Below are 72,089 nucleotides of genomic sequence, written 5' to 3' on the forward strand. Positions count from 1 at the left end.
ATCTGTCGTGCGTCAGGGGGCGCCGCACATTGTTTGCGTCCACAGCGGTCCGTGAAGGCAGTTTACAGAAGCGGAGCCACCTTAATAAATCTCATGCTGACATAACAAGAGCACTCGCTCACTCTCCACCCCTGGATCTGCTCAGAGGAGCCCGTTAAAGACGCGGCTCACCTTCCCCGGCGCAGTGTTCATTTAACAGAAAGTCACCGGTGTGTCAACAACACACGGCGGCGGAGGAGGAGGAGGACACACCGAGCGTCTCTGGACGCAACAGCAGCAGCAGCAACAGCAGCAGAAAGCGGCTTCTTTCTTATTGGTCAGCGTCACGTCGCGCGCTTGGAAACGCACGGACCTGCCAGAGAATAAAGTCTTACGAGATTAAAGAAGACAACAGTGGATATTCCGGTGGATTTATTTCATCCGAAGAGTCCTGTGTTACTGTACATGCCAAAGCTGGGGGAACAGACTGGAACACAACGCAGTCCCGCGCGAAGCTTCACAGTTCTCGCCACAATAATTGGTGAGTTCACTTTATGTCACATTATTATTGTTATTATATATATATAATTTTTTATTATTATTTTTTTTTTTCTAATGAGGCAGATGATGATGTTTTGAGGAAATCGATTAGCGAGACCGATAACAGGTTGGATGAGCCTCTCTTACCCCTCATGCGAATTTTTGAAATATTACACCATTTAACGGACTGACATGTGTTATTATAAGTTATGTGTTGTTGTTTGTGTAGTTGTATGCTTCAGACGCAACACACAAAAAACCACAACACAAATATGATATAATTTAAAGAATAAACACGAATATTTCATGTTTACCTCACACATATACAAAGCTCACTTTAAAAGTCTGAAGTAAAAAAAAATAAAAATAAAAATAAAATAATGGAACTTCCACCAAGTTATGATCTAATTTAAAGGGTTTCGATTGCGACACTTCCCCAACTGGCCACTGGGTGGCGACAGAGTATCTTGGTTTCAGTTGTTGAAGAGGCTTTCTTGTGCAGAGCGTGAACAGTGTCCCTCTTTCTCTCTCAGGAGGCTTTTTATTCATAGCATTTTTTATTTATTTCTTTCTTACTGGACACATTAAATAGAGGTTGCAGTCTTTTTACATGAAGGAAAAAAAATAACATGCAACCCCTGAAACAACACATTCTTAAATAAAGCATACTAGTTTATATTTCCTCCTGAGGGAGAATACTTCCAGGATTGTTTGCATTGTACAACTGCTCCTTCTATGCCCAACCAAGGCCTTTAAAAACAGCTGCAGCCACACACACACACACACACACACACACACACACACACACACACACACACACACACACACACACACACTACACTGTCATGTAACAGTATGTTAACCATCAGCAACACAGCAACATGAAAGGAGCTTGACCACTTAAATCACTCATCTATGATCAGTGGTCTCCTGTATCTTTCATGTTTTTGTGTGAAGGACACGAGATAATAACAATAAACATTAGTAATAACACATGTAAGTAGCTCGTTTTACACCAGAGATTATTAAAAAAGTGCAGGAGTCGCTTTGCTGTGGTAAGAACACACACACACACATTATATATATATATATATATATATATATATATATATATATATATATATATATATATATATATATATATATATATATATTTGCTCTATGCTGTAATTTATTATGAATGGCTTTAACTCGCCTGTTCTCCACGTGGGTGTGGAGCAGAGCCTCCCATTGGCTCGGAGCAGCGGCGTCCTGAAGGAGCTCTCCTGTGATTGGCTGAGCCTCCTCGGCTCCTGTGGGCGTCGATGGTGGAAGTGTGTGCGGGGGTGCGGGGGGGGATACTTTGTAACAAATGTTCATTGTCGATATTTCGCCGGAGCCTCTGTGGGTATGAGTGCGCAGCGCGGAGCCCTGTCGTTACTCCAGCCTCGTGTGTGTGTGTGTGCGTGTGTGTGAGGCGTTTGCTGCTCCTCTCTGAAGGTTGTTTTTAAAAAAAAAAGTGGAACCGGTGTTTTTTGTTATTTTTTGTTTTTAAATTCGACCTAGCTTGTTTTAAAGCTACACGCCTTTAGCTGACACTGCGAAGAAGACTGTTCATGTAGCATTCAGGAGGAGTCAACAAAGAGAACACACTGAGAGAGAGAAGAAGAAGAAGAAGGAGAAGAAAAAGAAGCGAGTTTTTATGTAGTTTAACATTCCTGTGGGGATTTTCTCGTCGTATCGACCGGCGGAGGAGAAGGACCGGGTTTTTATTGTGACTCTTGGAGAGAAAGACGGAACGAAAAAAGGGGGCACCAAGATCAATAGACAAGCGCGAAAGGGCAAAAAAAAGCAGAATAAAGGACGCTATCCGGGATCTTTGCTGCTCTACCATCACATTCCCATCTCTCTGACTTCAACTCCGGCTCTGGTCGTCTCCTCTCTCTGTGTGTGTCCACTCCACTTCTCTGACCACAGGTTATCGGATGGACCAGCATCCCAGCGCCCGGAGCTGCACCAGTCGCGGGGCTTCGTCCTGCGAGGCCGTCCCGGCGGAACCCTCCATGAATCTGTACATTCACTCCACCACCGGCACACGCTTCGAGCTCTCGCTGCCCCAAGAGGAGACCGTGGAGGGACTGAAGAGGAGGCTGTCGCAAAGACTTAAAGTACCCAAAGAGAGACTCGCTCTGCTGCACAAAGAAACGTGAGTAAAGCGCAATGGAGCTGCAAGTTTAAATGTTATTAATATGTTTTAATGCACATACACTGTTTTTATATTCATGTCTGAAGCTCTCTGGGGCTGCTTCAGTCAAACACACATTCAAGGAAAAAAACACTGACTGTATTGGAATTGCACACATATATGGGACACACACACACACACCAGTCACTGGAACAGTATTGACCATAAGGCGATCTGTAGACTTCCATTGATTCATACCCCCTTCATTATAAATACACAAGCGTGACTGAATTGCTAATGCTCCTATGCGTTAAACATTGATGGTTAAAGTCACACAGACTTGTCATTTATTAACCGTTTGCCTCCACACACACACACACACACACACACACACACACACACACACACACACACACACACACACACACACACACACACACATATGGTTCATGTTTGATATGATCAGGGGGTGGGTCCGTGTTGTTGTGGATGGATTTTAGCTGTAAGTGTGTAATTACACAGCTGTAGCTTCTACCCTTTGGTTGCAGCATAACCTTTAATGGTCTCTGTGGGTTTCTGGGTGTGAGTGTTATCGGCCCGGCTAGTTTTCCTGTGAAAGAAACTAACCTTTTCTTATTAAAAAAAAAAACTAAGCAAAACCTATTGTGTTCAGTGTTTCCCCAAATGAATCGGGCTCAGGTTAAATGAGTGCTAACAATAGTGCAGGTGGTGTTATGCAAAAACGTTTAAAGGGGGTGGTTTAGTCTATGCAAACTGTCAGCATTGTTTTCAGCCCCTCCTTCTCCTCCCACCCCACTGTAATCACCCAATAACTCACATCATTCTTTAAAACCTGAAAACCCCCTTTTAATCCCCTCAAACCTTAAGACCTACAGCAAGTCAGTGCTGAAGGCCTTTGTTCAGATTTGGGTCATGGGTGTAGAGCAGGTTTTCCTAAACATCCTATACAAGCTATAGGAGCCCTTATATCTGGACCTGAGAGGCTTAAGTGCATCGTGACCTGAGAGAAAAAGGCTTTTCCTTGAACAGATCTGGTGCTCTGCACAAAACAGTTCCTCAGCGTCCACGTTATTGTACATTTCAAGTAAGAACTTTACATTTGCAATGTCAGCGATCATTCATCGCGACAGGTTTTCTCTCCCCATAATTATGAAAAGGACAGTATTTTGATTTCATTGTGCGTTTTCTCCGCTCCCCATTTCAACAAAACGCCAAAAGAAAATACTCACCTCCAATTAGGCAAGTGGCAGCGGTGCCAAATATCCACTGCGAGCAATTGTCAAGCTCCACTATACTCGAAATTGAAATATGACAGCCAAATCAATACTTCTCTTTCATGGAGCTTTTCACCCACGGCTCTTTTTCGAAAGTAGATTTTTTGAAGTCTGTCTGCCCCCCCCCCCCCTGTTTCTGGCTGAAGGGTGTTTGTGTGTCTAAAGAGAGAAGGTATTGTCATCGCGATCTAATTATCTTGGTCTGTCCAACCCTGCAGGCGACTAAGTTCAGGCAAACTCCAGGATCTAGGCATCTCTGATGGGAGCAAGTTAACACTTGTACCAACAGTTGAAGCAGGATTAATGGTAAGTAAGCCCTCCTGTCTGACTTATTTGATGTCAGTCTGCATGTATTCATTTTAGTCAGTCATAAGTCATTGCTTAAAATCCTTTTTCTTTCTTTCTTTCTTTCTTTCTTTCTTTCTTTCTTTCTTTCTTTCTTTCTTTCTTTCTTTCTTTCTTTCTTTCTTTCTTTCTTTCTGTGCAGTCTCAAGCATCAAGACCAGAACAGTCAGTAATGCAAGCCTTGGAGAGCTTGACAGAAACTCAGGTAAGAAACAACTTCTTCTTTGTCTCGACCCTGAAGTAAGATGCCATGGCTGCAATCTGTGCAGAGCTCTTGAACCTTTATCCGTGTCTGTGCATAAGGAATGTGTGAGGGTTTTAGCTTTGGTCAAGCAGCAGCAGTAGCCAGAGCCCTGCCAGAGAGGAGATGAGCAGGCTGCACAAGCCTCTTTGCTTGTTTAATCTCGGCCTCTTAAACAAGCCAAGCCAAGCTACGCATCCAATGTGAGCTGTTGGGATATAATAAGCAGCAACACCCTCCGGTATCCTAGTAACATCTGTGATGGTGTGTGTGTGTGTCTGTGTGCGCGTGCACGGTTGTTTGTGCGTGCACTGCAGGAAACTCCGGGTGAACACTGGGGCTTATATGTGAGATGCTGAGAGGATGAGCGCGTAACACCCACTTCCACCCTGCTGTTTAGATATTTATTTGTAATCTATCTGCAGACATCCGTATTTCATTCTCCAATGTGCACACATGGACAGGCAAGTTTCCAGGAAGTGTGCAAGTGGCTGCTTGGAGACTAGAGCGCGTGTGGCCTCACTAACTCATAAACAGTGTTGGATCATCAGATTACAGCCCTTTTTTACTCTCTATTAGCATAGGGTTCCTGGAAGCCTCGCATGCAGTACACAGTCAGGCCTACACCAGGATATGTACAGTGAAACACTGCTGAGGAGCCGATGACATACGTTATATGTGTTTGAGTCAGTGTGGTATGACTCACCAAAGTGATCAATAACGAGAGTAAAGCGAGAAAGAAAAAAAAAAGGCACAAGAGTTCTGGCCGCAGAGTGAGCGAGAGCCGGATGAGAACGAGATAAGGCTGAATGCACACAGACAACGGCGTGACGTATGAAGCGACGCTGCACAGCTGGCTGACTGAGATCAACTTCCTCTTGTAGTGTTTGGTAACACTGTGGTGTACGCAACTGCATCGATGATGCGCCGCGCCGCTGATGTCAAAACCGTAGAAAATGGTGAAATTTGGACAGCAAGGCCGAGTGTGTCACTGGCGCCGCGGTTGCCGCACGAATTTGTCCAGAAATGACATTTTACTGAGTTTTTTTAATCAGAGGAAGTGAGATATAGTGGAGCGTGTGGTTGTTTGGCTTCATTCCCTGCTGATAATTTTATGGGTGGAAATCCTGGCCGTGTGTGTGTGAACTCAGCGTGCTTTCTTGTAGCAGATGACTGCGCGTGTAGGTGGATGCGTGAGCGTCTGGTCACTGTGTGTGTGTGTGTGAGTGACTGGTATTTTCACCAGAGGCAGAACCCATAACTCAACTGCTGACCCAGACGGGAAGGTTTCTCACTCTGTGTGCCTTTGTCGCGCCACATACAGTAACCCTATTCCTCTCAGGTTCATTATGACTCATATGCTTGTGTTTTTCTCATAAATTGCTCACCCTGTGCTACTGCGGAGCATATTTCTGCTGTGGTGGTAGACAGGATGACGTATGGCGCAAGAATAATGAGGGCAAAATATTTTTTTTTTCGCGGCGTACGTCTACTTTGGTGTGTTTTTATCTTGAGAAATTGATTCCTTTTAATAATTCATGCTGTGAAAGAGAACGGTATAAATTGCGGAGAGATTACAGATCCGAGTAAGATTAGAAAAAAAAAAAAAAACGGAACACAAAAGCTTTCCCTCATTTCCTCTCTTCCACCAACGCTGGGGCTATCAAAAATCAATCAATGCACTTAGCTCTTAAAAGTGTCTGACATGAAAACTGATATCCACCCAAAAATAGCAAAGATGAGATGTGGGCTGCTTTAAAGCCTTTAGACAAAGTGAACACCTGGAGCTTTTAGAATTCATCACCTCACCTTATATTTTGGTCTCATTTCCAGAACTAGTAGTTTCTCCATGAAGTGTGTAGTGTTTTCATGGAGTGGGGACACCTTATGTCTTTTTCTCTCTATACCAACCAGTCAGGCAGAACATGACAGCTTCCAGAGCTGTTTCCGACTTCAGCAGAACAAGTTAGAAAGAAAATGTCTCGCGGAAATTGAACCCCTGCAATTATTGAAATGGTATTTTTTTTCCATTTGCGCCATCTTCTCCCTTTCTATCCACCCCCCCCCCCCCCCCCCACCCCCCTTGTTTCTGTTTAACAGCTCTCACGGGGCCCTATAATTTAAATGTGCTGTGGTTTGCAAGTCCAGCAAGCTGCCTCGGTTTGACCGGTATGGCTGACTTCTTCAGCAAGGACAATCCTGACTGCCATAATTTCCTCACCCTGGAATCTTTCTAGACTTTTTTTTTTGCATGACATCTAAGCTGTATTAAGCCACTGCCTCCTGACAGCCCATCAGAATATAGTTCCCTGCACCGCTCTCCTCTCATTCTGTCTGCTAAATAGAGGTTGTGTGTACAGCTTACTTATGCAATCATGCACGGACACACACACACACACACACACACAGCCAACAGAATTGAAAGGATATATTTAAGAGGATTTCTGATCCTGCTCAGAGAATGAGAAAATGTCTGATCCTAGTAGTAAAATGAATGCATACTTACAAGGCAGTGAAAGGAAAATGAAAGCAATATTCACAGTTGCTGGGCATATGTAGACACTGACACCAGCCCTTCATATATTGATCTTGGCATTTGACAGAAAGAGAAGGATTATATGTCCCTCTCAGCACACAGGGACTATTTGCTCATTGATGCACATTGATGTTAGAATAAAAGCCAACCAGGCAGGCAGGCATCACCCTCACCATCCCCCCGGTGCCCTTCCCCCATGCAGCCACCTCTTTGTTCCTGTCTTAAAGCAAACCTGCCCAGCTGACAAACCCCTCAAACACACAACAATGATTGAGGGTCACTCTTTAAGTTTTGCTCTCCCCCCCCCACACAACCCCCTTTCATCATGCCATACATCCATAGTCGTCAGCTTTATTCAACGGCGTCCAGCTACAGCGATGCACACAGGTTTTTCAATCAATGCGCTGCCCAGCTGGAGCGAGGCTCAGTGGGCCACAGATTGACAAAATTTTGCCTTGAACACTAACACGGATTGCTTTGGGAGGAGGATGTGTGTTGCCATTCCAGATGTCCCAGTGGAAAATGCTGCCACATTATCTGCTCTACTTTTTCTCGCCGCTTCAGACAAGCACCTCCTGTCCTCATCCACTCCTCCTCCTCCTCCTCGAGGAACAACAGGATTGGATATGGCAGTTTTGCCATTGTGTCGAGAAGCTAGACACATGCAAAGTAGAAGAATCCTAACAATATGAAGGGAGTCACCTCTGGGTCACCATCACCTCATTTCCTCTGCTATACCTCCCTCAGGGGGTGCCGCAGTGGGCCAGACAGGTGGTACGGAAAAGGAATGGGAGAGCTTAGTTTGCACAAGTCGTTCTGTAACATGTCAAGTTGTGTGTGTGAGCCAGTTCTGTAAATTGGAGGAAATGTGGAGGATGAGTACACACGATTGGGCAACTCAACAACAGCAGGAATACAGGGGGAGTTCTAATGGAATGGAGGAAATAATGAGAGACGAGAGTGTTTGCTCTCCACACAGACATATTGTTCTGCTCTATACATTTATTTTTTTCCAGTGCTGCATGCTGCACAGCTGCCTGTCTAGATGATCAAAAATCCAACTTGTTACTTGGCAGGATCGACCTGACTTGAAATCACTGGATAGTGATTGTACTTAGGATTTGGGAGTGCATAGAAAGTGAAAAACGACTCCAGAAGCACAACAACCGTGCGTAGCGACCCCTACTGATCGGACGGGAAATTGCAGTGTGTATCTGGCACCACGATGGTGAACTATCAAGGCTCGAGGGGTCTCCGTGGTTATGCAGTTGCATAACGTATTACGCCGTCGTAGAAGTATAATGTGGCCTTAAGAGGATACTCCCTTTTCAGTAGCTTCACGTGTCCTTCCCTGTGTCATTCAAATGAAGGCTTTTTATATGCATGCAGCTTACGAGAGAAAGCCCTTGCTCGTGGAGTGTTCGGTGCTCATTAATTTGTTATTTAAACAAATAAAAGACAGGAATTAATTTGACGACAAAAGGCAGTACTCTTCTGTCGCTGTGAAGAAGATATCGCTTGCTTGTATATTGCTGCATATAGGTTGTTTACACTGATTAGCTCATTGTCGCTTCGGCGCGTAATTGGAGGTGGCTTGTGTGTGTTTTGAGGTGTGACGTGTAACACCCAATGCACGTTAGCGTCTATCCTGCCTATGACTGCGTGTATGACGAACAACAATGAACCCCCCCAATTAAGAATGGTGGAATACGACTGTAACATCCTTGCCTTTAAAGGGGCTGATTCAGCCTATTCAGTGTAAATCCTGGCCTTGAAAATGAAATTGCATTAATGAGCTGATCATGCAGTATTTTGCACCTGTGTAATCCCCTTTGTGATGCTTTGGTGCACAGTAGGATGGAGATGCTGGGATGTATGGAGGGAATCAAGATGTGTTGTGGAGCAATTAAGGGAGAGATGGATTTTGCAGGGGATTTCATTGTCCTATTGTGTATTTGCATCTGTTTGCATGCACGTGTGTGTGTGTGTGTGTGTGTGTGTGTGTGTGTGTGTATGTGCCTGCGCCAACATCCATTTCTAATGTCTAGCGTCTTTGTGTGTTGGCTCATTCAGTAGCCAGGCTAGTCTTACTTCTGCACGTCTGAGTCGTGACCGTCATTGTCTTCCGTTTCCCTCGTGACACTGAGCTTTTGTGATTCAAGAACCAGGCATCGTGACTACGGGGTGACTGTGTGGGCGGATGGAGACCAGGAATATCACGTCTGATAGACACCGCCACCAAGTCTAATTGAAGTCAATTAGCCGTATGCAATCTACTGTTGGAACAGAGAGATAGGGGTTAGAATACCCAGGTCGATTCACTAAGTAGTATGAAAACACATGCGGATTGCACATGCTTCATGCAGCATAACACTTCCCAGTCACGTTGGTGTAACATGCTTGTTTGGGTCAAAAGAGACAATGGAGATTTTTGATTATAATGCTCAAAGAATACAAGGACATTCAAAAAAGGCTGAGCTTCAGATGATGAATCACATTGGATTGTGAGATTGAGTACACGTGCCTGGAATGCTATACCGATGTGGACCCTTCTCTGTGGCATATGTGGAAAAGTGAAGCAGCTCTCCACGCACATGGAATGCAGAAAGTATGAACCAGCCCTCTGTTTTCTGATGTTTAGAAGTATCCACACAGTGGTCTGCATTAAATCTAAATATTAATCAGCATTCAGTTGAGTGAGGTGAGCAGCAGGATGCGGGCGTGTTACAGTGTGGATTACTGAGTTAGATCTAATGTATAGGGGTGGGGGAAGGATAATAGGCATGGTATGTGCATGTGAATCGGCTTGACGTAGCTTACCAGTTGAGCTGAGTGCGAGGGTTGGTTTTCACAGGAACCCGATCGTCCTGAACTTTGCCATTCTGAGCTCTCTTTTTACTTTTTGACCGATCAAATTTAGTGACGGCCAGCTGGTTTGCTCCTCTCTGCCCGATCTGTTTCTCATCAGGCACTATTGCAGACACCTATCTTTCTAAATGGGGGGCCTTTGAAGAGCCCCTGGCTGCTTTTAGGATTTGGAGCATGATGCAAGTCATTGATTTTTTTTTCTTTCTTTCCTGCTCATCTTTTGAGAGTGTGTTATTGCATCTTTAGCCGTTGTGTGTTTGCACTGAGACCATCAATAGTGTCCTGGTGCGATCAAAACATCTAGGTCAATAGGCAGGTTAATAAGCAGCTTTTTGAACCATACATTTCACCTAGATGTTTGACAGGTGAGCTGCATTGGAACCAGACTATGTCTAAAGAAAATGTCTTCCTCCTCTCACGGCCTCCCTCTCTCCACCCTCCTGTCCTGCCCTCCAGTCCTCTATCCTCTCTTCTTTGGCACAAAGCTGCTCAGTTGTTCATGAATGTCAGCTCAGTGCAGCCTCTATCTTCCCCTCCCTGTCCCTCAGCCTCTCTCTTCCTTCCCCACTCCTTATCGGCCTCCTTTCGTTTGCTTAGTGTGCAAAGGAAGAACGACTGCAAATGAGTTCCTTGAACCACAGGGACCCCAATAAATAAAACTGTCAGCTAGAGATGTCGAAAAAAAAAAGTAGGAAGGAGCCAGAGGCACACTCTCACTGAATATTTCATCACCCACCATCAGCACCACCACTCTGACACCCTACCCCCATCGCCCGCATCCCCATCACCCATCCCCCCCCCTCGCCATCCTTTCTCATGCCATCCTCCCCCATTTTCTTCCTTTTTCAACTCCTCCATATCATATTCCCTTCATCAATACAGCTTCTTAATAAAAAATACCAACCCTCTGGACCCAATCACGTAAAAACAAAATGGTTGATGGTATCAGCTTTGGGGTTGGTTGTTGAGCGGTGAATGCAGTTAATCATCGGCACCTTTATCGCCACGTATAGACCCTTTTATGACGCCTCGCTCGTGTCATCACTGTAAAGCACAATCATATTACATGTGTACTGTATGCTGTGTTTGCAGCAAACACACACCTTGTTCTCAAGGCATGAGCTGCCCTTCTCTTTGCATACCATTGCTGCTGCATCAGAAAAAAAGAACAATGAAGGGCTGGTTTCTCTCCGTCTGCCTAAACACAACACAAGTGGGGCCCTCCCCTCCCCTCGTCTCCCCGCATAGAAAAAGCACTACAGACCATAAGTTGCATTTGTAAAGGATAGGAATTTGTCGAGTGCCCTGCAAGGTACGCGGTCGAAACAGTTGGAGGAAGAGGAGGACTTAAAGACAAGCCTAGAATCTATCTTTTGTTTGCCTGTGATGTTCCAGAAGGCTCTATCTGCTGTTTGTCCTGACGTCAGTGGTAGCCAGCCACATTGGCTTTCTTGGCTGTGCTCCTGAGAGCAGACAGACATGTTTGGACTGGAGCTGTGAGCTGCTAGCGGAGACCTCTGGGAATCATTTGCTCGCCAGCTCTCCAGCACTAGATAACCACCACCGCCACCCTCCCCCCATCCCACCCTACCCCACCCCACAACACACACATGCACACACTCGCTCACTTCCCCTTGTTTCTCGCACAGTTCTCTGTCCGTCTGGAAGCGGCTTGTTGTTACCCGATCACTCTCACCTATCTCGCCTCTGGCAAGCAGGGCAGGGCGAGCTGTATCACCCCCGCCTCCTCCCCTCCCTCAGGAAACAGGCCCTGTTTCAGGTGTTCCACTCCACAGCTCCCGGCTCCCAGCTTCACAAGCTGTTCGCTTTTCCTTTTCTCCGAGCCTCAGGAAAATATGGTTTAGGTTTACTTTCTTGCTTTTGTTTATCTTCAGAAGGAAAAGGAAAGTGACCAATCAGATTATAGTCGTTGAGATGTCCTCTATCATTTCCCCTTTGGAAATTAGACGTCTATGTTTATGTGGGTTTGTGGGCCTTTTTAAATTCTCGCCTAAAGATGACGTTGTGGTACATGGTGTGTGTGTGTGTGTGTGGAGACCCTGTATGAGTCACATATGCATATATTATAGAGGAGTTCTCCATGTGCTTTAGCTCTCATGTACGTGTATGCTGTGCCTGTGCCTCTAAGTTGACTTTATGAGTCAACGGCAAAGATGCAGAAACGAGGAGTGACAAAAATTGACCTGGGGAAGAGAAAAAGAGGAGAGTGTGCAGCAGAGAGAGCTTGCCTCTCATGCAGTCTAATTTGAAGCCTGCCTTGTGGTGTTGGAAGCTCAGTAGGAGTGCATGCATTTCATCTTGGTGGTTTTGAATAATCCACACTAGTCATTATAAGGATAATCAAGCCTCCTCTGTTTCTCCTGCTGTCACTCACTGTCAGCCCTTTTTTTCCCTCACTTTCTCTCACATTGCACACACATACACACATAGAAAATCACAGTGCTAAAGCACATAGGTCCTAACCAGACCTGGCATTAAAGTGACATTTTGGATAATACCCTCCAAGAAGATTGATGTTAACAGATCTGCTGCCGCTCTTGTCATCTCATCTAGCACAGTACGAACAACAACACGAGTCCCTGACCACATTTTAGGTAGCGAGTGTGTAATTAACAGTCGATCTGCTTACTATGACAAGGTGCCCTCGCTCCCCTTGAGCTGTATAGCAGAGCAGCTTGTTCTGTTTAGCCGCAGTTGCACTTTGTGAAGAGATAAAAATCAAATGTGGAAAGCAGGATCGAAGTGTTTGAGCTACACCATAGGCAAACACGTACTCCCTTCTTTTGGCTGTTTTCTCCCCCCTCTTTTGACTAAACACCAGGCTGGCGATCCCCCTCAGGCCCACTGACTGTTTTGCTCGAGTTCACATTTGTGTGTGTGTGTGTGTTGTGGGTTAGCGAACGGTTGACTCAATCTCTTGACAGCTGTCAGTCACGAGCATAGTCAGCACCTCCTCCCCCTGCTTTTCTCTTCTCTTTCACACACCCACCTACCCACTTTGGGATTCTGTTTCCCCCAAGGCATCAAACAGAAACACACACACACACACACACACACACACACACATATCTTGTGTTGGGTGACCTTTTGTACATACATTTTCCCAGAGCAATTGCATGTAAAAACCCTGCCCCTTTCCCCACCCTTGCATCACACCCTGCCTCGGGCCTGCTGAGTTTATTGTCTTACCATGATGGGGGTAATCATGGCGGGTGTGGACTGTATCAACAAGCCATTAGTGACTGAGTTTACACTCTGAAAAGGCTGAGTTTCTGTTTATCCTGCAGCTGCCTGTATGCTGATTTTCTTTTTTTTCTGCTGCCTTAGCTGTTGATTATTTACGTGTTGAAACCCAGCCATCAGATAATCTTAACCCCCCCCCCCCCCTTGCCCATTCACCTGCCTCTCTTCTCTCTCCATCCTCTTTTCCACACCATGTCAATACCAATGTGCAAAGGTCACCCTGGCAACAGAGAGGCAGCGGTCGATAGAGAAATAAATAAGCAGAAAGGGAGAGAAGTGATGGAGGGCAGAGCCTGGTGGTTCATGGGGTTAACTACAGGCCAACATCTCTGAAGCACACTCCAAAGGCTTCAGGGTCTACAGGGAGTGAGGCCTGTGCTCTCATTTGCTGTCTCTCAGTGTATGTTTTATTACTTGTTTTCTGTGCCTTGTCATTAGTCTTTCTTTCCATCTCCCCTCCTCTTGTTCTTCTTAATGTAGCCTTTGCTGCCACTTCTTTCTTCCTGTACTCCCCCTCCTCTCTGGGGACTGAAAGCACACAGGCAGTAAGGACTGTGGAAACCTTTTTGGACAGAGGTGTCACTTTGTGTTTGCCAGTTTGTTTCTGTTTGCTTTTATTTGTGGAGAACCTGAGGTGTCACTCCTGCTGAGTCTTCATGGCCCAAAGAAGCTTTCTGACCCTCTGATGACTCTCACATGATAATACACACATGCACAGGGTTGTGCAGTGAGTGGCAATACGTAGCTAGGGGGGCCACAGGCTTGCAGGATGGGGACAAGAGAACATTTGTAGCTTGTGAATCCCCGGCTTCCAGCCAATTCGTGACAACTTTGCTGTCCTGTGTGTGCATTTGTGTGTGCCCATCCGGGGCATGAGTGGGATCAGTGGAGGCCTCCACACTCGGCTCTTGTCACCCATTGCCAGAGCTCCAAAAATGGGCAGCCCTTCCAGTTCCGCTGCAAACACCATACAATTGGCCATTCTGTGTTTGAGAGGCAGACGGGGAGTATTTCCTGGACGTGGGACTGATTTTTTCAGGCCCTGGGCCAGATAGAAGGGTGGCTTTTGTCTCTGGACTAAATGACACTGCTGACTAAGAACAGACTGAGGGGGTAGTTGGAAGAGAGACAGAGATTCGGCTCTATTTGTGTTTTCCAATAGGTCTCTTCACCCTGTGATCCCCAGCAGATTTAAATAGGCCAATGGTACAGAGTACTGATTGATTGCAGGTCGGGTGAATTTTGTCCATTTTCTCTGTACGATTGGTAGAGCAAGGCATTTTTGTGTGTATGAATCTTAAGGACCAGTGTGAATGCGGTGGTGTTCTGCATATTTTAGTGATTGTCGTTTTGCAAAGTCAGTATGTATTGATTTTCAAAAAAAAACTAAAGTTTTATTTGTTTCCAATCTGTGCAGGTCAGTGACTTCCTGTCTGGCCGCTCCCCCCTCACCCTGGCTCTGCGTGTGGGTGATCACATGATGTTCGTCCAGCTGCAGTTGGCGGCGCAGCAGTCCGGCGGTCCCCAGCTACAGCACAGACACCTCATTACCCGTGGCAACACAGCAGAGACTGCAGTGGGACAGCCTACAGGGCAACCCCGAGTTCCCCACCCACACCTAAACCCACACCCCCACCACCACCACTCCCATCATCCTCACAGTCACCCCAGCCCCCACTTGTCCCAGCCTCACCCAGTCCCTCCCTCCCCATCTTCCCCAGGCTCCCATTCCTTCCCCCTGCCCTCCACACACCACCAGCCACTCCCACCTATGTACCACCAGTCGCCCCCGTCTGCTCATTGTAGCCCCCCTACTCCTCCACCTCAACCCCACTCCCCTCGCCCGTCGCACATCCCTGGAAGTCTTTTCCGCACTCCAGCTAATCACCATCATCACCACTACCACCAGCCCTCCTCAGGCCAACCCAGCCACGACATTGGCCAGGCCAGCCCTGTAGCCCCAGTCGTCTGCCCCGAGGTAAGCCTCAAAAATAATATATAACATTTATGTTTTTGTGGGGATGAGATGTGACACAAGTGATACGCATGCAGCTAAATCTTTCTCCATTAATATGAGTAGACGTGAGACCTCTGAATGAATCAGACACTGATCTGATCACAAACCCTGCCATTTTCAGTCATTTATCATTGACCTTTACAACCATTTACTTAACTCTGGTTAACTCAAAAGAACAGCTGCACACACATGCACAAACCCATTCAACTCCACCAACCAAATTTGTTGTGTATACTTTGTCCACCTCCCAAAGTTCCAGCCAATGGCCAGAGAATAAGAACCAGATGTCAGTGGACGATGTGGGAGAGATGGTTCACAACAAACACAACACACAGACGGGCCAGTTTAGTAGTGAGAAAACACAAATGGCAATTCCCCATGAGGCTTTCACATGCATGATAACACAGAGGCTGTTGTATGGGTTTCAGTTTCACTTTCAGATGTCAGTTGAGTAATCCTAGTTGAGATAAGGTGCAGTCGTGGGGTTGCCAAGTTTGGTTGGGACTCGGGTTTGAGGTAACAGGATATCCAGGGTGCTCTTAGCCATCAGCTGGCAGAAAGCTTGTGTTTCCTTTTCCCCCTGTGGTTTCTAAGAACAGCAGCTTTAAGTGCGTAGGTTACTTACATAGTGGAAATAGTAGTTACAACACCCCAAGGTAAAGGTCACTAACAGACCTCACAGAGGTACCCTCGGGACAGAGCTTCGTGATTTCAATGTCACAGCTATGTATAGCATGTATGTCCTGTAGATGTTGACACAGCACAAGTTAATATATTAACATAGGAAAATTACTTTACTCAAATACTTAATTTTTCATGAAAGAAAAACAGCTTTCTACAGGTTAAAGTTTCCCGTTTCACTTGAACAATAGCACAACCCTGGCTTTCTTGTAACTGGAGTGTAACCGTAGTAATTCATATTTAGATATCTTTGTTTATCCTACTATTTCATGGTGAGAAATATCTGCTGTGAAAAAGGTCTGTTACACCAGGTTTATATATGATCATTACATACATGTTGTTGCGTTAAACTCATTGACAGCGAGTTAATATATAACACTTTCACTCACATCATTGCCAATGATCACACAATAGACATCAGTCATAAAAACAATAAAGCTGGCAGTTCGTTGAGACAGCACTGCATGTCGTTGATTATATTGACTATTCACAGCAGCCCTAATGTGTTGTTCTGCCTACAAATCTCATTGTATGTATTTTTCCCCCCCCTTCAGGCTAACTGCAGCTCCAACGGCCCTAACAGTGGAGCCAGTCCCTTGTCACGTTCCCGTAAACCTGGTGCCATCATTGAGAGCTTTGTCAACCATGCTCCCGGAGTCTTCTCAGGGACCTTTTCAGGTAAGGGACCCTGAGCTGCCATTAAGATTTATTGCAATAACCCATTCACATAATGGATCCACCTGAAAGTCTATTGTCTTCCCCCTCCTTTCAGGCACTTTGCACCCTAACTGCCAGGACAGCAGTGGGCGTCCAAGGCGAGATATTAATACCATCCTGCAGATCCTCAACGACCTCCTGAGCGCCACGCGCCACTACCAAGGCATGCCCCCTTCCCTCACCCAGCTTCGGTACCAGACCCAGTGCGGTTCCCCCACTTCCTCGTCCCCCTCCCCGCCTCCTTCACCCCCAGTCACTGGTGTGACAGGCCTCTCTGCCAAAGCTACCTCTGTGCCTCCCAGCAGCCCTAGCAGCCCTCCGCCGGCTCTTCATCCCCTGGTACAGTGCCAGAGCCAGATCCGCATGTGCAAATCTCCCGGTAAGAGACTCTACCACGCACTCCTGCTGCTGACTCCAGCATGTCTGAACACAAAGACACTCATAATGCGCACACACAAGTCATTGTGAGTCCCTTGAAAACCTTGTGAAGCAGATGTTCAGCAGTTGCCACAGCTTTGGAGGGGTGTGTTTATGGGTTTGTGTGCAAAGACTGCAGTCTAGAGCCTTCTGTTTTACTCAGCCCTTCTCCTCCATTGCTACCTACAAGAGTTCATTCTCATCTTTATCTTTCTTTCTTTTCCTCATAGCACATTGCGGTTAAAAAGGTAGTTCTACTGGGATGATTTTACATCACAGTTTTTGCTGAAGCACTTACTCTCATCAAACAAATTCTGACAAAGCGAGATTATACAAGTCGGATTAAAGCACAAAAACAGTCATACAACGAGTATGACTCTCTTGGGTTTTGAAGCAGAAGAGAAGAGGAAGCAATGTAAGAGGGGGGAGGGCGGGTTGTCTTAGTAATGCAACACAAGCCTCTTTAGACCTGTTCAGTCAGGCTTCACTTGTCAGGCAGTGGAATTGGCTTTTGTTTTTGTGCACCAAGGAGATAGATTTACCCCTTCAAGCCTGGGCTGGGCCATGTTTAGATTAGATTAGGCTTCTGGTGGTTTAACCTACCTCTTAAGGAAAGGCTGCAGTTGGGGCGTGTATGGGCTGGGCTTCGTTGGGACTGGACAAACCCTGTCATACTAGTGCCCCAGGGCTGTGGTCTGTGCAGGTGCTGGAGTTCAGATGATGCCATTTTAGGGACTGGGTTTGGGTGTTTTAAAAACGCCTTTTCCCTGCAGAGACACAGGATGTTGAGTGTTCAACAGATGTCCAGTCCTGATAAAATTCAGTCAATGTTGTAAAGGTTAGAATGGCTGTGCAGAGAGAAACAGCATTGTCCTCTGTTGTCTCCTTATCTCCTGCTGAGGAAATTGAGCCAGTCTTTGGTGAGCTGTTGTGTAGCTTGTGTTGTGTATAGTCGAGACTGCTGGGAGGGTCCGGGAATCCAGTGATGAATGTTTCATGTTTTCTTTTGTTAAAAAAAAAGCATACATCGCTCTTGTCTTACTTGCTCTTTATGACCTTGCGTTGCGAGCACAATGGCGTCTTTAAGCTGTAGCAACTGAATACTGATCGTCCAGGAATGTCCCGTATTCCTCTGCATTACTCTGGGCGCCTTTACAAGTGTTCAATGAACAGTTGGAATAACATAGACTTATTTTCCTAACTCAGGGAAGACCTTTTCTGTTGCTGCCCCCACCTACTCACAACTCCCGTTCCCCACGTCTCCCATGCTTGTCATCTCTCTTCGTCTACACTCGGCAGCCCACACTGTTTCCCCCACTTGCTGTCCAAAAACAGCTTTGTCTGTAAAATCCATCTCTATCCCTCTTTCTCTCTCTCTCTCTCTTCCGCCTCCATGTCTGTGTTGTGCATTAATACATTGTCTGCGTTCATTTGGCCTTTAAGTAGATAGATTCATTTCCGAAATGCAGCCCCTGAAAAGAATTTGCTGTGTGAAGTAGAGGGCAGTAAAGAGGAGGAGGACACGGAAGGGGAAGGCTGCAAAAATCACAATACTAAACCTCCATTCATCATATCAGTGTAATATCCTGTCCATCTGTCTACTTACTTCTGACTGATTAATCACAGAAGAAAAAGAAAGAGTAGGCCTTTTTTTCCTATCAACTCCTATCCAACTTCCTCCTCACATTGTGCATTTCCAGAGAGTGATGTGAATGGTTAACCTGGCCAACCAGGCACAGTTCAGCTCACTGAGACAAAGAACTCTGGAGTTTCGTTTTTTACATGCTATCGTAAAAAAAGCCAGTGTGCATTCTTATCAGCTGACACCTGATGGAAGACTTACTGGACTTAACACATTGGCTTAACTCTGCTTCACAGAAAACTGCCTTCATTCAACCACAGGAATAACCCGAGCTTCCCATCTGAGTGTGTTTGTGTGTGTTTGTGCGTGTGTGTGTGAAGTGAAACTCAGGTTGAGACAGCCTCTTGAAAATGTCACATAGCTTGGCTGTCTCCTGAGAGCATTTACCCTTTCCACTGCAAGTTCATGTGCGAGAGGGAGAAGACAAGCGTAAATAAAAAGCTTGAACACACACACACACACACACATGCACACAATCTCACTTTCCATAAATGCCTGGTTAAAGGCTTGGGTGACTAGCTTGGTTTCATGGCATTGCTGCATAGCATTGCTGAGTGTGGGGATTTGTCAACCCCAGGACTCATGTTGGGTTTGAACAGGAGGGCTTTAGGATGGCCTGGCAGGCCGATTGTTAGCAAAATTCCTTTACTGATTTGGATGTTTGGATGGACACCTCCTCCTTCCTCCAGCCCTCTTGCCCCCTGACCATCCAAATCTATTGTGCAGGGGCCAGGGACAGGGGCTGCATACAGGGCACCAGGCTGAGCCATTATGGGGCAGATGAGGGGAGGGCAATGGGATTATAGGGCTGCCTTTTAGTTCCACTCCCATTGCAGCTGCCTTAGTTCAACAGAGGCAAACAGAGAGGGGCAAAGTTAGCTCTGAAAGCTTCTCCCTCGGCACCCCCTTCCTCTCTTGTGTCCCTTCCGCATCCCTTCAACAACCCCCCCCCCCCCCCCTCCCCGCTTGTCCCCTTTCGATTTGTCAGGTCACGTTAGCTTTGTGGTGGCTGGGACTGGGCAAGCCAAAGGAGCAATGAGGGAGTGCTAGGGAGATGGAGAGACACAACCTCGCCGAGTCCTGTATTTAAGCCTTGACCCTCATGACCTAGAAATACGTACGTTTATCCACGCCACGGCAGGCTGTGCTCCTCTGACGTCGCTCTCTGCCGTCGCTCTCTGCCGTCGCTCTCTGCCGTTTTTGCAGTAACTGTAATTCAACACATGCCCTAGCGACTCAGCTCAGCGCACACAGCTATCTCGCTGAGCCAACAAAGCACATCAGGTGCCCTTTCATTATCAACAAGGGGAGAGAGAGATCAACAAGGGTAGAGGGAGAGAGAGAGAATGCAAATGAAGTCTAAAAGTCATTGAAGAGCTTGTGTTCCTGCCGGGCAGTTGATGCCCTTTCGCTGTGCTGTCAAATGCTCATATTAGCTCTGATTTGATTGGTTTCTTCACTGAATGTTTGATAAGTTGTTTTGTTTTATTGGCAGGACAGGAAAGCTTGTTTTTTGTTTTCCCCCCAGATAAGCCAACTTTCCCACGAGATACTGACCAGTTCCCAAACCCTTGTCTTGAGTTGGTCAAGTGCATACGGAGTACTTGGTCTGTTTGGACGGAAATGGCTCAGTCCACTTAAGAACTAATCTCAAAACCTCATGTTTAGTCGTTACAGAATTAATACCATTTTATTATGTTATTGGCTCACTTGGTTACTGTTGAAATCCCTTTAGGCTGCCCTGGTCCTACTATATCAGCTGATGTTTGAGTTTGAATGCCACTATAGTTCATATTTTTTTGTTTGAGCAAAGGCGGAGGCATCAGCAAGAACACACAGTAATACTTCAGGAAACCAAGGCCGACTTTGCAGCAAAGTGATTTTATTTCCTCCTCTTTGCCTCTGTCCTTCCCCTCCTTCTTGGATGCTGAGCAAACACAATGTTCTCCCTGCAAGATCACAAGACTTATCAAGGCAAACAAACAAACAGAAGCACTAAGACAACGGCAAATGAAGGCCAATCTTTATACAATCGATAAAAAGGAGAAGCTCCTTTAATCTCCCCTCCATGTCCTGCACACAGCAGCCCCCCCTCCTCCGCCTCCTCCTCCTCTGCTTTTTCTCTAACGCCATCCACTCCTCAATCCTTCCTCTCTATCTCCATCCACGCTTTGTTGCTGGGCTAGACTGAAAGGCAAGGAAAACTGACTGACCTATCAGTTATTCATAGATCAACCCTTCTTTCGCCCTGCCTGTGTTTGTTTTCATCTGCAGAGCTCGGTGTATTTACAGAGCCAGTGTCAAGGTGTTCAGGAAGTCCGGTTTTGAGACGGAAACATTCGTTGCCTGGTATTGAGAGCGGTGCGACTGGCAGGCGAAAATAGTTAGTCGAGAGAAGGGAGGATTGGTGTTTCCTTGCTCTCTCTCTCTCTCTCTCTCTCTCTCTCTCTCTCTCTCTCTCTCTCTCTCTCTCTCTCTCTCTCTCTCTCTCTCTCTCTCTCTCTCTCTCTCTCCATGCCCTTGACCTGTCTTCTGTTTGATAGCTGCCACTGAGCGTTTCTAAGAAAAGATCTGCCGTTGCTTAATCATCTGTCTTTTCAGAGTCGAGCAGGGCAGAGACTCTCTCGCTCTCTTTGTCCCATTTATCCCCAATGTCTCTCATCCACCCCTTTCTGGGTCCTCCAAGGTTATTGTGCTCACGTCAAACCCAACTATCTGCGTCCAGGCTCTGGGCCAGCCTCTGTGTGTGTGTGTCCATGCTGTGTGTATAGTCTGTCCTTCTTAGCCAACCCTAATAATAGCCCTACTGTCATAAACATAGTCTGGAGATCCCTGCGGCCAGCTGTGTCCGGCCCAGTCGCCCAGGGCTCCGGTAGTGACGCTGATGAATGGACACGCACACACACACGCACACACACATTTGGTTATGCTCCAAGCACATTCCCAGAGCTTTTGCCAAGCCAAAGGCCACGACCTCCTACAGCACCACCAATCTGCCCTTTATGGTGTGTGTGTGTGTGTGTGCATGTGTGTATTTGTCTCTTCCTTAGGACCTTTTCTGGCATAAACATTGACCCTGTCAGGACCATTAGTCCTCATGGAGACCAAAACCCGGTCCTAATAAGGCAGAAACTCATTTCTGAAGAAGTGGAGGGTTTAGATTTGACTTGTTGTTCGGGTTAAGGTTAGGGTGAGGCATTCACTAGCGATGGTTAAGGGCAGGGACGCTGCTTTGTTTTGGCTGTCGAAACGAATAGATGTCAACGCATTGTCCTAAGAAGAATAGCTGTGCAAACCTGCGTGCATGTGTGTCGGTTTGTTCTTGTCGATCCTCATAAGAGCATCCTTTGTGGAAACGCAGGATATATACTTTAATTATAATTTAAACTGCGACACCCTTAGGGCAAACTGTACCAGAACTAACTCACACTGTATAGGGGCATTTGTGACTTGGCTCTGTGCCGTTTCATTGTGTGCGGCCATATTTTTCGACATCCCCGAGGGTAGCAGTCAAGGCAGGAGGGGAATAACGGGGGGTGGAAAAGTGAGGACCGGAGGGGGGGGAACAAAGCATTGTATGTGTCTGTCACATGGAGCCGAAGCAGTGGAACAATCGCTCTAATGTTGGAGAGACCCCCCACCCCCCTCTCTGATTTACCCCCTGCTTTCCTCAGATGACATGCTGCCCTCACATACAACATCTGGATGCACACACACACACACATTTGTATCAGGACGCAGAAAAAGCCGCAGTCTGCCTTTGTGGCTGAGTGTAACGTGAAAAATGTTCTTTTCTGTCCCTGTCTGTTGTCAGAAAAACAGTTGCGCGGCTGCTCGACAGCAGTTTATTTCTTTAGTATGCGCTGCCAAACAGTGGTGAATATTTATAGCAGGGAGGGAGCGGGCGGGGGAAAGGCTCTGCAATGCTCCATCTGATAAGCAAATGAGGGAAAGAGGTAAACCAAGCCCACACAGAGTCCGGAATTCAGTGGGAATGGAGAGGGAGGAGGGGGCAGGATCGATTCAGGAAAAGTGCCACCTACGGCGGATCCTTTGCCCTCCACCTCCATCCTTTCTCAACCCCCCCACCCCCAGCTCCCCTTCCTCACCCCTGAGGGAGGAATTCCTTCACCCACAGTATGCTACCACCCCTCCACTCCCATCCTGCTTCCCCTTCTTCATGCTGCCCCACCTATCTGTCTCTAGGGAGACGTGGGGCAACAGCTAGAGGAGGAAGGAGGAGGGTGCTCTGTGTGAGTGGTGGAAGAAGTAGGGGGAAGGGAAGATGGTGGTGGTAGTGGTAGTGGTAGTGGTAGTGGGGGGGGTGTTGGGTCAATGAGCTGAGAATAGGAAGCCACAGCCATAATAAAGAAAAAAACTGAAGAAGAAGAAGAAAAAAAGAAAACCCAATCCCTCCCTGTCTCTCTGCCCGCTTACAATTTCCATTCGCTTGCATTTTCTATTGAAAGCCAATAGCGTTGTCCCGGGCCCTGAGATGGATGGCTGCACTAGAGCTAAGGTTTAATCAATAGGTCTTTTTAATTTACCATCGATCCGCGTTAAAAGCTACTGCGGTTGTTGCTGCTTCTGCTGTGTGTGTGTGTGCGTGCGTGCACCTGTGAGTGCTTGCCTGTATTATGCAGCTGTGTGTGTGTGTGCGTGCCTGCTGCTCATGTGTGTCCGTATGAATACATGATGTACACGAATGCTGATCCTGTCTATGTGTGTGTGTGTGTGTGTGTGTCTGTGCGGCAGAGGCAGAGATGGCTGATGTGCTTCGGCGTATCGACATCCTAGCCCCCATTATTTAATTATTTAATTCCCAGACAGATACTAATGGAGCTGGCTAATAGATTGCGGTTGCTTTCCCTTCCTTCCAAGCTCCCGAATATACGCATAAATGGAATTAGGCTCGGCTCTCGGGTCACCGTGGGAGAGGATTCGCCGGTGCGATTCGAGGGCCTCTCCCTCGAGACGGCATTCTCCTATAGGCACATCAACAGCTAGAAATGCACTTAGCAGCACACCCAGTCAGTGAGGCATGTCAGCTGCAATTACACACGCACATACCGCACACTGTAATCTGAGAGTGTCTTCTCTCTGGCCTGTGTTTGTAAATTTTTTTGTTGGCCTTGTTATTGCTTCTCAAGGAGATTCAGGCTAAAGAAGGTCTCTCCCTGCTCAGTGATAAGAGGATGAAACAGCTAGCACCGAGGGGGCAAAGGATGCTCAGTGGGGGGAAGATTAAGCACTAGATTCAACTGTAGCATTGTGCGAATGTTGTGTGTATGTGTGTGTGTGTGTCAGAGCCAAGGGAATGATCCGACTTTGTCTTATCATTACCATCAAGGCTGTTGGGGCTTTATCTACCACCTGCCAAACACACACATATTGACATCCTTCTCAAACCTGTTTAAGTTCTGTTAACTCCTGCTCATGCAAACAAATGCCTAACGAACCATCTCCCTCCCTTGTTTTTTTTTTTTTCCCGTGCAGGCGACCGCGTACGTCAGACCGAGAACCGCGCCACTCGCTGTAAGGTGGAGCGCCTGCAGCTGCTGATGCAGCAGAAGCGTCTGCGCAGGAAGGCCAGGAGGGACCAGCGCGCTCCTTATCAGTGGCTGCCCAACCGCAAGGCCGGACGCAGCAACAGCAACAGCAGCATGTCCAGCGACGGCTCCCTGGACCTGGACTTTGACGACTCGGTGTGGAAACCCGACGTCAAGGCCGATTTGAAGTCTGAGTTCGTCATGGCCTGAGCCCCCGCCCGATCCCCTCACGCACGGAGAAACCAGATTCAAAGATGGTGCAAAAAAAAAAGCATATCTCGGGATTTGCTTTTTACGATTTACCCGAGGGACTGGATTAGCAGGAGGTGACGCTTGAACTTGTGCGAAGATGTCTCGAGCAAAAGAGGAAATCAAAGTTGCCCGTGCGACTGGCATCTGTCACATGATGGAAAAAGAAGAAGAAAAAGGTTCCCTTGCAGACTTTAATCCCATTCTGTCCTTCACAGCTGACCTTGTGAAAACAGCAACATTACAAACAGTACCTTACCTTCTTGCCATGCTTGGATTTAAAGAGGCAAAGACTGGACTTTAACGGTGTACAAGACTATTTTTTTGGTGGGGTATGATCACAGAGACCATACCTAGACTTGAGCATAGCAGAATTCATTTGGTGGTGGTGTTATTTTCAATTTTTAACATTTAGTTGTTTTTTTTAAGGAGCATTCTGGACAGCAATGAAGAGATCCACACTGGACTTACTAAGAACAGAAGCACCAGAGGCTTCCGTGTTTCCGAATTGAAAAAAAAGGCAGAACTGCCAAAATATGGATTATTCCAATGGGCATTCTTATCGATCTCAAACTCACCAACCGGAGTCCAGTTTTTACCTGTTATGGGGTGGTTATTTTTTTTCTTTTCTTTTTATTTCCATTTTGAAGCATACTATTATATTTTATAAACAAAAAAAAATAATATGTAGCATTGTTCACAAAGCATTCAGGTTTTTTCATGTAACAGTTGAAAAGTAGTTGTTGATTTTTCTCGATTTCTAACGGTTGGTCAAAGTGTGCAAGGTGACGAGGTGGAGGGCGGGGCCTGATATAGAGTAACACAAAAAAAATGATGAATATGGAAGTATTGATATCAACCTCAGTGACATAGGGTATCGATAGGAACGATTAACGAATAAATAAAGTGAATTAAGATGAACAGAAAGTGCTTTAGAGGATTTAAAAATCTTTAAAATGTATATGAACATTAAAAAAAAATAAAAAATCTATTTTTTATTTCTCTTCCTATCTGCTGTTTTCAAAAAACAGCAGCCCTCTGTGGCTTTAGTCAAGTCGTTGACCGCTAACAAATCCATCCAATCATACATTAGCCTCTTCATGAAATATAGTCAACAAATGGAAAGACCATTTTCTTTTTTTTAATCCAGCCGGCCTCATGTCTTACAGACCCCGAATTTGACTCGTTGAGGGTTTGTATTAGTTTGTGTACATATATGTGACAATTGGCAAAGGTTTATGAGGGTGTGTGTGCGTGTGTGTGCATGTGTGTGTACATTTATTTAGAAATCCCATATTTGTTTTTTTTTGTTATTGGTTGTCTTCTCTCAGTGGACCCCATAGTTTCTTAAAGACTAATGCTTGGGCCTCCACTCAATATCATAGTAGGATAAAAAGTTCCAAATTTTTCCCCACTTCAGGCCGATTTAATGTCTATTTATCTCAAGTCCTCATAATAATAATAATAATAATAATATTAATAATAATGACTATTTTTTATTGGCAAAGAGAGGGAGAAGAGGTGAGATGCGTACCCGGCGTCATGAACTAGTGCCTCCACCAGTACATCCATTCACATATCAGGTTAGGCCTTTCACAGTTTTGCTGCTACACACGGGCACTTCAAATAGAGAAAAAAATAAATAAAAATAGTAACGTAAATAAAAGCGGGAGGGGGGAAAAGTGACTTTTCTTTGCATGCAGACGTGTGAAAATACACTGATCTTTTTTCTACTGATGGATTTAACAAAAAAAGAAACTGGTGCTGTGGGAATGAAGGTTAACAACATGCATGAATTTGTGAAGAAAATAAACAATGCTGCTTTTGTTGGTTAGGTTTTATTTGTATTTTTTTTAACTTTTTTTTTTTTTTCATTTTTATCAATGTGAGAACAACAGTGTCCTGCTACTACTAGTATTACGACGCAAAACCAAAACAGATGAAGTTGAAGTGTGGACTCGGCTCGTTTTTTTTTTTGTTTTTTTTCCACTCAGCACTGAACATTCCTGTTGTGTGACGATGAAGACGACGACGAGCAAAGAGCAACTGACTCTCAATCTCTCTCTCTCTCTGTCCTTTAACCCCCCTGTGACTCTCAAGGACACAAAGACAAACCTATAAGAACTGTTAAACACCACCCTGCGCTCCATCGTGCAGCAGCCTGAACACCAACCCCAGGCTTCTTGTGGATGTATTTTCACAGTGGGAACCCAACAGGGCCCCGGCAGGTTTACTGTACTGTCTATATAACCTACTCAAGAGAAGCATCTGTCTGGCATCAGTCTCCGTCTGTCTGTCTGTCTGTCTGATCGAGTGACCACCCTACCACAATTGCACTCCCAGCGATTGCAGTGAGAGATTACCTTTTTTTGGTGAACCTCATCTTTTTTTTTTAAGTGGCCTTACCTTTCACTAAAAAAATGAGACACTTGGGGACAATGGGGACGGGATTTTTTTTTTTACTTTCTGTTTTAACATTGTCAAAGTTGTTGTCACCAGTTTTTTTTTTTTATCACTGAGGACACTGGGTATCTGTTGTTTAGTGCTTTTAGCTGGTGGAGTCTCTATTATGTCAAGGCTTCTGTGCCTTAAAATTGTTGCCCTTGCAGTGATGGTGTCAGATTTTAAGTTTTTTCTTTTTTGTTTAACTGTTCCATACACAACTGAGTATTCGCAGCCATGAGAGTCATAGATGTTCTGAAAGTTGGTTCTCCTCAAATATATCCATATAGTCCCACATCTCTTGTTTTGTTCGTCTCCGTCGTTCAAACCTCATATCCCTCTTAAACTCAGTCCTCCCACCAACAAGCTGCAAAAATCCACAAATCTGTATGACTTTAGTTACCCAAGGACGTTTACACCGCAGTACAAAGACGGCAAACAAAAAAGACAGCCCTAATTCAAAATAAGAAAAAGTCCTGTGAGGACTCCAGACTACATGCACTTGCTGTTTCCTTGGATACAACATTATAAAAGGATAGCATATCCCCTGCCCCGCCCAAATTTTTATTTAATTTCTTTTTTTGTATATGTATAAACTATACTCTGTGTGTGCCTCACTTCTGTGTGAAACTCAAAAAGATGAAACAAAAAAGATGACATAAGCATTACAGAGAGTTTAAAAAAAAAAGAAAAACAACAACAACAGTATGTTGGTGGAATTCTGGTCATGTCATTTAAGTTGCCTGTTATTTCTTGTAGCCAACTATTGAAAATAACAGGATTCAAGAATACAATTTACAATGTTCTAGCTCTAGACCGGTGTAGCACATGTGTGACTGTATTAATTTATGAAACCAAAATGGTAACTGTGAATTATGTATTTCTTTGTGCATTTTTTTTTTTTTTTTTTTTTTAAACGGGGGAGATGGTTGTCGGGACACAGCAGCAGCTGATGTCTGATTAAAAAAAAAAAAAAAAAAATCTTTGTTTTTGGTGGATTATAATGGAAACGAGAATGTGTTTCCGAAAAAGAGAAAAAACGACAAAAAAATGAAGAAAAAAACCCGAAAAAATATATGAATATATTTTTTTTCTTAAGCAATACATTTCAGTGTGACTTGTGATAGAACATTTTTCTTTTTTTAGGTAATAAATAAAAAAACAAAATGATTACATCATGTTGTCTGTGTGAGTATTTATTATGAACCCACTTAATGTTCTTGTGTTAAAGGTCCCCGTATTATGCAAAAATAACTTTTTAATAATTGAAATCCTTATATTTGGAACTCTGGTGGTCCTATTAGTCGGCAAAGTGTGAAAACGACTCATTCATATTTTTGTGGTTCTCCTCAGTCTTAGTACAGGAGATAAAACATGCGATTTTTGACTTCCGCGCTCATTGGGACGTCACAAGACGCTAAATTCCTGGAATTGTTGTCTCATGAAGCTCTGCTTTGTCCGTCAAAACACGTTAGAGTGCTGGCGAGCGCAATAGTATCTGAAAACCGGAAGTCTGCAAAAAGTTCTATTCTTGGCTCCACAGTGCAGCACAGAGTTCTACACAAACTTCCAGCCTCAGAGGATTTATCTGTCCAGTGGATACATGTTATATATGACGGCAATGTGCCTGCTAGAGCCTGCAAATGGTCACTTTTCCAAATGCTAACTGCTGTTAGCTCCCAGTAGCCTCTGTCGCTGATGTCATTTCCTGTCCCTTAAGTTATTATTTCAGGTGATTGAACTGCTGTGGTGCTTCATCCTTATGGTATTTTGACCAAAGCATGTCTTTTATATGCATGTTAGTAAGCACCTAGTTAATGGTGAATATGTGTTCCTTCATATAAAGTGTTACCAACAACACAATGGACCAAAGTGCTGTGCAGTAATAAAGCAAAACAACCCATCACATTCACGTCTGAGCAATTAAGGGATTCCAGTAAATCTATAGCAAATCTGCAGGTCGCAGTCAAACGAGAAATGGAAGTCAAAAAGTGCCCTGGAGAAATGAAGTCAGATACTGTGCAAGCCTGACGTATTGCTTGGGGTTCCTTCAGTTGGTCATGTCTAGGTTTCAGCACAACAACATGAGATCATGAGATCAGCTGACCCTAAATATACTGTTTTTCTGGCATATTCCAAGAAGACAATGCAAGGATTCATCAAGGGGCAAACTGTAAAAACAGCGGTTCAGGGAGCATGAGTTTTCATTTTCACACATGGGTTAGTCACCATGTGTCTTGAGAATCTTAGGTATGTGTTGTACTCCGACATAACGGCCAACAAAATGGTCAAAAAAAAAAAAATGCAACGGTGGATCGAAATTTCACAGTTTGCCGTAATCTAGCTTAAATTGGCAGGGTATATGTCCATATTTAAGTTCAGGTGCCGTTTTCAACCTTCGACAAAAAGTTTAGACTTGGTTAAACCTGATAGAGGCTTCTGAAAAGACCCACAGACTGTGGATTTGTGTGTGTGGGTGTGCAGGTGTGGTGGTGGTGGGGTTGTTAATAGAGGGCAGGAGGTTCAGTGAGCAAGCAAGCCAGCACAAATGTTCTCCACATCTGCCCTTAGATGAGACGGAATACGAGAGCGGCGGGAAGCGACAAATCGGAGACGGAGAAAGGCGCCGCTGCAACAGGTGATGTGCTCGCCGTCCTGACACATGTACTTAGAGTGAAAGGTGTTTTTGAAGCAGCTCTTGAAGCGCGCCGCTCTTGTATCCAGCGAGGCTGATAAAAGAGCTCGAGTCAGAGCAATCGGCGAAGCACATGAAAGGACCACGTCGCCGCGTGTCAAAGAACACAAAAACTCATGCTGAATGAAGCTGCATCTTAAGCTGAGATAGTTATTTTAAATGCGATTATGAAAAAAAAAAAATCGCATTTGCAGACCAATTATACACATTACTAATTATTTTTGAAGAAAAACCTTCTTTTACCTCTGAGGCTTGTAGTGAATGTTCACCTTAAGAATGGTCAGTCATTTCAGATTTTAAAAGCCGTACATGCTTGAGCCAGAGTGTTTTTTCTTCTTTATCTTCTTCTGATACTGAGCTGAAAAGCTCATCTGAAACAAATCTCACTCATAAGAATCTTAATTTGACCATGTTGACGTTTGTGACATAACCTGCAACCTTATCATCTATTTCCCTCTATAAGAGAACATTATTTACAAAGACAGACATCATTGTTTTTACTAGTGCTGGGCGCGCTAACGGCGTCAACGTTAACGCACGTTAGCGCATGACGCGTTTCCATGACGACTGAGTCTCTAAAGTAACGCTAAACTTTAAAAACAGAGGCACGCGTACGCAGTACACAGGTACGCTGGTTATTTGCATCGCTGCTCTTTTCGTTTAATAAACAGACCGCTCTAGTTCCGCTGTCGGCGCGTTAACGGTGCTAAAGGAGCTAACAGAGCTAAAGGAGCTAACGGAGCTAACTGGTAAGCGGTGCCTTGACTCCGGCGTCGCGGCCACGTAAACATGACGTCACGTGCGTCTTTTTTCCGGTCAGACGTCATGGAAACGCGTCATGCGTTAACGTTAACCTAGTGCACAGCACTATACTTTTTACTCAACCAGCAGTCGCCACCTGGTGGCTGTTCAATATATTCTTACTTCCTGGATGGCCTCAAGTAGCAAATCAGACTACATATATTTTTTTATATAGTTTTTGAAAATCTACAGTTGAAGAGAAAAACTTCCTAAAAAAAATTATACACATTAGTATTTCTTTTTGAAGAAAAACCTTCTTTTACCTCTGAGGCTTGTAGTGAATGTTCACCTTAAAAATGGTCATTTCAGATTTTAAAAGCCGTACGTGCTTGAGCCAGAGAGGCCAGGTGCCTCGTGTTGTTTACACCTTCAGACTGATAACGGACAAGGACAAGAAATGTGTCCTTTGGCCCACACCTCACCCCCCCCTTCCTCTTTCTGCAGGGACGATTCCGGCAATGAAAGCAGCCTCCTACTCAGTGGCCTCCTGCAAATAAGCAAATACTCCTCCTCCTCCTCCTCTCTGTCCGTGGCCTGTGGTGAACGCAGGGCCAGCAAAGTTTGATAGGGGAAGGCTGATGAAAGGAGAACGTCGGAGAGAGAGAGAGAGAGAGAGAGAGAGAGAGAGAGAGAGAGAGAGAGAGAGAGAGAGAGGTGCTCATTCATTGATTTGCTCGTCAATAGGCGATGGGTCATGCATGTCGCCTAAACCACATAGACAGATAAAGGAACATTGTAAATATGGGGGGGGGAGTGTAATAAATGACTAAGGTCAACCTTTAGCTCTCTGTGTTTAATCAGGATTGCTTTGCAGCTTCTTTTCAAATCTCAACAGAGACTTAAAGTGAAATGTGTGCTCTTGTATGGATATCTTTGCGAGGACCAAATTCTGTAACCCCTTAAAAAGTTATTTTTAAAGTGTTGAGGTTAGGTTTTGAATCGGGTTAGGGTAATAGTTAGGGTTAGGCATTTATTTGTGATAGTTAAGGTTAGGGTAAGGGGCACGGGAATGCGTTATATCTATGAGTGAAACCAACCTCTGCCCTGAGAACTTATTCACAGTGTGAAAACTAAGACCGACGTGCAACTAATTCAGATCGCAGTGTCGTCGCATAGCCCTGTCTCAGCTTCACATTTTACTGGATGTAACGCGAAAAACACCTAGTGCAGCTGCACTAATAGATTCTCAAGGCTTCCAGTCATACTGCAACTATCAAGAGCCTCTTCTCAGAAGTCGCTGCCTATTTCTGACTGCGTCTGACTGTCAGCCCCAGCCTCCACACATAGCATGCCGCCGCCGCTTTCTGCAAGCTTGCGTTCTATGGATGTGACTGACTTTTAAGACAGAGAAAGAACTGAAAGAGAGAGAGAGAAACACACAGAGTGTGCGTGTGTGTGTGTGTGTGTGTGTGTGTGTGTGTGTGAGAGAGAGAGAGAGAGCGTCTCAGCTGCCACCGCAAACTGAAACCCTGTGGCTCTGGGATTGAGAAGGAGTTCCGCAGAGTTGGGGTTTCACACGTCTCTGTGTGATCTAAGATAAGACATGCTCAGCTGTATCCTCCTTTCACTGAAACACACACACACACACACACACACACACACACACACACACACACACACACACACACACACACACACACACACACACAAACGGAAAATATTCCAGAATGTCAACACTGAGCGTGTATCGTAGACCCTCTTGTCATTATGAAAGTTCACAGCATTAGTGCACAGGGCTGCAAGTGTTCAACCTCCAAACCACTGAAAGACAGGAGGTTTTCTTTCAAAGAGGTTACCACAAACGATGAATATTTACTGTAATGCACATTCTTGTGTGTGTTTTCCCCGTATTTTTCTGCTGAAATCTACAGTATCAGTAACAGATTTAAAGATTCGCATGGCAAAACAGCAAATATGAAGCAAAAGCGCTAAGAGAGGAAGTTACACAATCTGAAAACTGAAGTCCACACATCCACATTCCTCTGTTTCAGTTCAAAAAATGCATATATTCTGCTTCACGCACACCTGCCGTCCACATGACCCAACATTTAAACAACCTGCAACAAAACCTGCAACTTTATCCTCTATTTCCCTCTATAAGAGAACATTATTTACAAAGATTGACATCATTCTTTTTACTAGTGTTGGGCGCGTTAACGGCATCGACGTTAGCGTTTCCTGTTAACGCGCGACGCCATGTTAACGTGACTCCGCATTGGTCGAATGAGTCTCTAAAGTAACGCTAAACTTTAAAAACAGAGGAACACATACGCAGCACACAGGCGCGGTGGTTATTTGTAGCGCTGCTCTTTTCGTTTAATAAACAGACCGTTCCAGTTCGACTGTAGGCGCGCTAACGGCACTAAAAGGAGCTAAAAGGAGCTAACTGGTAAACGGTGCCTGGATGTCACGCGCATCTTTTTCCAGTCAGTTGTCATGGAAACGTGCCATGCGTTAACGTGAGCCAACCTACTGCCCAGCACTACTTTTTACTCAACCAGCAGAGTCGCCACCTAGTGGCTGTTCAATATATTCTTACTTCCTGCTTGGCCTCAAGTAGCAAATCCGAAGACTACATACACTTTATATATATATATATATATATATATATATAGTCCTGTAAAATCAAATGAAAACCTACAGTTGAAGAGAAAAACATTTTGCCATCATACATTTCCTCTCGTTTGAGTAGACACGTTTATCTTTTTACACAAGGACCACAAACCCCATCTGCATCAGAGAATAATGAAGCAGTGTGAGAATGCATTTTCTTCAGGCACAAGACCTCCAGCCTTCCTTCCTTCTCCTCTAAAAGGAGTGTTGCTCGCATTGTCAGCAGGAACCTTGTTGTCTTTTGTCTATTCTTGTTTGTGCCCCGCACTGTCGGATGAGAGGAATTGCTTTCTGTTTGAAACATTACCTGATGGATATTTATGCAGCTGTGAGGCTGTGAAGAGAACCTTTAATCTTTTTTCAGGGCTCCTCACACACACACACACACACACACACACACACACACACACACACACTGGACAAGCCGTGCCTTGGCCACTGTCAGACCAAGTGAACTCACACATATCAGACTCAGAGGTGTTCAGCTGTCCATCCCCGTCAGTGACGAGCTGACCTCGGAGCCTGAACTTGTGACCTGTGGGGTAATGGCACAGAGGTCATGGTTAAAATAAACCCAGGAAACTGGGTAAACAGGATGTGTACACCCACCCACACATATGGCACACACTAATCAAAAACCACTGAGCTGGGAGGAGAAACAAGTGGAAACCATCTCCATGGAAGCTACTAGGGCTCAGTATTTGTTAAGAAAAAATAATAAAAAAAAAACTCTTGTACTGTTAGTATAAATGGATCAAGCTGCTTAGCAACAAAATCAGCTCCTGGAGCTCAGGGAAAATGTTTTCTCATCAAATGTAATGTAATTTGTTTTGGGACCGAGTGGAGGAAGAGTGGGTGGTTCACTAACAAGAAGGTCAGCGGTTCGATCCCTGGCTCCTCCAGTGTCCTAGGGCAAGACGCTGAACACCCCCCAAATTACCCGTGACAGCTTTGCCAGCAGTGTGTGATTAATGTGTGAAAGTGCTGCCGTATGAATGTGACATGAAATGCTCTTTGAGCCGTGGTTTGGACGAGTAAAGTGTTATATGTTCATGCACATGCAGTCCAGCTACCATTTTACACGTGCCTGTGCTACCTTGGCCCGGACAACATCAATGTACCAAGGATGACATGGTCCAAACAGATCTAGTGGTTTACATGTCTGCTCTCACAGAGTCAAATCTGATGTCGGTGTCCTGATTGGCCAATATGACTTTACAGTCTCGGTTATATCGCCACATGTTTTTCGCCATGTGTTTTTGTATTTTCACATGGATGAAAATGGTCTTGAGAACTTGAAATACACGCCTACATGTGGACTATACGCTGAAGACTGAAGGCCACATTATACTTCTCTGACTGGAGACCCCTCGAGCCTTCATACTTCTCCGTCGTGGTGACGGATACGCACTGCAATTTTCCGCCCGATCAGTAGGGGTCGCTGCGCAAGGTTTTTGTGCTTTTGGCTACAGTGAGCAATGGCGTCTGAGTTAGAAAGACTGTTGTTGTTGTTGCAGCTGAATAACATTAAAACAGTGGTCGTTTTTCACTTTTCTGTGTCACGGAACACAGTTTTAAGATAATTTGAGGCGAGAAATTTGCCATGTAGAGTCTAAACATGTGTTGTGTGTGTTAAGATATGACGTCTTTATAGTTTGGTGATCAGCTCCGCCTCTGTGGACGCTCGGTGCGCACTGTGGTCTCTGAGTAACCTACACAGAGCACTTTACGCAGAAGTATAAATTGGGCTTGAGGGAAGTATGTGTGTATTTAGAAATTGACAGTTCTTGGAGGTCAAATATAGCAGATTCTCGCTGCACTGCTGTTATAGTTTGTGATTTTACAGTGGTGTCTTATTCTTATTTATCTGTCTCTGATATAACTTTTCATACTCTACATATCACTGACTCTCTTGTTTCACATGCTGCCCTCCATGCAATCACTTCATTCCCCTCACCTGTTGTTCCACACCCCTCCTCCTCCTCCTCACCTGCAGCTCATTAGTTCCCCTGTATAAATCAGCTCACTTTCACCTCACATCTGCCAGCCTGTCTCAGCCTGTTATTCTCTTACTGATCTGTCCATGTTTCACATTTTGACCCTGGATTCTTTTTTTTTTCAGTTTATTTGTTTGCCTGACTGTTAAGCTCTTGGTTTCTTCTTCTCTTCCAGTATACGTCACTATTTTCATTTTGTGGCTGTGTGTTTACACCTGCACTCTCTTTTTCTCTCGCTCTCTCCCCCTCAGTGTGTTTTTCTGTTCCTTCCAAATTTAGCGCATGGGAGTTTTTTTTTCCTGCAACTGTCATATGTCAAACGCTCTTTTAGTCGGGGTCCCCCACCTGTCTCTTCTCTCGTGTGAGAGAAAGATCACGCACCTTTCAGCAGTTGCTCCAGTGACCTTCAGCAGCTGTGGGGGTGAAATTGACTGAGCTTCCTCCACCTCATCCTTGTTCTTTTTCTGTATCTCACCCCTTTTCTCATGTATTTACAGATAAAAGCAGCCAGATCACAGACTCGCAATCACTTTTCTTTTTTGCTTTGTATGAGAACTGGAGTTAAAACATCAAATAGTATAGTAAGGAATCCCCTTCCTCCCTCATATGGTCCTTACTTCACTAAAACCTAGCCCAGTATCAATTGAAAGTGACATGGACCCAAACCCAGCTGCAAGACTGAATTCTTAAACGAGTTAAAGGTGCATTATGTAATAAATCTAAAGCAATTGGCCATAAAATCCTCCTAATATGTCACAGAGACTCAGGAATAATGTTCATATAACAAACTGAACTCACCAACAACAACAGTACAGACAAAATATTTGCATTAAAAAAAATCTTGTCATGTTTATGTTTTGAAATCGCGTTTTGGCATGTGGCGCCACCTACCAATCATTGCAGTCAGTAGAGTCTCAGCTGCCGAGCAACAACGGGTTGCCAGATACGTCAGAAAAAAGAAACCTAAAAGACCTATGTATTTTGAATGTGAATGTAGTAACCGTTTTTGGCCACATTCTTACATATGGCACCTTTAATATTAATTCACAAGATGTCAACCTGTGTCAGGTCCTCAGATCCATCTCATTGGAGGGCTCCAAAAGTTCTTGTGACCACATGCGGATGCGTACGTGCAAAAACTAGTCAAGCAGATTTGGTATTATATATCTTATTATATATATATATATATATATATATGTCATAACCAGCTCTATCATATGACTCCCCTGGTTTTCCTGGACAGGGACTTCTATGAAGCAAGTCAAAAGAAAAAGTCACCCAGGAAATCTGAGACACTTTGAGACTTCCCACATTCACCAGACATCTGTTTTACTACTTTAATGTGCCTCCCCGTTAGATGTGCGAGGTGCGGGAATGCAAAAGTCATACGTCTAAATAAAAGGGAGGTTACGATGTCGAATCATTTTTGTCCTCAGCTGTCCGCAGCACATTTTTCACTGACCACTCAGAGTATACCTGATAGTACGGAGACTTTTTTTTATATACTATATATCACAGCAGAAGAGTCCTGGTTACACAAAACCTATCTAATAATACTCTAATGGAATTATGGTTTGCACAATCAAGCATCAACGCAGTAGAGTAAATACTCGGTTTTGTCATTTAATTTCCATCTGTGGCTGCTCAATGCTGACCATGTTTCCCCTTCTACAAATGCTACTATTTCTCATTCGAAGCACTCAGAGAAAAGGGCAGGGCAGTGGTTTGAATGTCCTCTCGTAGGTTTTCATGACAGCAAGAGCTGCCGAGGCGAAGAGGGCAAAGAGGGGAAGGAAGGGACACCGAGGAGGGATGAGGAGAGTGCTTCAGGGAGCGGTACATTTTTGTCATCTGCACTCTCCTCCTCGATCCCTCTTGCTCCACTTATTCGGTCACCCCTTCTATCCATCCACCCCTTGGCCCCCCATTAGTAAAATGTGGCGCTGTGAGTTATGGAATGGCTTTACAGTGTGCCGAAACAGCTGAGGTCATGGAAACAGACAAGTCTCGTGCGCTGAATGCAAATGAGTTGGCCTTTCTCCAGCTGGGAGCTGATGGTGATCTTGTCTGTTGATCGCTCTGATTCGCAAAGCAGGGATCCTGCTAATCAGCCCTGTAGGATAGAAGAAGAAGAAGAAGATGATTTTCCTTTTAAACACAGCAACAAGGATGTTTTTTGTGAAGATCTCTCAGTCTGTCTTCCCTCTCTCCACCCCTCTATTTTTACCCAGCAGAACATGTAGTTAGGATGCACTGCTTGTACGCGTGGGTTTCACGTAGTTTCCGCGGAGAGAGGGTGCATTTTCTGCCTCCTCCAAAGAGAGCAATTGCATGAGGGATAGAACAACAGCACAACAGGGAGAAGAGCTCTAAAGAAAATGCTTGTTTGTGGGACACAATCTTGTTAGCAACAGGAAAATAGATTGCTCACACACTGCGTGGAGCAGAGTAATGTTGTGTAGCCGCAGCGTAATTAACGTTAACATCAAATAACAGACTCCAATCTAAACTAAACTGCTATATATGTTATCCTTTGTTCAGTAGTCCATTGAAATCCCACGTGGACTATAGTGTAGAGTGCACGTAGCTGCAGGAAAACAGGCTCAGGTTTGTGTGTGCATTTGCGTGCTGTGTACTCTTAATGGTACTTTTGACTTTGGGGGAAGCCCTGTGCCCATTGTTCAGAAAACCCCATATATGGTAATGTAAACACAGCACTTTAAAAAACTCCTCTGGAGCGTGCAGACAAAACTGAATGAACACAGGAAGACCTACACCGGCAGGAAGTGGCAGCTGCTGCCATGGTAACAAACTGAAACCCCAAAAGCAGCAAGAGAGAGAAAGAGGCTCAAGTTTCGCACGGTTTTGACGTCATTTCTTGTTCGCTACTGATCTGAAGAGGCAGTCACGCTCACAGATGCAAATAAATAAATGAATTTAAGCGAGGGGGGACTTTTTTGAATGTGCACAGAAAAGCACACGACTTGAGATTTTTGACAAATAATTGTGTCAGCGTTGTCCTTTTCAAGAAAGTCACTGGGATGTAAAATCCCCATATGCTCAACAGCATCAAGGGCAATGGTTTAAAAAAAAGAAAAAAAAAGCAGCAGCGACAGCATTAACGGTAATAACGCAACTTATCAAAAGTGTAACTAATGAATATGCAAATGTTCAAATGCACATTATGTGTTGTTTGCAAGCAGGATTGTGCTAAAGCAACTAAATCTTGGAGTCTTGACAGGAAAGTGAAGAATGGTTTCTTTAAAACTGAGGTCTATAGTGCTACGTCCATATTTAAAAAAAGCATGTTTAACTGAGAAATATACATTTGAGTGTATCTTTAACAGTGTAAAATCATACATTTAATTATCACTACCAGCTGGATGATGACAGAAAACTGACAAACTTCATCATTTGGTCTCATTTAGATTGATTGTTCCCACAAATATAACTTAAACCCAGTCAACAAGGACGTCCAAGCAGGTGATTTGTTTCGAGTCAAAAGAGTAAAGCGAGAACTACTCCACCCATGGCCTGGTCCATCTTTTCACTCACTTTTCTCCCTCACCCCACCCCCCCTAATTAAAAACTATGCATCTGTCCGGATTTATCCAGGTCAACAACAGTCCCCTCGCTCATTAGCCACAGTATTATCCTTTGTAATTTGCTTCTTAATGCTGCCGCTGCTGCTGCTACTTTATTTTAAAACTGGGGTTTAAAGAAAGGTGGTGGTGGTGGTGGTGGTGAGGGTGAGGCGGGGGTTTCAGATTTCATTTGGCCCCAAAGGCTCAATCCGTAGACAACAAAAGTCATTAAAAAGGGACACAAAGGGAGTTGTATACGCGTGTCCATGTAGACCCCTTATATGCAGTCTGTTCATTGCTGGAATATCGACCCCCCCCACACCCCCCCCCCCCCATTCTGTGTCCCTGAATGAATGAATAAAAGGCACAAACTCAGAATAGGGGGAGACATTGTTATTCCAACCATATGACCAACTACGCTCTTAGAAATAAGGGTTCCAAAAGGGTCCTTCTACAAGGGCTGAGGTTCTACCTGGAACCATTTGCTTCTGAAAAACCCTTTCCCGAAGAAAGGGTTTTTCAAGGGTTCTTGGTAACACTAATGGTTCCAGTAAGAACCATTTTGATCCAGAGAACCCTTTAAAACCCCTTTCCCGAATAAAGGGTTTTAAAAGGGTTCTTGGTGAACCCTCCAAAAGGGTTCCAGCTTGAACCTTTATAAAAAGGTTCTACCTGGAGCCAAAAAGGGTTCTCCTATGAGGACAAGACAAAGAACCTTATATGGTTCGAGCAGAGGTGGGCAGAGTACACAGCTTCATTACTTGAGTAAAAGTACAGATGCCTCTTGCTAAATTTTACTCAAGTACAAATAAAAGTACTACAGTCAGATGTCTACATAAGTAAAAGAACTGAATTACTTGCTTTTAAAAGTACTTTAGTATCAAGACTAAATTTTCTAAATATTGCATTACTACTGCCACAGTTCTTACATTAAACATCCTACATGGAGTTATGAAAAATGTTCATGTTGTTTGGTTCAGCGTAAATGTGCAAAAACAGCACAGACGGGAGTCTTAATGACAAAAAAGTATGGGATCTCTTTATAAAAGAGTCTTGAGTGTGTTAGTGTGGGGTGTTTTATAGTGAATGAAACGCATGTGAGGGAGGAGGTGTGCATGAATGCAGGCTGAGGAGATGCGGGGCAACCCCCCCCCCCCCCCGAGCCCATTTTTCCAGCCACATTCTTCCTGTGCCACATATGTTATGGGAGGTTCACCTTTACAAACCATATCACCTACGAACAAACGTCTGTGTTTCGGCCCCATTTATCCACTCAGGTTTTGTTCCGCACCTGCTTCGCCCCACCTCCACAGTCCTTTTACCCCCTCCAGCACTCTGAAAGGACAGGGACAGGTGCTGGTGCCTCGTGGCGTTTTAAGCTCCTCAGAAAATGGACTTCCACTCATTAGCCCCTTGGACTCCCCACGTGCACACAGACAGTTTTGCACAGCTATCCTTCTTAGGACATTGATGGTTGAAGGACACCAGGTTTGGGTCTCTAGTCGTCCTGACAAGGTCAATGATTATGCCAGAAGATCCGAAAATAAGTATACACATACACAGTGATGAGAATTCTGGAATGCTATTCCGCGATTCCCTGTCAGTGGTGATTTATGATTGAATATCCCTCAGAAGAAGCATACGTTGAAACATCTGCCTCTGTGGGATTCTGAGAAGTCAGCAGTTGCGTTGCCAAATTGTGCTTTTGTTGGACTCGTTTCTACCCGATCTGTTGTTGGTTCAAAACACGACGCTATTTCAGACACGCGCTGAAGTCATCCTGAAATAGTTTGGAGAGCTGCGTGTGCAGTGTGTGTGTGTGTGTGTGTGAGACTGCAAAGGTCCAACCGTCTCCTGCCAGTTTCCCTAATCACATTTACAGATGATGTTCGAGTGAGATCATGTAAAAACATAGCAGGGGAAAGCTCAGGGTAATTTACAGCGTGTTGAGCGGCAGGTGTTCTGCCTCCTGCATGTTTAAGCCGGGTTCCACCTCTTCTCTGAATATCCTGGACATTCTCTCAAGGATATCCAATTATGATGTCATTATGATGTCATCCCAGGGTCTTAATGTTTGTAAAGTTGAATATTTCTCAACTTTCTCATAGTGAATATTTCATTTCAAGGCTCCACTGTCCCATGTTAAGAATAATTAACATTTAATTATCATTTACTATAATAGTCATATAGGTACAGTGGCCTGGAAGTGCAAATCATTACATTTTCAAAATGTGAAACTTACAATTCCCGAAAAAAAATTCATAAACAGGAGAGACGCGAACCACCTGACTTTTTTTTTCAACCTGGATTTCAAAATAAGAGTCTTTTTTTTACTACTTCTTATATTAAACTTTTGCCATAATGTTCACTGGATGAGTTAATTCTTTAAAATAAAATAAAATGTTTAAAATAAAAGGTTTAATGTCATCCCACAAGCCTCTTGTCTTGGCAGTTTGTATGTTAAATATTATGTGTCTTACTGTCACAACAACTTTATCACTTCCCGGTCACTTGCAGTATATTTGGTACATTCCCTTTCTGTAAGGATTGTGGCAGGGGTGTCAAACGTACGGCCCGTGGGCCAATACCGGCCCACCAGAAGGTCCAATCTGGCCCTCAGGGTGAATAGTGTGAAAATGTCACATTATATTTAATTCTAATACTTTACTTTTCAGCTCCAGATACCTGTGACTAAATGTTTTGTGCCTTTGTGATCTGTAAGTTGTCATGCGGGTGTGTAAATGGTAAACTAAAGGTATATAAAATTGTTGAAATTGCACTTATTTTTTCAGATTGTTATAACATATATAATACGTTTTGTAAAAAAAAAGATTAAAATTTAAAATTCATGAAAAACAAGGGGAAACATTTGGAGTCCTGGTTGTTTATAGGTTATTATGCTATTATTTTACTGGACTGACTCACTTGAGATCAATTTGCACAGTATGTGGCCCCGGAACGACAATGAGTTTGACATCCCGGGTATATAGGACTGTAATTCTGGGAAATATGGCGTTAGCAAGGTAAAATAATGTCCTGTCATTTTTATTTATTTATTTATTTATTTATTTATTAAGGATGTAATGTATCTGTCAGCTCCGTGTGCTAACAACAGATCCGTGAGTGACACATCACCGGCCCTGCAATGGATACCACTGAGTGTGATCCAATTGTTCATGGTGGGATCAGTGGATCATTCGGGAGCCTCCTGCTGTGCTGCTCCCCCCTCGCCTTCCTACAAAACAGTGTGGGGCTTCTGGTACAATGGAGGGGGCAGTGATCAATAAGGATTTTGTGTGTTTGATTGTCTGTGTGTGTGTGTGTGTGTGTGTCTGCGGTGTTTTTCGGTGTCTGTTTCCCCAGTCTGCGAGTATTAAAGTGATCTGAGGAGGGGGAAGAGAGGTGTCTTCGTTCACTGCTATGGTTGTGACTGATAGGGCGGCGCCCCCCCTCCCCCCTCGTGTGTATGTGTGGGCCCAGGGGACCGTCTCTGTATTGGCGGACTCTGTAGAGAGGCTTTCTGTTCCTCCATCGATCCCAACATGTCAATTAGACGGACTCAAATAAATGTGCCCTCTACCTCAGCAGGCCGGCCATATGCAGAGCCTCCCATGTAAACGACACCCGCGCATCAGCCCCCGTGTCACCGGAGCCGGGGCCGATACCAAAAAGGGCCTTCATGGTTTAGAATTGAGTGAGAGCTTTTTCCACTGTGCACAGATTGTTTTTCATTTTGACCCCGGCCTTTGCTCACGATCAGTCAGACAATGCACATGATGTAGGTGAGTTCCTTTTATGGTTTCTTTTTCTTGGTTTCCCTGACAACCAACTGCAGGTGATTCAAATTAAATACACAGCAGCCTCGAGCCTTTTTCTTATTTTTAAATTTGCTGAATAAAAACATGTTGATGTTGGGGGGGAAAAAAAGTGCAAAAAGGTTTTGCTGCGAGGGAGGAGGTATTTTTGTTAGAGTAAGTTTTCAGTGTGATTAGCTGAACATGAAGTTCTTTTTTGATTCATGCACTAACTTTTGGTAACAGAATAGAGCACAGTTGATCACATACACATTCACAAAGCAAAGGTTTGACATATCATACCAATATGTATCCAGAGTCTACAGGCAGTTTTCTTAAAGGTCCCATATTATACCCTATATCTCCAAGTTAACCTAGTTCCCTGTGTCCTAATGACTGTTTAGTAGTATCTCTTTAGGTCCACCTTAAAAAAAGTAAAACCAAACTTAAGGGACAGGAAATGATATCAGCCACAGAGGCTACTGGGAGCTAACAGCAGTTAGCATTTGGAAAAGTGATCATTTGCAGGCTCTAGCAGGCACATTGCCGTCATATATAACAAGTATCCACTGGACAGATAAAACCTCTGAGGCTGGAAGTTTGTGTAGAACTCTGTGCTGCACTGTGGAGCCAAGAATAGAGGTATTTAGCGCAATGTGACGTCCCAATGAGTGCAGAAGTCAACATCTCCTGTCCTGTCATCTCCTGTACTAAGACTGAGGAGGACCACAAAAACATGAGTGAGTCATCGTTTTTCACACTTTGGCGACTGGTAGGGCCTCCAGAGTCCCAAATATAAGGATTTACATTTAAAAGTTGATTTTGCATAGTATGGGAGCTTTAACTTTAAATTGGAAACAGGGAAAATGGCTCAAGAAATCCACCTAACAACACTTTTACAACTTGTGATTTACACTAATTTTTTGTTCATTGTTTCCAGTCTTCATACTAAACTTATGAGTGAGGAAACATGGGCTATTAAATGGCTAAATATTGCATTTGACTCCCTTTGCCTTTGTTTTTTGTGTGTGACATCAACAATACACCGCAAACAACCAGTTTTATATATCGTCAGTGTTTAGTTGTGACAGTTCACACCATATTAGGTGCAGACTCTGTGATTATAGGCTGCTTACTTGAGCTCATGTTCCATTCTACTCGAGACGATTTCTCGCCACTACTTTGCCACTCTCCGTTTGCGTGTCCTTTGAGCGATCGGTTGTACAGGTGTGGGGGCGCCTGCGAACCACCTTGCATCTTCAAGCAAGTTTCCATGGTTACTGTCTTCTTCTTCTTCTTCATTGTCTCCTTTGACCGACAAAAATAAAGAAGTAACTGTTCTGCTATACAGGGAGGGAGCATGTGGAGCTAGTTTGCATGGTCGCACAGATCATAACAGACCTCTGACCTTAGTATCTTAACTTTTTTTCTGTTAAAAACTCATTGAAAATATGACCCATTAGAAATTATAATTATTACAAAGACATTACTCACTAGCAGAACCCAAAGTAATTTCCACTAGAACAAGCGATTTGGATTTGAACACACAGACACAGACACAAGCAGACTTTTAAAGAACCCGGATAAGACCATAAAACTGACTGCGTCCAAACAAGCCCCCATGATAGCGGCCAATAATGACGGGGGGGGAGTGTGTGCACCCCCTGACAGAACGTGATAAACGACACCACCTCCATCTCTCTTCCCCTCTCCCTCCATCACATATTCACTCCTCTCCATCACATCCTCTAAACCCAACTCTTCACGCCTCCTTCCCTTGAGCAGACACTGCTGTGAGAGGCCGGCCCACCCTCCGTCCACCCCCTGTACTCTCTGCCCCGGCGACCTACTGATCACCAGGATTTACTGTGCACTCGTCCAACGGTCCTCAGCCGGTCACACACGCCCTCAGGATCGATCCAGGTCGAATTCAATTTGTAAGATATTATGTATTGATCCATGTGCTGTGTCCTGCCCCCCCCCCCCAACCCCCAACCCCACACCCTCTGTGAAACCCTGGCAGGCTCTCATTGACCCAAATGCACGATTCCTTGGATCATCATCATCATTGCACAAGTGTGGCAGTCTGAGCTAGTATTAGGGTCGCTGGCCTAAGGCCGATGGAGGTGACCCTCCATTAAATCTGCTGCCCAACATCTTGTAAACACAGAGCACTGTAAAACGGGCATCTGCTTCAGATGATGCCGCAGCTTAGGATTAAAGATACAACCCCAAAACCTTTCGCGACAGCTTCGTCATTGTTCAAACTGTGAAATGCATGACATTTCTTCGGTAAATGTATATTTTGATGACCCCAGCAGTGACTCCACGAAAACCTCACATGTTGCCGTTTAGCTTAGCCGTCAGGCGCTAAATCTTTCAGATCAATAGCTGTTCCGTAGTCTCTCCATCAAACCCACAAGTAAATAATTCAAATCAGATGAGTTAAGCCTCTTTAGAATATAAATTATGGAAAAGAAATCCTCGTGATCTGGAATGCGCGATTTACGGGCACAATGGTCACTGCTGCGGTGAACCCAAGGGGGGGGGGGGGAACGGGAATCAATGGTTAAATCAGCGGCGTTTAAATCAATGACCGCTTTGACTGGATGAATTAGGATCTGAAGAGCTTTTATGACTTTTCTATTACATTAACATCAAATATTCAAGAGGCACCAGATCACTTACCCATTAGGTAGATTGCGGTATTACTTGTGTTGTCAAAACAAACACCACGGGGAAGAGACGGCACACCCAGATTCTGCTGAATGTAAGCGACGCCACAGACTGACACATAAACAGAAGCGCTCAGGTCAAGCATGGCCGCCACAGATAAGGGAAATAAGGTCACACGCTAACAGGGGAGAAAGCGCTTCGCCAAGGTGAGCAATGGCTATGACATTTCACAAACTAGGCTAATTCCCCAGAAATGTTTAGAAAAGGGCACATTGCACGTTATTGCATCACGATTGTGATCGTGTTCGAAAGCATATCAGGGTCACTCCCTCCTTTTTTCTGCCCATGAAATGTTCTTTTTCGGGAGACGTAATCCATCACAACAAGCACACGCACACACCTCTATTACCACCCTTCATGCTGTGCATTCTGAAATAACGCTGGATAAGTGGATCTATATACTGAAGGTACTGAGCGGAACAAAGCAGGGATGTCTCCGAGGACAAATGTGAGTTAAATTCTTATCTCTGCCAGACGCACAGATGCACAGACATCCTTTGTCTCAAAATGGAGGACATGAGGGACCATGTGAGTGCACATGTGTGCTTAAATGAGGTAGCGACGCCTCCATGTGTGTGTGTGTATGGATGAGATCGAGAGAGAGAGTCATTACACTGTGTAGGGTGAGTGTAGGCCACGGCTGTGGAGTTTCCTCGTCAGCATGTGGGATTCCCTCTGTTTACCCCGACACTTCCTGTCCCAGCAAGGAAGCATGAAACACTCTCCAACTCCCCTGGCAGGAAACACGAGCCCGCTCTGCTTCGTGACTCATCATGACCTTCAGCCAAACTCTTGTCACATACGACAGCGACAGAAGAAACCCGGGGGGGCAAATTTAAATGCTCAGAGAATACAAACATTGGATTTATTTGCGTTTTCATCTTTTGTATTCTATGTTTTTTTTTACAATATTGCTTTAGGGTAAATTTAGCCACTGCATACAATAACACCGAGCTAAAGTAGTGACATGATTATCTAAAAAAAAACACTCTTGCAGGGGCTAAACATAGCAGTGGTTCTGCGTTTAAAAAGGTTTCCACGACGTGGAGCAGGTGCTGCATTTACACTGAGGCAACTTTTCTTTTATGGCTTTTAGTTTTCTACCCACTGTTTTAAAGGGGGACATATTATGCAAAGTCAACTTTTCAATCATTTAAATCCTAAAGACTCTGGAGGCCCCATCAGTCGGCAAAGTGTGAAAAAATATGACTCACTCATGTTTTTGTGGTCCTCCTCAGTCTAAGTACAGGAGATAAAACATGCAATGTTGACTTCCGCACTCACTGGAACGACAGAAGATGCTAAATTCCGGAGCTCCACTTTGTCCGTAAAACACACAAGAGTGCTGGTGAGGGCAACGATATCCGAAAACTGGAAGTATGCGAAAAGTTCTATTCTTGGCTCCACAGTGCAGCACAGAGTTCTACACAAACTTCCAGCCTCAGAGGATTTATCTGTCCAGTGGATACATGTTATATATGACAGCAATGTGTCTGCTAGAGACTGCAAATGATCACTTTTCCAAATGCTAACTGCTGTTAGCTCCCAGTAGCCTCTGTGGCTGATGTCATTTCCTGTCCCTTAAGTTTCGTTTCACTTGTTTTTTTTCTTTCTCAAAGAGATACTACTAAACCGAGCGTTCTGAAAAGGGCTGTTTTGGCAGGGTGATTGAACTGCTGTGGTGCTTCATCCTTATGGTATTTTGACCAAATCATGTTACAGACATGTTCATGAGGACACCAGGGAACTAAGTTAACTTGTAAAAAATAGGGTATAATATGACTCCTTTAAACGTGTAAAATGCAAAATTAAGATTAATATAAGCGGTTGAATGTTATATTCAGGTAAATAGATGCATAACTACACTGTCATTTTGCCTGGGAAATCCTCAGACTCTGATGAGAGGATTATTGACTCCTTTGTTGTTTGAGTCCACAAGTTTCTTCTTCTTCTTCTTCCGTTTCAGCTCACTCTTCAGCCTGTGATTACTGAGCGACTCCACCTCTGTCAGGTAACACCGTAAACCAGGTGGAGCCGACTTCACGTACGCCTTTGATAGATGACACTGAAGGAGAAACTTTAGATGGAAATGAATCAGCCGCCGTATTTGGATCCACTTCAAACGTCATCAGTGATTCAGCTGCAGACTGAACATCTGGACACATGACAGAGTGTGGATTTATAATATATAATATATTATATAGGGAGCTGGGGAAACCTGAATTTAATCGTCTATTAGCTAGGAAAACATTTCCAGAGAGTAATTTCAAATGTGAGAAAAGTTCACTTGTACCACAATGAACACAGAAATAGCGAGAGCACTGACTGGTTATTGCCACAGGCAACTTTCGATGTGTGCGGCTCATTAAGGACCTAATGAAAAAGTGTCTGTTCAACATCAGCGTTTGTAGTTTCCTTCTCCTCTGTCAGGCATTAAAATGTAATTTCTCACTAGTTTCCTGTTATTCATTCCAACAAAAAAAAAAAAGTACTCCCATAGGAAGTTAGAATATTTAAGCTATATTACTTGTGATATTACCTCTCAATAATGCCCCCATTTTGGTAATTTAACACTCATTTAGTCTTGAGGAAATGATCTTAATTTGGAAACTGCGCGAGAATCAAGTCTATTTTCATTTTGTCTTTATAATCCAAGGAAAACAACTCGGAAAAAACCCTTGAACTGAGTCAAAGTGTATATACGCTCTGACTGAGCGATGAGTGGCCGATGTTTTCCTTTTGCGACGTCTGTGTCCTTGGAAGTGTGTGCTTCCTTCCTTCCTTTTTTCTCCCCTTCAGATTTCAGCTCTTGTCTCTGGTGTCATGGGCCAACAGGCGGAGACAGGACCGGGGGCTGACTGTGAGGGCTGGACTACATCAAACACAACACCAGACACTCGGCAAGCCCGGAAGACAGGCAGGAACTGTGAAGCTCTGCTCGACTCTGTCACTGTCTATCTTCAGAAAGGAAAAAAAAAAAAAAACCTCACCTAGAATGGGTAAGTGCAGTATAGACGGGGGTTAGAGGGTGTTGAAGAGATGTAAGCCATCGCTCGGGCCTGCTTTTTGTCAGCACGTTCTTCTGTTCAGTCTTGTCTGAACTTTATGTTCAAGAGAAGAGAGAATTTGAATAGCAGAGGTTGTGTCAAGTCGCAGCAGTATCCTCATTCATCGATTACAGAACACACACGCACATAATGACATTTTTGTATTAAAGGGTTATTTTCAGGAGGGATGGAAATAAACTTTTCTACTTGACCTGTGAATAATCAAGGAGCATACCAATAAAACCAGGTTCTTTCTGTTGTTTTCCCCCCTGCAGCTTTTTGACATTTACCAGACTGGTCTTCTGATTTAATAACTTGTGAATGAAGGGGGGGGGGGAGAGAGAGGTAATGTGTGCACAGCATTTATGCGATCCATCTAGCATTCCATGTATAGAGCATGCATATGTAGAATTAATTAATGTTGTGTTACGTCCGAGAATAGTGTTTCTAATGTGGCTATTTGAACGACAGTTGGTTATTAAAGTGGACCTAGACCGGAAGTTCCAATTAACGCTGTTTTTTTGTGTGTATCTGCATCATTACCTTGTTTAAGAAGCCCTGAAGGTTCTAAACAAACAGTTCAGCCATTGCTGAGAACGCTGTGTTTTATTGTAATCTCGGGCTCAGCGAGATCTCTGAAAAAACCCGGTCAGGTTACATAAACAGCTAGTCTGGGCACATCCGGTTGCATACATTGAACCACAGAAGAAGAATAACGTTCGTTGTGGAGGTGTTTCACGAGCGACAGTGTCTTCTGACTCTGGGTCTGACTTCGGGTCAAAGTCATAAAAGGGACTGCGCGGGGATTATGTCACTTCCGGGTATTGGCCAATCACAAGACAGTTGGGAAGGCTCTACGCTGGCTGGCCAATCACAACACAGTCTGTCTTCTGGGTGTGAGATTTATGTCTAAAACACCGTGGCTGAGGACAGCGTCAGTAAGAAGAGATTTCTATTGGCTTGTTTACAGCAACTAGGAGGTTTTTGACCATAAAAACAAGTTAATGTATGTAAGTAGACCTCCATAACTAACATATATTATGTGCAACAGGACCACTCTATGTGAGCTTTAAAGAATATTGATCGATGAATTGACACTTGGATTTGCTCCCGACACTGTACATTTCAGACAGAAATCCAAACATGTCAAAATGTGAACGATTCGCAGACAAAATTTAAACCTGACCAAAGCTTAACTAAAGCTGATCGAAAAGTAGCAAAAAGCAGGATCGGATCAGATCAGCCATAAGATGTCAGTCGGTCTGCACAGATTGTCTCAGCCAGTCTGGGGAGTATTGATCTCTCTGATTGATCTATGGCTCTGTCCATCTGCCTGATCTGGACCTTAATGCCACAGAGTACACAGGAGAGAGGGGGGGAGGGGAGGGAAGCATAGTGAAGGGAAGATAAAACAGATAAGAGCACAAATAGCATTGTACACCAGCAACTGAAGAGGCAGAGTAGGAGGGGATAGAGAGTCTAGCCAGTCGAGTCTGGACAGCTGGTGTTGATAGCTAATCTGCCCATTGCTGGCTCTTTCTGTCGAACATGAAGAGGAGAAGAGTGTTGGCGGTAAAAGGGTGGAATGATTTAGGTAAGAGGAGAGGGGTGGTGGTGCAAAGAAAGAAAGAAAGAAAGAAAGAAAGAATTGTACCATTTTGTTTCCTTCCTTTTCCAGCTATTGTTTGTCGTGAATTAGTGATACCTCCTCTGTGGCTCTTTCTGTGGTTTTTCCCATTTTCTTTTCCCTTTACAACAGTGTTTCCTCTCTGGATGTGAGGGTCTAAGAAAGGACAGAGGTGTCACCTGCTGGACAGACTGTAAGGCCCTTTGAGGTGAACTGTGTTTGTGATGTTGAGCGGGCAGAAATAAAATTGACTTGACTTGACAATTGATGCAGGGGTTCTGAACAACTGACCCAATGGGACCTTTGAGGTGAGTATTAGCAAGTACATATACAGAAAAAGACAAGTGATTTCTTCAGCCACAATAAAGCCAGCTTTCACCACTGCATCGTTTTTGGTTCTGGCTTTTGTGAACACATTCTGCTGCGATCGCAGTTTGCCTTTTAATTCTTTGACAATTTGTTGTTTTTCTTGAAGGCTAACTTTGGCACACTTGGCTCCTTGTCTGGTGTAAAAATGCCGACGTAGATCGTACTCTTTGACGATCGACACCGCCTCATAACACTAAAGACATACCGGATTTTCTCCTTGAAGTACAAACATGTATTCGCCTGAAACTGCCTTCCATCTGTATCAATCTTCTGCTTCCTGGATATTTTGCGATCATTTGTGGATATTTCAATCTCAATTTCATTCGTCACATGATGCCTATACAATGATACACTGCAATCTAGTGGCGGGATGTAGAGGGCCACATAAAATTATTTTTGGCGGGCCACATCTGGCCCCCGGGCCTTGAATTTGACACGTCAGCTAACTTGAACTTAAAAAACTTGACTTAAAAATCCTGAAAAAATGTCTTAATCTCCAATATTTAGCAAGGACATTTCTAAAATCCTAATATTTAACCCTAACCCTAACCCTGAAAATATATGTACAGGGGAAAAGTGCCAAAACGTGGTAAACTTGCCATTTTAAGAGCTTTTGTCACTGTAAAACAGAGCATTATGTGTAGGTAAGCTAAGCGAACTAGGCCGAGTCGCCTCGTGGAGCATCCGCTGTCTGTTCCTTTAAACACATACCACTCACTTGTTCTCACCTCGCGGTAACAACGCAGGAGGTTCCGCAGTCGACAGCTGCAACCGTTGACATTGATGACGAAAGGTGGAAAAGGAGAAGAGCAAGACACGGCGGGTGCTGAGTGAGGCTGCGTCAGAGGACTGATGTATATGGTGAGGCAGAGGCAGCTGGAGGGAGGTGCTGGGGTGTGGGTGGTGGTTATAGGCTTGGCTGAGGTAAAGCTGGCAGAAAGGGCACAGACGAAAGAACACAGAGAGAGAGAGAGAGCGAGAGGGAAGCAGGAATGCAAGCTATGTGATGATTAGCAGAAAACACAGGGGCCGTCTGTTCCCTACCCTGCCCAGGCTTGGAGGCACAGGGCTGGGTCCCTGAGCAGGTGTGCGGGGTGGGTAAACAGGAAGAGAAGGAGGAGGAGGAGGAGGGGCTGATACACAGTCATGGAGACAATAGTGGGAATGAAAAGGAGAAGAAAAGACCAATTAAAGACAGACAGAGATATATACTCTGTTGATATAAAAAGAAGCTCCTGATGACATCACCGCCGCCAGCGATCAAAGCAGAGGTCAGCGCTGGTGGAGGAGAAGCGGCGAACAGGCTCGCTGGAAGCTATCCTGGTCATTAGTGTCTCTCGCAAGGCTTAATAAAGAGCTCAGACAGAGGTAGTCCGTATGCCTTCCAGCATTAGTCTGTATGGTTAGATGTCAATATAGAAATAGCAGTGCATCAGAGGGATCAATGGGAAGGAGAGGTGAGTATAACTGGATCACTGTGACCCTGCACTGACCTATCATCACCAGAACACACACACACACACACACACACACACACACACACACACACACACACACACACACACACACACACACACACACACACACACACACACTGTGTCACCTGTCCACCAGACGCCCACTTGCTCCTCTCTCAAACACACACACACATACACACAGTTGACCTTTCACCCAATTGGTTTATTGTCACACACACATAGCTCTCATATTTCCTCATTTGTCTGTTTTCTGTTCGCATTTCTTTCCTTCAGACAGATCAATGGACTGACAGCAGGATAGGAAAAAGGGGGTTTAAAGCTGCTAAGGTTAATGAGTACTGTACATAATCTATATATGGACATATAGAGACTCGTTGGCCACTTTATTAGGTACACAGGACACCATATGAAGCGGCAGTGTGTAGTCTTCTGCTGCAGTAGCGCATCTGCTGCAAGGTCATGTGACGTGTGCTTTCATGGTTATCGGCATACCATGTCTGTAACAACTGGTTATTTGAGTTGCTGTTGCCTTTGTGTCTTCTTGAACCAGTCTGGTCATTCTCCACTGACTTCCATTCAACCGTGTCACATTCAAAGTTAATTAAATCACATTTTGTCCGCATTCTGGCTAAAATGCACTGAGTTGCCGCCATGCAATTGGTTGATTAAATAACAAACAGGTGAACAGGTGTACCTAAAATAACAAAATCTACTTTTTAATCATTTAAATCCTTATATTTTGGACTCAGGAGGCCCTATCAGTCGGCAAAGTGTGAAAAAAGATGATTCACTCATGTTTTTGTGGTCCTCCTCAGTCTAAGTACAGGAGACCGAATACGTGATGTTGACTTCCACACTCATTGGGACGTCACAATTCGCTAAATTCCTGGAATTGTTGTCTCACAGAGCTCTGCTTTGTCCGTAAAACACGTGAGAGTACTGGCGAGGGCAACGGTATCTGAAAACCAGAAATCTGCGAAGTCCGTGAAAAGTTCTATTCTCGTCTCCACAGTGCAGCACAGAGTTCTACACAAACTTCCAGCCTTAGGGGATTTATCTGTCTAGTAGATACATGTTATATATGACAGCAATGTGCCTGCTAGAGCCTGCAAATGATCACTTTTCCAAATGCTAACTGCTGTTAGCTCCCAGTAACCTCTGTGGCTGATGTCATTTCCTGTCCCTTAAGTTTCGTTTTACTTTTTTTTAAGGCGAACCTCTAAGGTGGACCTAAAGAGATACTACTAAACAGAGCGTTCTGAACAGGGCTGTTTTGGCAGGGTGATTGAACTGCTGTGGTGCTTCATCCTTATGGTATTTTGACCAAAGCATGTCACAGACATGTTCATTAGGACACCAGGGAACTAGGTTAACTTGGAGAAATAGGGTATAATATGACCCCTTTAATAACTAAGACTCTTGTAGCGTCATAAGTCATTGTATAAAATCACAACTATGTTTGGTAAAAGGAGCAATGAGTATGCTAAGCTTTGAAAGGGCAAATAATTGGCTTGTGACTCTGCAGAGTCGGCCTAATTAAGCCGAGATAAATCAGCAGAGACCATGCATAGCCCTTCCTGTGTGCATACAGTACGTGCACACACGCTACACAAATACACGGCGTCACTGTTGCCTTGTCAGCCGCTGCAGCTTCTGGTAAAGAGCGCAGTCTGTGGGAGTGCAGGGACAATTCTCGCTCAGGGATGTGGTTGGTTTTTGTGGTCTCGTTTTTAGCTCCGTGTGTTGAGAAATGGCCAAAACGCTGCTTTCGTTTCGAGCTGAGAGGCTATAGCAATTACACGGTGCGCGTCACGTGACTGAGATGCACAGATTTTTTACTGCACCGCCGAGGCCCTCCAAGGCTGATATGCCAAGAATGAAAAATAACAAGTCGACCCCTCCCCCTATCCCCACCGCCACTCTGACCCTCCCCTTGCCTTGCACGCACTCAAATACACACACACACACACACACACACACACACACACACACACACACACACACACTTATCTTGCCCTCTGAATGGCTTGGAGGCCCATATGTGCATGCAGCTCATCTTTGCATTTATCAGTCTCACACGATAATGAATATCTTGCTCTGGAATGAATGGGTTCGCCAATAACATTCCAAATGTTCCCGGGCTAACATGGCCCCAGCCCATAATGCTCTTATTGTTCTCAGTTGTATTTGCTCTATTGAAATATAGATCAATATCCAGAGACAATAGACGACCAGCAGCATCAGATGAAAACAGCGAACACTCATTTAATTGGTTTGAGAGTTGTCATTAATCTACACCGGTGTGTGTGTGTGTTTCTCTTGTGTGTGTGTGTGCTTTCTTTTGTCTGTTTGTCTTCTTACTTTTGTTTTAAAGCACTCGTCGATGTTTTCTCGCTTTCCCAAAGACAGGCAGAGCGTCTTTTTCCTGGTCAAGGAGGACATTGATGAATTGCTGCGTGTCCAGCTGGAGAGGCACAATTAAGATTCCATCAGGATAAAGGTAGAGGTAAATTATTTACATTAACAAGAAGACGCACGGAATCCACCATAAACGGAGGGGGAAAAAAATGTACCTCTGAAAGCTGTAGGAGTTCTATAAATTGTTAGTGCTTTTAATTAATGAGCCAGGCAAGTGTGTGTGTGTGTGGATGTTATGTATTAGACATCCATGCTCTCCAAAGAAATTCAACCACCCAGGTTTTACTGCAGTTAGTGGTGAGACACGACAATCACTCATACATGAAAACATGTTTGTCAAATGAGACCGATTAAACTATCCAGGGTATTACCATAGGACCATTTCTCCAAGTCAGGGAAAAGTAAGGGTGCCCTTGCAAACAGACGTGGGTACGGTTTGCTTTCACATATGCGGAGCTCTAAACGAACCAAAATAGACTGCGAAGACCATCAGCACCGGAACTGGACTAACCCCCGATTTCCACCGGGCATGCCGCAGCTTCTTGTGTGAATATGGCTAGCTCGCAAGGCTGTTCTGCGCTGATGGTAGCACTGCGCAGCCAAAGCGCGCCCGGTGGGGATTGAAGTAGCAGAGAATGGCGCAAAACCGTGCCGCTGAGGTTCCGAGGCGCTAACGCACCTGGTGGAAATCCGAGGGTATCCCGTATCTCATACCGATAATGCATTAAACTAGACTGTTTCGTCCCATTTAGTTTGGTTGCTTTCACACCAGAGGAACTGTTCCAAAGTAGGGCGGATAAAGGGGTCCAAGTCCACCCCTTCAGGCAGGTCTTGGACTGGTTGATTTTGTGCGCACCAAAGGACCAAGATTACATTCACACCTACGCAAACTAACCGAACCACAGCATTTGGTGTGAAAGCGCACTAAGTTTCAAATGTTGTTATGTTATGTGCATGCCGATTGGAAAATATAGCTGGTGTGATGTAGACAATATCTTTAGGACGTGTCTCGCCGCAGAGCCTTTTTCCAAGTCCATCCATAAACACAGCAGTACCAGGAGTAACCAGGAGTGAATCGTAACTGTAAAATGCCATTGTAAGACCATATTCTCCTTTTAGGGCTGTCAACTCTGATTACAACAAAGTGCTGAGTAAAAGAAAAACAGAGTTGTACCCATTCATTGTTTTTGGTATATAAGGTTTATACTGTGCGTGCCCTTCGAATACGACCCGTGAGAGCGTTTCTTACATTAGCGCCCCCCACCGGTAACAGGAGAGCATTGCAGATTGCGGGGTTTAATCCACGACATCATGTATAGTCAGACTTATTAAGGTAAGTACAGTAAATGTGTTTAATTAAAGGTGAAGAAAGTAGTTTATATTTTATATATCTAGAGGAGAGGCTGAAATTTACATCAAAGAACTGCTCCTCTGCTCACCCCCTCCCTTCCCTGAGCGCTACGGTATCCTCAGCCGGTCAAATGTCGTCCTCGTCGTCTTTCTCCGTGTCAGCAGATGAGGTTCGTGAGGCGAGGGAGAGGGAGAGGGCGAGCTACCGCGGCCGTAGCAGACGAAGCGGAGAGAGTGGAGGCGGGACTTCCGCTACAAGTAAAGAGACGCTTGATTTGTTCTGTCGCGTTTGTCCTTACAGGCTCCGGTAGAAACATGGCGTCATGGCAATGCAGTAGCGACCATGTTATTTTACATGACTTTTTGAAACACTACGAAAATGAATCAAAGAATATTATACAGCGACTAGACAATGCAGGAGCACATAATATGTATACAAAAGTGGATTTTGGGTCATATAAACCCATACATACTACACATTGTCCCTTTAATGCAGGGGATAATATTAACATAAGCGCTAATGTTAACTTAAAACAGCTAGCCAAAAGTTAATTAGAAAAGTCAGCTAGCTAGCTAGTTAGCATTATTACAGCTGTAAATGTAAATATGACTTTTATGTCATTGTGTGTTGTGTGTAGTTTAGCTTGTAGTCGTTATGTATATGTAATTTAAGGTGATACGTAATGTTAGCATGTAGTAGGATATACAGTAAATTTACTACTTTACAGATATACAGACATCACATTCGTGATGTGTCGTACACACGTCACCATACTGACCAAGAATAGCTTACAAGTAAACAGGAGTTTGGAAAACACTTCTATTATTATACACTTCTCGTCTAATTTTGTTTTGGTATTCAAGGGTGTGTGACGCACGTGGAAGTTAGCAGAAGACAACGACAAGTTCTGCTTTTCTGTCTGTGGTTATTATTATATTTATGTCATTATTAATACATTATTACCAATACACCCTTGCTAAATTTTAGTGGTAATAATACACAACTCCTTATATGGACATCCTGGAAGTGTGCATTTATAGGTCTCTTCATCTTCAGGCTTGACACAAAATGTGCTTCTCTCATCATTGAGTCAAAGTTATGATCCATTTTATATTGCATATGTTTTAAAAGAAAAATGGTAGCAATAATTGTGCAAAAGTCACAAAATTTGACAGTTTTTCTTTTCTTTTTTGTTTGTAAAAACGAACCACTTTGAATTGTGACATATTTCAATCTGACAATCTGGTGTTTCTGTAGTTGGTTAATCAGATTTGCTGAAAAAAGGATGTACGATACTCTATATTGCACATTCTTATAACCTCTGTATATAATAATAATTTAAAAAAGCAGCCTAAACTGAGATATTCTCACATTTCCTGAGTTGCACATCAAGCCAATACAAAGCAAGCAAGTATTATTTCCTTATGTCTATGTTAATTTGAACACTAACTTTATGCCATTCTGCAATTTAAAAAAATAAAAATTTAATGAATATGAGCTTCTTTTTTTTTTTGCTATAAGTTTATTTATTGTCTGTTTTCTGTCTGGACCATTTTCATGTTCATGTATGAAAACCTGAGAATGTTTGCTTTCCAACTCCATACACAGGAGAGATAGAAAAACAAGAGAGAAGATATTTTAGAAAAAAAACAGTAACCTAAACACATCTGTACTACAAAAAAAAAAAAAAAGAAGTCACAATGGAAAACTATCTGGCCATAAAACACCGATGTTGGACTGAATTTGTTTGACAACTTTCCAAAACAAACTTTCCCCTCGTGTGACATGGAGATAAGTCTACTAAACTGATGTGTCACAATGAGCTTTGTGTACATGCTAACATTTCCTCAGATTTATAACACTGCACGTCTAATCAAACCACATGACGGCCCACTTCCTCTCAGAGAATGAACACAAACACTACGTACAATTACAAGAAAGCCAGTGAATGTGTCTGCATGTGAGTGTGTGATGGGTTGCAGGTGTGCACGCCTGATTGAATGACATGTGGTGTGACGATCCTGGGATCCTGGGATCCTGATTGGTTCTGCAAAAGGAGGCTCCAGTATAAGATCGTCCCAGCTGCGGCGCTCAGTGGGGTTCTTGCATTCACAGCCAGTAGACATGTTTGTGCTTGGGTTAACAATCGTGTGTTTATATGCAATCCTGGGTTAAAACTGTTTTTTGACCAATGGGAATGTCAGTATTGGGTCAAATGCATGTGGGTTTTTATCAGCTCCTCTGGCTCTGATCACCATTAGTGGGAATATGCTTCAGTTTTGCTCGTGATGCAGATTCTGACGTCATTCCGTGGTGCAATCTCTCTTTTCAAACTAGGTTAAAACATCCCAGATACACCTGCTAATTTTGTTTGTGCTGCACTGTGGTGCAAAGCAGCTTTTCCCATATATCTCGGTCTCTGTAGAATCTCTTAGATTTAAGAGGCCCTTAGGTGCAGCTTTTACCCTCTCGTCCTTGATCGCTGATATGTGATTTGCTGGCAGAATGAAGCAGATTACCACATGAGTCTTCGCAGTCAGCGTTGCCCTTGGCTTGATGGGCTTAATCAAGCAACATGTATCAGAGTTTAGGTCCTCTCTCTCTCTCTGTGTGTTTGTGTGTGTGTGTATACACTCACCAACGTATGCCCACACATTCTTAACATGGAAGTCTAAAAAAGAGAGAGAGAGATCATGTGTGGGTGGGATCCTTTTTGACAAAGTTCCCCATTTTTCAGAAATAATCACTTGTTCCCTTTACAAAGTTGTGTGACGCCGGGGCTGCTGGGAAGGCAAAGCCATACTAAAAACAAAAAAAGACTGTCTCCGTCTGTCTCTCTTTGCCTCTACCACTCTTGGAGCATCAGACCCTTGTCCACTAACAAGGGGGTGTGGCTGTCACTGGAGGCGTCGGGGCTAAATTACCATATTAATTAGCTCATCCTTTGACCGACAAACACAGAACTGAAATGTCACCACACTCACGTTGGCCAGAGGAAACGCAATTAGTGTAAGTCATTATTGTTTTAGGAATGAGCCCATGTTTCTCACTCCATTTCCTGCATCCTCCACTCCTCTCCCACTCATCGGCTTCTTCTGCTCTAACCTCTCCTTGTCTTTTGTTGTTGTTGTTGTTGTTGTTGTTGTTGTTGTTTGCCCCATACGAGCCTTCCGTCTTCAGCGGTGTCAACTGAAAGTACAGAGAGAGTTAATTCAGTAAAACGCGTGAACTCTCGTCCATCTGTCCTTCCAGACGTATCCTCATGCTTGGTCTGTCTATTTCTGAGGACCAGAGGAAGCTACATAAAGGAAGCGGAGGAGGAGGAGGAGGTGTCGTCCTTTGAAAATGTTTGAATGGACAGTTTTCAAAAAAAGGCTTGCATCACTTCTCCATGTAACCTGAAGAAAGATATGACACTATGCAATGGTTATAGTGCAGCACCTGAATAAAAACAATTCCAGGTTTGGAGAAAGATGGAACTCGAGTGGGATGGATACAAAGATTGCCGTTTACATTAAAGGTGCATTATGTAATAAATCTAAAGCAACTGGCCATAAAATCCTCCTAATATGTCACAGAGACTCAGGAATAATGTTCATATAACAAACTGAACTCACCAACAACAACAGTACAGACAATATTTGCATTAAAAAAAACTTTTGCAGACTGCAAATCATGTTTATGTTTTTGCATGTGGCGCCACCTACCGCCGTCTACCAATCATTGCAGTCAGTAGAGTTTCAGCTGCTGAGCAACCACGGGTTGCCAGTTACGTCAGAAAACGAAACCTAAAAGACCTTGGTATTTTGAATTTGAATGTAGAAACCTAAAAGACCTTGGTATTTTGAATTTGAATGTAGTAACCGTTTTTGGCCACATTCTTACATATGGCACCTTTAACTCTCAGCGTTTTTTAGGAGTTTTCCATCCACATATGACATAGTGGGAGACTGTCTCGTCCACATGTTTACAACAGTAAAAAAAAAATGAATGTTATATATCTAGGGGAGGGCTGAAACTATCTTGAGCCTGCAGGAGACGACACACTTGCCCAATTTGCTCGCTATACATTTTCTGGAGAATTTCCTCTGAATTTCTCACATGGGCTCATTCAGAAATAATCTGGACGTTTTGAAATAAACCAGTTTCGTTTCTGCATTCTACAACTATGCTTCCCTTTTTTTCTTTGAATGACTGCAATGACGACTCGTCAGTTTTAGTGATGTTTTAAATTTAAAAACTTGCTCCATTCTGTAAAATTACTGTTGATAATGTATTGGGGAAAATAAAGGATGACTTCTCATTTTAAATATGCAGTGTCACTGTTAGCTGGGAACATTAGACAAAGCATTCAGTTGCTTTATTAAATATAGGTAGTACACTGTAAAAAGTGAGGTAAATGAGTTGATGAATGTCAATTATACTATAAAACAACACATTATGTCAAAACACATTCAGATCAGATACCTTTCAGGTTAATCTCTGTAATTTCACGGCATAAATTATTTATTTTAGGAAACAGCCAAGTCTATCTACAGTAATCTAAAGTTATTATTTCTGTATTTAAATTACCTCACATTTGAATGTGAAATAGATATGTTAAATTACCTTTTAAATAACATACCTTTTAAATAACACAAATAACATAATAATCTCCTCCTTGAACTGCCACCTTATCGTGGTGGAGGGGTTTGAGTATCCGTATGATCCTAGGAGCTATGTTGTCCGGGGCTTAATGCCCCTGGTAGGGTCTCCCAAGGCAAACAGGTCCTAGGTGACGGATCAGACGAAGAGCAGTTCACTTACCCCTTATGAGAAAAACGAAATCAAAGACGAGTACGCCCTGACTGGCGTTACCGGGGCCCCATCCTGGAGCCAGGCCCCATCCTGGAGCCAGGCCCGGGAGTGGGGCTCGCAGGCGAGCGCCTGGTGGCCGGGTCTTTGCTCACGGGACCCGGCCGGGCTCAGCCCGAAGGAGCGACGTGGGCGCCCTTTCAAGTGGACCCACCACCCACATGAAGGGCCATAAGGGGCCGGTGCAATGAGGCCATAAGGGGCCACCGGCCATAAGGGGCCGGTGGAGACTTCAATGCTTCAATGTTTGGGTGGCAGTTGTGGGCGGGGGCCCCGGCGGCCCAATCGCGGGACAACAACCCTAGCTATGGGGACATGGAATGTCACCTCGCTGGGGGGGAAAGAGCCTGAGCTTGTTCGGGAGGTGGAGCGATACCGACTAGAAATAGTCGGGCTCACCTCCACGCACAGTCTGGGCTCTGGAACCCAACTCCTTGAGAGAGGCTGGACTCTCTACTACTTTGGAGTTGCCCAAGGTGAGAGGCGACGGGCTGGTGTGGGCTTGCTTATAGCTCCCTAGCTCAGCCGCCATGTGTTGGAGTTCTCCCCGCAGAGCGAAAGGGTCATGTCCCTCCGCCTTCGGGTGGGGGGTAGGTCTCTCACTGTAGTTTCGGCTTACCGGCCGAACGGCAGTGCAGAGTACTTAAGCCTTTTTGGAGTCCCTGGAAGGCGTACTGGAAAGTGCTCCAACCGGGGACTCCATAGTTCTGTTGGGAGACTTCAATGCTCACGTGGGTAATGACAGTGTAACCTGGAGGGGTGTGATTGGGAGGAATGGCCTCCCCGATCTGAACCAGAGCGGTGTTTTGTTATTGGACTTCTGTGCTAGTCATGGTTTGTCCATAACGAACACCATGTTCAGGCATAAGGGTGTCCATCAGTGCACGTGGCACCAGGACACCTAGGCCGGAGGTCAATGATCGACTTTATGGTCGTGTCATCTGGCCTCCGACTGCATGTCTTGGACACTCGGTTGAAGAGAGGGGCTGAGCTGTCAACCGATCACCACCTGGTGGTGAGTTGGATCCGCTGGCGGGGGAGGAAGCTGGACAGACTTGGCAGACCCAAGCGTGTTGTGAGGGTCTGCTGGGAACGCCTGGCGGAATCACCTGTCAGGGAGGTCTTCAACTCCCACCTCCGGGAGAGCTTTGACCAGATTCCGAGGGAAGCTGGAGATATTGAGTCAGAGTGGACCATGTTCTCCACTTCCATTGTAGACGCGGCTGTTCGAAGCTGCAGCCGTAGGGTCTCCGGTGCCTGTCGCGGCGGCAATCCCCGAACCCGGTGGTGGACGCCGGAAGTAAGGGATGCTGTCAAGCTGAAGAAGGAGTTCGAGGGACTCCTGAGGCAGCTGACGGGTACCGGCAGGCCAAGTCGCAGAAGCAAAAACTCGGGTCTGGGAAAAGTTCGGGGAGGCAATGGAGGAGTACTACTGGTCGGCCTCGAAGAGATTCTGGCAAACCGTCCGGCACCTCAGGAGGGGGAAGCAGTACTCCGCCAACACTGTTTACAGTGTGGGTGGGGAGCTGTTGACCTCGACTGGGGACATCGTTGGGCGGTGGAAGGAATACTTCGAGGATCTCCTCAACCCCACTGACACGCCCTCCCTAGAGAAAGCAGAGGCTGAGGACTCAGGGGTCGACTCATCCATTACCCAAGCCGAAGTCACTGAGGTAATTAGGAAGCTGCCCAGTGGCAAGGCACCGGGAGTGGATGAGATCCGACCTGAGTACCTTAAGTCTCTGGATGCTGTAGGGCTGTCCTGGTTGACACGTCTCTGCAGCATTGCGTGGCGGTTGGGGACAGTGCCTCTGGAATGGCAGACCGGAGTGGTGGTCCCTCTTTTCAAAAAGGGGGATCGGAGGGTGTGTTCAAACTATCGAGGGATCACACTCCTCAGCCTCCCGGGGAAAGTCTATTCCAGGGTAGTGGAGAGGAGAGTTCGGCCGATAGTCGAACCTCGGATTCAAGAGGAACAATGCGGTTTTCGTCCTGGCCGTGGAACACTGGACCAGCTCTATACCCTTCGCAGGGTGCTCGAGGGTTCATGGGAGTTTGCTCAACCAGTCCACATGTGTTTTGTGGACTTGGAGAAGGCTTTCGACCGTGTCCCTCGTGGCATTCTGTGGGGGGTGCTCCGGGAGTATGGGGTCGGGGGCCCTTTGTTAAGGGCCGTGCGGCCCCTGTACGACCGGAGCAGGAGCTTGGTTCGCATTGCCGGCAGTAAGTCAGACTTGTTCCCAGTGCATGTTGGACTCCGGCAGGGCTGCCTATTGTCACCAGTTCTGTTCATTATTTTTATGGACAGAATTTCTAGGTGCAGCCGGGGGCCGGAAGGGGTCTGGTTCGGGAGCAGCTGGATTCCATCTCTGCTCTTTGCAGATGATGTGGTCTTGATGGCTCCTACAAACCAGGAACTCCAGAGTGCGCTGGGGCGGTTTGCAGCCGAGTGTGAAGCGGCTGGGATGAGAATCAGCACCTCTTAGTCCGAGGCCATGGTTCTCGACCGGAAAAAGGTGGGTTGCTCCCTCTGGGTCAGTGGAGAGATCCTGCCTCAGGTGGAGGAGTTCAAGTATCTTGGGGTCTTGTTCACGAGTGAGGGAAGGATGGAGCGTGAGATTGACAGGCGGATCGGTGCAGCGGCCGCAGTAATGCGGTCGTTGTATCGGTCCGTTGTGGTGAAGAAGGAGCTGAGCCAAAAGGCAAAGCTCTCGATTTACCCGTCAATCTACGTTCCTACCCTCACCTATGGTCATGAACTTTGGGTTATGACCGAAAGAACAAGATCCCGGATACAAGCGGCTGAAATGAGTTTTCTCTGCAGGGTGGCGGAGCGCTCCCTTAGAGATAGGGTGAGGAGCTCTGTCACCCGGGAGGAGCTCGGAGTAGAGCCGCTGCTCCTCCACATCGAGAGGAGCCAGCTGAGGTGGCTCGGGCATCTGTATCGGATGCCCCCTGGACGCCTCCCTCGGGAGGTGTTCTGGGCATGTCCCACCGGGAGGAGACCCAGAGGAAGACCCAGGACACGCTGGAGTGACTACGTCACCCGGCTGGCCTGGGAACGCCTTGGGGTCCCCCCGGAAGAGCTGGAGGAAGTGTCCTGCGAGAGGGAGGTCTGGGCGTCCCTTCTCAGACTGCTGCCCCCCACGACCTGGCCCCGGATAAGCGGAAGAAGATGGATGGATGGATGGATAACATAATAATAATAATAATAATAATAATAATAATAATAATAATGTCATATTATGGTTAATTACTAATTCTAATGGTTAATCTTTAAATTAATGCAAGCATCCGTTAATTTACACTTATAACATTGTCTTATGGAAATAGAATAGAATACATTTGTAATAAAAATACATTGACAATTGTATGTAAAATTACAGTTAAACATGTACAAATGCAATACATTGTCACCAAAAAAACATAATATTAACGTAATCTTAAATTATGGTTAATTAACTGTCATTTTACACACACAAAAAAAATACTGAAAATATCAGCTAATCTACTAGCATGTCATTGTTTTATTGGAAAACGGCAAGAATCTGTTAAAAATTACATTTCTTTTTTTTTTACAGTGTATATCTAACATGAATACATTTGTTTGCGCATTAAATTTGAATGAATGTGTCAAAATGACATTACCAAACAGCCTCTTCTCTTTTAATCCCACAGATCAGTATATGTTAAGATTACTAAAGTTAGTTAGAAAAGTTGGCAAAAAAAGAGAGATTTTCTTATCAAAGCTCTGTCACGTCTACTGCCCAGCCATCTTTACTTGATTCAGGAGATGTGTGGATTTCTTTTGTGTGCCAACTTTTTGAAATTTATTGGAAACTACTTAAAAACAAGGAGGTCGATGCGATGCCGTCTGTGTAGCGAGCCAGAAAAAACCTGCGCAGCAGACATTACAATGTGTGTAGCACATGCACTGTGTATTTCTTTTGATCCAAAAAAATCTACATTGTCCCGCGGCACCAGCGATATACTCTGAATCACGATTAATGTCTTTGTGTATTCTTGGTGCTGACATCGGATGAATAAGTTAAAACAGAAGGGACTGCGAGGCTCAGATGTCCTCCTGTGTAGATCTAACACTGCACTGCTGCCTCTGTGTTCTTGGACGCTCTCATCATTTTTGACATCAAAGATGCTGTCCAGATCTCAGCCCCCTTCACATGCACGATAGCTGCAGGTTACCTCGGAACCTCCCGTCCACGTTTTTTTTTTTTTTTTTCTGGGTCGAGGATCACGTGTATACGTGCATCTGTATTCTCTGCCACCGTTTGCATTTGATCTTTATATAGAAGTAGGCGATGCAGTGGACCAGATGAACACTGCAGTCTGATGCTGGACAGGAAGTAGTTTGTCTCCTGTTCCCTCCTATAATCTCACACAGGCAGACCACTGTCTCATTACGGTAATGGATGTGTTGACTAATTCGCAAACACAAAAGGTGGTGGGGAAAAAGGTGGAGGCATCGCGGGCCGTCATTATAATTTGAGCAATTGGAGAATGTGTGTTGTACCTGCTGAGAATTTAAAAATGCCATTACCTCTCTGTTTCATCAGGAATTTTTTTTCTCCAGTTTCTTTTGTGCTTTGCGGAGGCTCCGCGCGCGGGGCTAATCCTTCCTCGTCCACGGTTGTTCCACAATGTCCCATCTTGTTAGACGTCCGTGCACGCTCAGACAAATCTTTGTACTATCGCGATCTCAGATCGCCGCAGCAGAAATAAACTTGTTTTAAAGTTGATGTCGTCATCAGGCACTTGAGACTGATAAACAGTTCATGCTCCCCACGTACTACAGTATGATTTCAGTTAATTACAACAATAGAGAGGGGGAAAAAACACGTTGCATCACAATTAATATCCGTATACTTACGTATATTAGTTTTAATTTGTTCTCACTCAAAGTGTTCGACAGACTGACAGCCCAGTCTACACTCAGAAATAAAAGTGCTAAGTAGAACCATATAAGGTTCTTCGGCTTGTCCTCATAGGAGAACCCTTTTTAGCTCCAGGTAGACCCTTTTTATAAAGGGTCTACCTGGAGGATTCCACCAAGAACCTTTTTAAAATCCTTTATTCAGGAAATGGGTTTTAAAGGGTTCTCTGCATCAAAATGGTTCTTACTGGAACCATTATTGTTACTAAGAACCCTTTCCCGAAGAAAGGGTTTTTCAGAACCAAATGTTTCCAGGTAGAACCTCAGCCCTTGTAGAAGAACCCTTTTGGAACCCTTATTTCTAAGAGTGTAGACTGATTGATGAACAGGATAATTTTGTATTTCTCTTGTGTGTTTGTCTCGTCCAATATGTGGAGTATTTCTGGGCCATGTCAGCCGCAGTGCGTAACCTTTAAATACAAATGAATGTCTGCTGCATTCAAGCCTTTGCCAAATGAGTTCACTCAGTGCTGGCTAAGCCTATCAGCTCCACACAGATCTCCTCTGTGTTTGTCCAGGCCGTCCTCGTTCCAGAGAGCGTCATGTACCCGTCGCTCTGTCACTGTCCCTCGGTGTCGCCTTACAGATGCATGAGGTAATATTCTGTGTCTGAACGAGACGGCACGTTTAGACGCTTAGATCATAGTGTGAGCCAACAGTGGATATCCACTAATCCTAACCCTTAAAGTAGACATATTATACCCTATTTCTCCAAGTTAGCCTAATTCCCTGGTGTCCTAATGAACATGTCTGTGACATGCTTTGGTCAAAATACCATAAGGATGAAGCACCACAGCAGTTCAATCACCCTGCGAAAACAGCCCTGTTCAGAACGCTCTGTTTTGAGTGCCTGTCTCTTTAAATGCAAATGAGACACAGGAAACTATGTCAGCATCACTGAGGCTCTGGCAGCTAACAGCAGTTAGCACTTGGAAAAGTGATCATTTGCAGGCTCTAGCAGGCACATTGCAGTCATATATAACATGTATCCACTGGACAGATAAATCCTCTGAGGCTGGAAGTTTGTGTAGAACTCTGTGCTGCACTGTGGAGCCAAGAATAGAACACTTTGCAGACTCCCGCTCTTCCGGATACTATTGCTGATTCCCAAATATGAGTATTAAAATGATTGTTGAGTTGATTCAAGTTCAAGTTGATTTTGCATAATATGTTCCCTTTGTCTTCACCAATGTAGAGAATATATAGCAGTGTTTAGAATCTTGTGTCATCCAGCAATGTTCCTGTGCTGCACACAGGTAGCTATTTGTTTTATGTCATGACCGATGAAGGCAGGGCAGAAGCACAACGGCAACATGGTGCTAGTAAAGTGAGATGAAAGTGACATGTTGTGGAAAAAGTATGGCTGAAAACACTAGGAAAGCACCCACAAAAAGTTCCAGGAGTTTGATGGGAGTGATCCAAGATCACCTATAGGAATACATAATAATGTGGAAGCACCAACACCAGTGTTTTGGTAATTAATCAGAATTCCTCACAGAGCCAAGAAGTTACGCACTGGAGCTTTAAGACAATCAGCAAGGTTTTTGTGTGTGTGTGTGTGTGTGTTCCCCAGAGCTCGACTGTTCACTCTGTGACTATAGTTGTTGTTAATATTAGCATTGAATGAACAATGATGGAAAAGATGAAAACTAACTCCCAGATAGAATTAACTTGTGATGTTTCCCTGAATCCCCCGTTGAGTGCAGTGTTGTCTCTGAGCGCAGAGCTGCTATACAGACGCTACGCTCCATTGATGGAATTATTAGGTACCAATAATGATGGCCACATGTGCATGGAGTCACGTACAATGTGACACATTGATGTGTGTTTGTGCTCTGACGCTCTTGGGGAACCTTCACTCGGGGCCCACCACTGTAAGAAATGGGTCAATGCCACTGTGCAGTGCAGCATTGACAGGTCTATGCAAAGCAGAGAGTAGGAGGGCAGTGGAGGGTGAAAAAAAAAAAAAAAAAAAAGTTCCCGCCAATCAGATGCTGCATTGCGTGTGGTAGTCAAGGTATCTGCTTCTAAACATGCAGCATGTGCGTATGCAGCATGTGTGCGTGTGTATACGCTGGATGCTGCATACGTGGGTGGACTGAGCAGCAACCTTATCAGATGTGTTATTGGTGTGGGGTTGAAAGCAAAGCACCTAATATGTGAGAAATTGTGAGAAGTTTGACCTTGAATCTCACTTTTCCCGCTGCTGCACTTGAAGACTTTGTGACATGCGGTCTGATTTAGATGCGTTTTGACGGACAAGCCGGGGGAGGCAGAGGCTGAGCAACCCCCCTGAAAACATCAAGACAATAACGCATCAAAATGTGAAATATTTCATGAGGCAATAAAAGATACCCCCCCCATCAAAGGGTATTGTATAGAGTTTCACATACAGTAAATGCTAAGCAAATCTAACTTGACAGTGGCGTTGAGCTCTGAGTTATGGCTCTTGCTTTGATTTTGTTTGCGCAGTGGGGGTGTTTTCTCTTTTTCTCGCTCCTTTTTCTTCTTCATTGCTAATAGCAAATGCTGTTAGAAGTCCTCTCCCATGGGAGGAATGTGACAGATCCTACATTGTTCATTGTTGATTGTCTCTCCTTGAAATAAAGGCCAAAAAAGTCACAATGGTGTGGGCTGGGATGGATGGAGGGGGAACAGAATTACATGGATCGCATTTTTATCCTCTTTGATCTGATGTGTTTTGGTGGGGTTTTGGTGAGTTGGCGTGTGCGCGCACGCAGGGAGTTGACGGCGTTGAAAATGTTTATGCTGAGTGTGGCAGAGAGGAATAAAATTAAAGAGAAATAAGTAATGAGGTGATAAGGGACAGTGGAAGGGAGAACTGAAGGTGGCGGAGGTGGTCGTTGTACAGTGATGTGGAGCTCCGTGCAGAGAGAGTGGGTTGTTTTATTTACTGCAAAGATGCTGCTTTCCTTCAGGGCTTTCCAGGGGAGCTTGTCCCCATCAGCTCCCGCACCATCCCTCTATAGTTAAACACTCCAGTTAAGCTCCACCCAGCAAAGGGAAAGACGGCTGAAAGAGAGCAAAACAGAAAGAGAATGACTCTCCTCCCATAGCCCTTGGCCGTGTTCTCTTCTGCCCCCGTCTGGAGCTGAAAAATGGGGGGAAACCATGCGGTGCCTCTGCCTCAGCACCAAGGAAAACAAGCTGACTCCTAATGCCAAAGAAGTGCTTATTAAATCCCAGGCAGCCTTGCAATTGTGCCGTGCAGCCAGTCAAAATAAGAAATTGTTTGTTGTTGGTTTATTCACCCTGCCTCCCTCTTATTCCTTATGCTTTCTTAACCTCCTCCAAATCAGCCCGGTCTGTTTTCTCAGTTTGGTTCTCCCCCTCCCTCCCTTTCATCTCGCTGTTTGTGAGAAATGATGTGGGGCTGAGGCAAAAACACGGGGACATGACAGCCGAGCAGCAGAAATCCTGCAGATGTGACAGTATGAGAGGGCCACTGGAGGGCAAAAAAAAAGAAGGAGGGAGTATTAAGGAGAGAAAATGACAGGCACAAACAGAAAATCTGATAGAGCTGAGATGAGACATTGCAAAAAAAAAAAAAAAATATATATATAAAAAATTCAGGAGGGAAAGAGAGAGAGAGAGAGTGAGTGTGCCTGAGGATGGAATATTTGAAATAGTGAAGGAGATTGTTAGTGCTGAGAGAGAGAGTGTGTGTGTGTGTGTGTGTGTGTGTGTGTGTGTGTGTGTGTGTGTGTGTGTGTGTGTGTGTGTGTGTGTGTGTGTGTGTGTGTGTGTGTGTGTGTGTGTGTGTGTGTGTGTGTGTGTGTGTGTGTGTGTGAGAGAGTGAGAGAGACGCTTGGGGTACATTGTGAACAGCAGATTGTGGGGGCGCATGTTGTCGAGGTGGCCCAGGTCCCTGGTGCCCTCCTGTTTCATGGCTCTCACAGCCTGTCAGTGAAAACAGCCCAGCCATGTAGACAGCTGTGCTCAGGAGGCTGCGGGGGCGGGAGGAGAGGAGAGGAGGGAAGGAAAGGAAAGGAAAGGAAAGGAGGAGAGGATCTTTGTTTTCCATTTTGCTCGTCGTACAATGTAGGAAACAAACTGGCAGTTTTCGATGTGTCCTAAAACGTCCTCCTCCTTCATCTTTTGCCCCAAATTAACCCGATTCCCCCGAGGCTGCACAGATCACTCGGGAGAAGTGGATGCATGTGCGCGGGTCTGCTCGTGTTGAAGAAATCCGAGTTGGACGAGTTACGCCGAGTGATATGATGGGCGGAATTACTCGGGCTGCCATTTCCACTTGCTTGAAATCAATCACCGGTTTGCTTGAGTGATTTTTATTGGCCCTAAAAAGTCCTCGCTACAGGCTCATGAAAAAAGATTCATCCTCACCCCCCACAAACAATACGTCTTCCCGAACCTGAGGACTTAAAAGAAGATGACAGCTTGTCGTCTGGAGCGTCTCTGTGTTATTCCCTTTTTGTGCCCGTGTCCTCTACATCAGAGGGATTGCACAGATCAATGCTCTCTCCTCTTTTCCTTTGAAGGGACAAGTGCTATCCCCTCGCCCACCCCCGCAATTTCCCTTTTCCTGTGCCTCGTGAAGGCCCCCTCTTACCCCTGTGTCCCCTCCATCTCCTCTCCAGCTCCTCCAGCTCTTCCTGCCATCACAGGCCTTGTTTACGAGCCTCTCCCCTGGAAGGACAGGTTAATAGAGGACCTGGCTCGGCTCAGGCCCGCCTGGTTCCTATTCACTCTCTAATAAGACATTTCATCTCCTGCCTTTACCGCCTGCTCGCCAGCGGCAAAGCTCTCCCCAAAAGCAGTCTTTGGTATGTGTGTGTGTGTGTGTGTGTGTGTGTGTGTGTGTGTGTGTGTGTGTGTGTGTGTGTGTGTGCTTGCTCTTTGACTTGGTGGCCTTGATGTGCAAAAAAAAACCAGCCAAATGCTGAAAATCAAATGTACAAAAAAGAATGACAAAGACCTCCTTAGACACACATTTGGACTTTTTCATCATACACTACACTACCATTCAAAAGTTTGGGGTCACTTAAGCCCAATTTATACTCCTGCGTAAAGGGCTCTACGTAGGTTACGCAGAGTCCTCTGTGTCGACGCAGAGCCTCTCGCAGAGCTTCTGCATCGTCTCCGGCTGCACTAAATATTTTTTAAGTGTCCGTCAAGGGACAACGGAGACGGCAAGGGCTGCGATTGGTCCTCAGGACAGGCCGAGCGAAGCTGCTCTGTGCCGGCTCACAGTGCGCACCGAGCGTTCACAGAGGCGGAGCTGATCACCGCCGACAACGTCGCTGCCAAACTATAAATACGTCATATCTTAACACACACAGCACATGTTTAGACTCTTAATGGCCAATTTCTCGCCTCAAATTATCTTAAAACTGCGTTCCGTGACACAGAAAAGTGAGAAACAGCAATGTCATTCAGCTGCAACAACAACAGTCTTTCTCTCTTGGACACCATTGCTCACTGTAGCCAGAAGCACAACAACCTTACGTGGCGACCCCTACTGATCGGGCAGGAAATTGCAGTGTGTATCCGTCACCGCGACGGAGAACTATGAAGGCTTGAGTGGTCTCCGTGGTTACGCAGTCGGATAACGCATTACGCAGTCGGAGAATAGTATAATGTGGCCTTTAGAAATGTCCTTTTTTTCAATGAATGAACGACTATTCTAGCTGCACACGTCTGTTTTTTAATGGAATAGGTGTGCAGTATAGAGGCCCATCCTCCAAAAAGACATTTGCATTTTAAGCACTGTAGGTCAATACTTGCACACTAATAGTGCCATGCTACATTCCACAAGCTACACAAACTAAATATTTGCAACATATGTCATAAATTATGAGAACAAACCCACTTTTATGTCTTTTTTGTGGGTTTATGTTCACGTGTTTTCTGACATGTTTGACTTTTCTTGACTTTTTCTTTTTTCTTTTTTATATAGTTCACGTGTTTTCTGAAATGTTGTGTTCAGAGCCACCGCACTGCAGCCTGCAATTAAAGACAGAAGAAGAAAACCAATGAAACAGCTCCCCGCACACAAGGTTACCCTGTAAATCAGCTCCCAAGGACACAATAACAACTGCCTGAAAACACTGAAACACAAGGACTGTGATCTTTTTTTTTTTTTACTGGGAGATGAATGAAAGACAGGAACTGGAGGAATGGGGGAGCCAGGCCTGGTCCATAATACTGGGGGCTTTAGGTGTTTTAAATCACCTTGACTGGCTGAGCTCTAAAAGCGAGCCGACTGCCTCCTGTCCAGAGGGAGGCCAGGGAGACTCCAAGTCCAGTAAACAATGTCTGCCTCGCCCTCTGGAACACTACCAGGGAGAGGAAACGGCATGTCCTTGGGGCTTCAACTTTGACCCCCCTCCCTAATGAAATATGGGTCCTGCCCTGTGGTGTAGACTTGTTTGAACTTGGGTCCCTAATGGGCAAGGGTGTGTGTTTGTGTCCATTATTCATTGTGTCTTTGTGCACGTTCCTGTACATTCGCAACGCTGGAAAATGTGTTAATACAGTTGTGACTGCAACTACTGTAACTTAAAGGTGCCATATGTAAGAATGTGGCCAAAAACGGTTACTACATTCAAACTCAAAATACAGAGGTCTTTTAGGTTTTGTTTTCTGACGTAACTGGCAACCCGTGGTAACTTGGCAGCTGAGACTCTACTGACTGCAATGATTGGTAGATGGCGGTAGGTGGCACCACATGCCAAAAACATGATTTCAAAACATAAACATGATTTGCAGTCTGCAAAATATTTTTTTAATGCAAATATTTTGGCTGTACTGTTGTTGTTGGTGAGTTCAGTTTGTCATATGAACATT

The 72,089-nt window shown here is 44.7% G+C and overlaps 1 protein-coding gene across 1 annotated transcript; it reads left to right on the forward strand.

Moving 5' to 3' along the window:
• Positions 1–232: 232 nt before the first annotated feature.
• midn (midnolin) lies at positions 233–25,153 on the forward strand. Its single transcript, XM_083888409.1, has 8 exons — positions 233–520; positions 2,476–2,704; positions 4,197–4,284; positions 4,466–4,528; positions 14,650–15,210; positions 16,485–16,608; positions 16,703–17,026; positions 24,203–25,153. The coding sequence occupies exons 1-8, from the start codon at positions 445–447 to the stop codon at positions 24,463–24,465; spliced, it is 1,728 nt and encodes a 575-aa protein (XP_083744535.1). The 5' UTR covers positions 233–444; the 3' UTR covers positions 24,466–25,153.
• Positions 25,154–72,089: the final 46,936 nt, after the last annotated feature.

Source organism: Microchirus variegatus (assembly GCF_963457635.1).
Source record: "Microchirus variegatus genome assembly, chromosome: 4".
Lineage (NCBI taxonomy): Eukaryota > Metazoa > Chordata > Actinopteri > Pleuronectiformes > Soleidae > Microchirus > Microchirus variegatus.

What these genes read in the sequence shown, in the direction of transcription:
- midn (XM_083888409.1), top strand. Translation starts at nt 445, where the DNA reads ATGCCAAAGCTGGGGGAACAGACTGGAACACAACGCAGTCCCGCGCGA. An exon ending in CAGTTGAAGCAGGATTAATG is followed by an intron (nt 4,285 to 4,465) that starts GTAAGTAAGCCC and finishes CTTTCTGTGCAG; the next exon opens with TCTCAAGCATCAAGACCAGA. An exon ending in CCGCATGTGCAAATCTCCCG is followed by an intron (nt 17,027 to 24,202) that starts GTAAGAGACTCT and finishes TTTCCCGTGCAG; the next exon opens with GCGACCGCGTACGTCAGACC.